At 37.3% G+C, this 67,106-nt stretch overlaps 1 protein-coding gene across 2 annotated transcripts; it reads right to left on the reverse strand.

Moving 5' to 3' along the window:
* Positions 1–24,579: 24,579 nt before the first annotated feature.
* On the reverse strand, positions 24,580–51,135 carry RASSF9 (Ras association domain family member 9). 2 transcript variants are annotated; one of them, XM_068999870.1, is made up of 3 exons: positions 50,908–51,135; positions 50,545–50,822; positions 24,580–28,227 (listed from the first exon to the last, which is right to left on the reverse strand). In XM_068999870.1, exon 3 carries the CDS (start codon positions 28,209–28,211, stop codon positions 26,952–26,954), a length of 1,260 nt encoding a protein of 419 aa, XP_068855971.1. In that variant the 5' UTR covers positions 28,212–28,227; positions 50,545–50,822; positions 50,908–51,135; the 3' UTR covers positions 24,580–26,951. The 2 variants fall into 2 exon arrangements, with proteins under 2 accessions (XP_068855971.1, XP_068855967.1); XM_068999866.1 differs by lacking the exon at positions 50,545–50,822.
* Positions 51,136–67,106: the final 15,971 nt, after the last annotated feature.

The following is a 67,106-nucleotide window of genomic DNA, read 5'->3' on the forward strand; positions in this document are numbered from 1 at the left end:
GGGAATGGCCCCTCTGCCAGGGGTGACCAATGACCAGAACATGGTTGTTCTGGACAAGTGGAAATCACGCTGAAGATCTTTCTGGGGAGAAGTGCAGGTAGCCACACTTTCACTGGCTCTACAGATTTCATGAAAATTCGGGATGGAGTTCACAGTTCAGGTCTGTTCTTTATACTCTGAAATCCTAAAGTGAGAGTGTGGTATTAGGCACAACACATGCCTAGCTGTCCATTTGAATCTGGTGTTCAAACAGGGATGGGGTATAGACAAGACATACAGTAAATCTGTAAGAACAAAATCTGGCAGTGTTCCCTCATTATGCTCTTTTTAGGCTCAGGGTGACATTGTAACCCCTGTGTCCTTAAAGCCATGACCACAGACACTCCAAGAAAGAGACTTGAATAGAATAAAAATAAAACAAAAAAAAATTAAACTGAGAATTCTGGTTAAAATTTCAGCTCCCTGGGAGTTCCCAAATTAGACAATATTAAAGGTTAGCTCAGAGTTTTCTATTTCACTTTCACATTTAGCAAGCTTTTTGTTTTTACTGTGTTCTGGAGGGAATTAATGGGCTAAGCTTCCACTGGGGAGAGGAATTGCAGACAAAGCCAGACGTCCTTCCATAAGGATTAAAAGTTTTTGTCCTATTATCATTGATGCAAGGTTGAAAGTCTAGTATGGCTTTCAAACAAATGGCAAGTTCCAGGGGTTTCAAAATGTATTTTTAGAAGAAACATATGCTAATCAAGATATGCCCCACATAGATTAAACAGCATGATTCACAAGGGAACGTCATTAGGCTCAAAGATGAATAGTGTTACAACTCCTGGGAGATCCAATAAAATAGGTAATTAAAAAAAAAAAAAACCAAAACCTGCATCCTCCTAGTTAATCCCCATGGGCTTCCAAGAGGGTTGTTTTTTTTTTTTTTTTCCTGTTCTTCCATTACTATTTTGCTGTCACACAGAAGGTAGATTGCCACCTCAGAAAAAAGCAGCATTTCTCTACATTCTACCTGGAACAGACAGACAGATCATTAATGCTGTATAATAGCAGGTTGAGCATGTCCTGTCTTCAGGAAAACTGACAGGTGAGCAACTCATCATCCAAAGGGGACTAGACAGGTAGGGTCACGAAATGCACCTAAACCATAAACCCAGCAGATTTACTAGAATAAAAGTAGTCATTAATTTTAGGTAATTTGGAATATTATGCCTTGATAAAATAATGCCTGCTATATCTGAACTATGATAAATGGAGAAAAAATGTGAAAATGTAGAATATTAAGATTAATTTTGTTCAGAATCCATTTTAAAAAGAGCAATCATTGCTAATTTATGTGATGTAACAGCTACTGTATTCTTTTTAACACACAATTGTAAATGACATTTAAAAATATTATTTCTGCTTTTTTTTTTTCCTGTATGAGGCTATTTTTAGAAAATGAAAATGAAATAGAAAGGAACAACAGGCAGAAAATTTTCAGCATTGTGCCAGACTTTGTACAGCTTGTGAATTTTTTCTTGAACAGAAATGCCAAAGGGCAAAGCCACTGCTGACATCTTGCAGGCTTCATTTAAATCCTAAATCAGCCTCTCCTCTGTGACAGGAACAAATTCTGAGATACCAGAGAAAATTCACTCCTGGAAAAGTTTCATAGGAGAGCCTCAGGGCTCTTGTGATATTTCATTCCTGCACCTGAACTGTGAGTAAGGACACATGAAAGCTATTCAGGAATGACTGGGAGTAGGATGAAGTCACTGTGTCTTCACTGTCAGGTCTAAAGTCAAACTGATTGACTGTCCATAATCCATTTACCTTCCAGAGCTCACTAAGGCCAAGCTGTAAAATATTAACAACTCCTAGCTTTCTCTAGCACACCCCTGGGCCATAGCAGAGAGGATTTGATCTGAAGGCTCTTGTTGGCATGAGAGGCTGGTGGAGCTGGTCTCTGGCTGCTTGCTGGGCTTTGGGCCAGGATTACCCAGTGAAGGAAAGTTACAGCTGAAGCCAGTTTGGCTTCTGGCAGCAAGAAATTAGCATCTGTCCATGGACCATTAATCCCATAATGTCTCATTAATCCTATTCTCCTCAGAACTAACTGAAGAATTCCTCTATTCTTAGACAGTAAGGTAGCTTTTCTGTGTTTCTGTTAGGGAATTAGCAAGGCCTTTCCCTTTAAAATAATTAGTAGGACCTACAAAGGATTTGAAGTTGCCACATGGCTGCTTCTTCAAATGCATGTGGACATTTTTCCATGAAAACAGTCTGCAGTTGGAACCCAAACTGAAACCTTTTTCTAATGGTAGGCATTTTTCGTGTGGTTGTTCTCCAGTGTTCTGTGATTTGAATATTTCCATCTATATCGAGCCTATATTAAATTTGGAATTTAGAGGTGGAAAGCCATGGTACTTCTTTTTTCTCTCTTTGTTGTTTTGGTAATCAAAAGATTACAGAACAAAACTTGTACATTTTGCTTACTAAGTGTAGAAAATGATAATTTACACTGCCAATTGCTCTCCACCTGAGAGTTATTTCACAGTGTTACATATGCATTTTCTTGTTCAGTGACTCTAAACCACTTCTCCCTAACACACATTTTAACTAGTATTCCATTTCAACTGGCTTTAGCATTCAGTTCCTACTGGTTTTCATCTCTGACTGTTTTCAGCTCATCAGTACCATTTCACACTGGTGGGGAATTCAGAAGTGCTTCAGTATTAACTATTAAGAATAAATACTGCATGTTAGACCTAAAACTAAATGGACTTTGCAGTAGTAAAATGTAACAAACTCACAAAGTATTCTCATCCTTTAATCTGGTTATTTGACTTGGAGATATTTTTGATAGAGCTCATTACTAATAAAATATCTCTTGAGAGAACAGTTACTAAAGTGTAGAACTAAGAGAAGAAAATTTTTGCATTGAAACTTGAAAAAGAACTTGTTAGGACAATAAAACTTATTGGTGAGATGCAAACACATTGCAGTTAGAGCCCCATGATTTGGAGAACCTTACCCAAGAATCAGGCTGTTTAGAACAGTCAGAATTTGCAATCAGAAAATATCCTAAAACACACATACTTCTCAAAACTAAATCAATGAACACAAGCTAGTCCACAGACTATGACTTCTAACCAACTGTGTTAGTAGGGGTGGAAACAATTGTAAAGCAGAGCAGAAATCACTAATTGTATTGGTTTTCTTATTGGTGACATTAAACTTTTTCTCAAAGTACAATTTTCCTTATTATTGCTGCTTGACTGAAGATTTGTTTGGAAAATTTTGGATTAAAAGACTGTTGAAAAGTTAGCCCCATTAGCTGCTGATAACAGCAACTGCTGCTCTGTTTACTTTTGCATTGAAATAAAGGATGGAGTTTCCTGCTGCAGATTATGTTAAGCCCAACCATTGTTAATCAAAGGAAGCTACTTTCCCTGATATCTGAATTGAGATCTGATCAAAATATTCCAGAGAGTTACTAAGGTTGGACAGAGTTTTAATGACAGTCATTTTTGGCAGATTTCCTCAAGGGCTCCTGACAATATTAATCTTCAAGGAGAACAGTTTGCAAAGGCTGGAGAGCTCCCAGCTCACTCAGGGTGCTGCAGCTCCCCAGCTCCATTTAGCTTTGCTGAGCCCATCAACTCACAGCTCACATGGGAAAGCCAGAGAGCACCAAAGGGGATGCTTTGTGCCTTGGAAAAGGCCACATATACAGGCTCCTCATCAGTAGTAATAATAATAAAAACCATAGTATATTTATATATTAAGAAATGTGTAGATTTAATATATATAATGCATACTATGTATTATGTAATATATTGTATATATATTTACACTAACTTTTTAGAAGAGGAAGTATTGACTGTTTTTCTCCATATTTGTACAGACTATCGGAATCTTGCATTAGGAAACTGCTTGTGCTGCTTCTCACTCTTTTATACATGAATGTCACAGGAAGGGCAAAACACTGACAAAGTGGTCTGAATTTAATCTACTGACTTTCCAGTAATACTTCAGCTGTAACACAGCTGAAAACACAGGATTTTTTCTTTTTGTTTTAGTTACTGCAATCAGAACTTATATTTGTGATAATAATAACTCAAGAAAAATAGAATCACAGGACATTGTTTTTAAGTTGAGACTGCATACTTTAGGGAACCAAAAAACTCCTACTTTCATATATTAGAAATATTGCATACAAACAGGAGAATTATTCATATCAAACTATAAAGTTAGGATGATGTTTAACATCACTTTAAACTTACTGTTAAATAATGAACTGGAAGGGTGATTTTAGGTATATATGAAGAAAAATAACTGTTAGACTATGGATTTATTTGACCAATAATCGAAATAGTTATTGAAACATTTAAATGCATAATGCCAATTCCTGTTTTAAGTAACTTGTTAAAATTGTTTTCATTCAGAAGCCCATTTTTCTCTTTATATAAATTTCTTACTACTTCAGCTTTTTCTACTTTTTTGCAGTTTTCTCTTTTCTGTTAATATATTCACATTCATGACATTTTCATTTAATATATTTCTCCCTCTTTCAACTGTTTCAACTTCAGACAATGCAATATAACAACAGAATATAACACCAAGGACTGGTGATATGCTCTGTATATGGGCATGCAATAAAGAACTTCATTTGAACTAAGAGAACATTATTGCCAACATCATTTTTTAATTTAACAAGAGGCTCAGAAGCATATATATATTTTTTTTTATCTGAAATTCCAATGACTGCCTTATAGAACATTTAAAAAAAACCATCCTTGCTAGGTAAATGAGCTGAATAAAGGCTGCAATAGACAGAAGTACAGGGGCTCTACATATAGAAAAAGGTTCAGTCTCTGAGGACAGAATATACATACAAACCCATCATCTTTTCTCACTGAAAAATTTTAAACTTTCTTCTATTTTTCTTGCCTTGCTTTTCTGCCCATGGTACATTTTCAACTCATACAATGTTTCTGGGTTAGTTATATATTTATTTTTCAGTCTCTATTTCTTTTTAATTCTTGAGAGATAATCAAGATTAAACAAGGTCCAGACCCAATTTTGCATCCTCCCTGTATAGTAAATTTTCATTATATCATTAAAGTGTCTTCCTAATTTACAAATTTAAAGTGAAAAAATATTTTTAAAGCTCAGATAACTAATAGAAACAGTGTGGGGTTATTTTTTTTATTTCTTTCCTTCTTTGTTTTTCCTGGGGTGTTTTGTTTTTCTTCACTGGAAAATATCTCTGATAGGAAACATGCCCAAACACATATTAAAATCTGAATGTATTTCAGCTTCCCATTGAGAGAAAAAGCAAAATTCTGTTTTCACCTGAATGAAAATCACTTTGATGTTTTCAGCATCCATCTTTGCATACACCAGTGTTATCCTGCTAAAACTGGGAGCTTCCAAAGGACATGCTCTCTCTCAGCCTGTGTTTCCTAGTTCTGCCTGTCTGACAAGTCTGCATGTATCTGCTGCCAATTAGAAAACTGTTTGGAAATGTAGGACATGTGTCTTACAAACATAGTCTTCACTTCTTAGAGGCACTTGTACATGTATTGAAACTGGGGGCAGCTGGGTATGTAGGCACCTAGTAGTTAGCCTAAACTAACTATTTCAGGGCCCAGCTTCCATCAGTTTAACTCTCTAAATGTCTTTCAGGATGTGGGCTTTAAAGACTTCAAATTTGTTTTTTTCCCTTACTTTCTTAAAAAACTCAATTGTGTACTACTGTGAGATCAAGTTTCCTGTCCTTGCAAGCAATAAATATTTTTAATAATTTACTAAAGGATTTACATTAGTTTTTACCTTTCTAAAATTCTAATATTAAATGCAGTCTTTAAGCCATCTATATGTGCCATGTTGGGTCTTCTTTTGCTTGTGGAGAAGTGAATTTAAGAACCCTGCTTGGCTTCATTAGATGCTAGAACTGTTCTATAATAATGTGTATGCATAACAGGCCAAGGGACAGTGCCACCACAATTATCTATTACAGAGCATGTATTCTGTGCCTAATGGCACTGCAATAAAAGTCCTGCAAAATAATGGGACACTAGCATATGAAATAAATTTCTATATGTTTGCCTGCATTTGTGTTACTACATTTTAATGATGTTTTCTTTTTGCGTTATTGTATAATACTGTATAATATGATATGACTAAAGATTAAAATTGCCATGAGAATTAATGGATTGTCATTATCTGTTACTTGGACAAACTTTCCTTAAAAGGTGTAAGAAGCATTTATGTTTTCCCCCATATGCTGTCTGTTTCCATGATGAATCACTTAATCAGAAGGCAGTGTTATCCCTGCAATATAAAAGCAGAAGGAAGGCAGGCCTCTTCCTATTCAGGGTAAGACACATGCAAGAATCACAGCAATATGAGAAGATCATGATGCCTGGGAAAAAGCTTCCGGGCAAAAAAAAAAATGGGTGGAGAGAGGAGGGAGCAAAGAAATGAACTGGAATGGCTCTAGTGTTTTGGTATGGGGTTTTTTTTTAAGTATTTCATTTAATTCTACCACAGAAGCAAATGACTGAAAAATCTTCCTGAAAATCTACTGCTGTCTAAACACTGTTGGGAAAAATGCTGAAAGTGAACACTTGAATTCCAATAGGGCCTTCTCAAAGAAGAAAATAACAGCCCTATACATTGTGTAACTTTGGACCAGATATCTATGAGGGGAGCTACTACATGGCTAGGAAAATAATTTGAAACCTATTACAGAACAAGAGAGCAATTGTTTGTGGGAATATGAAAGTACTGGCAATAACAAAAAAATCCCCTCAAAACAGAACAGAGAAAATAGTCTTTTAAAAAGGCAAGAAGGAAATTTATATTTACATATATTAAAATATATTTACATATATTAAAAAAATATGTGTAAATGTCAGAAATCAGCTAGTCAGTTTAGAAAAGGTAGGTAGTAATTCAATTTGTACCCTGGTATTTGAGAAACCTGAATGAGAAAATTAATTAACAATTTGTCTATTATATGCAGGTCAACTTAACCTGGAAACAATTTCTTTTGGCAGGAAAGAATGAACCAATATTTTATTGAGAGCTCTGGAGAGGATTGTGTTCTGATTAATGAGAAACTGAGACACTCAACAAGCAGCAAAGGCTTCGGACCTAGTTATGATTTTAATTACACCAACATGAATAAGATTAATCTTTCTAATATATTTTCCAGTGAGAAAGTCACATCACAAACAAGTCATTCAACCTTCAAGATCTACCTGGAAGAGGTCAGCACTGAATAGTAAAGAAAATTACTTACACTTACAAATTATACTATTTAGGAGAATCACTATGGAATTTAGAATAAAGAATAAAGGCAGTTCATTATTCCCAAAGGCCATCAGAGAAACTGAATTTCCTACCAGGGAAAATTAAGAAAAGAGTTTAGATACTACTTACACTGTTTCCATGCTCACATAATATATTTCTCATGATTACCTTGATTATGGCATGTTAACTTACATAAATAAAAAAATTATATCTGAGGTAAATGAGATAGAATCAAGATTAAGATGGTGTATTTTGTTTGTTTGCTGTTTGTTTGTTGCTGGTATTTTTTTTTTTTTTGAGTGGGAAGTTCCAAAACAGCCTGAAGTGATGTGGCTCAGGATGATTTTCTAGGTAATATAGCCAAACTCCAGAGACAGCACAGCTAGAGATCTCATAACTGTATTAAAAAGGGGGAAATTTTGACTGTTATTATCCATGGCCTCTGATTTAGTTTGGGAAATATGATGTGTACAGGGGATTGTAGGGTTTGAGGGATTTATCATCAAAAGGAGACTGCATCTTCATAATACATGAGACCCACACAGCTCTACCTTCATTGTTTTGAACACTGAAAAAGTCTGGGTGTCACAGTTTTTTCACATGTTGCCAATGCCTTTTTTTTCCCCCCAGCCTCATCAATTATTTTCTTCACATTTGTTTTTTTCTGTGAGGTCTTGTATCCTGGCCATATTGCCAAAGGCTACTAGACTGTAACATGCCCTGCATAAGAATTTCAAAAGCATTGCACTCTATAGGAAAACATGAAAGAGTCCTTCATGTTCTTTGGAATAATAAACAAAAACAAAGGAAAAGATCATGTTCCCCTCTCCCATGCTACTTTGAACACATGCTCAAAATGCTTACAAACTGAAATACTGCTACCCAAAGCAGCCACAACAAAGAGCTGTAGTGGAACATTTACAGAAATGATGCAGAAACATCACTTTATCAATTTTCTTCCTTTTCCATGAGCTTGGAAGTCCAGCCCTTGTGACCACATTATTCAACGAGTAATTTCAAGGAGAAGGTTTACAGATTTCATTGGATACATTCATAAAACGGAAGTGAAAGTAGTAAATTCAAATAATATATTTATATTCATAGTAACTAGAGGTATATTCTCATTTTTAATTGCTGTCCAATCCACAAAAGCTCCTTAAGCATGTGCTTACTTGATTACTGTATTAAAGATTAAAAATTAATGGTCCCACTGGGGTTTTTACCATTGACTTCAAAGGGAACCAGATTAGGATTTATACAGATTTGGCTAGTAGTGCTGCTTGTTATTAAAAACCTTCTTTCATGTTGCATAAAACTTTGCCAGACTTTAACCATTTAGGCTGAAATTCCATATGCTTCATAGATGCCTCAGGCTGAATTCTTCTGGAAAATTCCAAACAAAACTATTTAGCTCTTTTCAAGAGTGAGGACTGACTTGGCAAGAAGACTGAGACAGGTAAACCAGGGAATGTGAGTGGAACTGGGAATGTCTTGAAGAGAAAACTCAGACTGGCAGTGGCCAAAGCAGTCTTGGACTACAAGGAAAAGCTGAGAGAATCAAGAAATGTATGTTCTTAAAAAAAGGACAAGCCTGAGGAGCTGCAGAGAAAATGTTATGGATAGGACAATATGACTGGTACAAGAAACCATGAGTAGGAAAGATGCAGAACTGGGAAAGAAGCATTAGCTTAGAGAAGCTGGAACATGAGGATGGACTATAATGCTGGAACAGCCTGTGTCTTTAGAGCACCATCTTCTCTGGATCTTGGAGCTCCAGAGAGAGAGCTGGAGCCCTGAGCTCCATAAACTCATTATTCATTCCTCTTGTGGGCAAATGACCATAAAAGCCACTAGCAAAATTTCTCATTCTCTTCTATGACTTGCTCATGCAGAGATTTCATTAGCTTTGATAAGCTTAAAACCTGTTTTTATTCCATTGGTATAAATAAGGGATATAAATATTTCAATTTGAGTGACCCATTCATGTGTCAATAGGAAACTACATCACAGAACTTCATTTGCCCCAATTTCTTCTTCAAAAAAAATTTACCACCCTCCTGACTTCCTTGGTGAAAAGAACATTATTTCACCTGTGAAATTTGAGATTTAGGGGCAGATCTGGGAAACTGTGCCCTTTTGACCATGTGATTCCTGCTGCCACCTAAACTTTTTCTGGTGAGGAATAGGAATCATATATTAATGAGAGACCAGCAGGGCAACTCAGGAAAAGAATAGAGAACTGAAATTTTAGATAGTCACCCAAATTATTCCTAGAAGTTCTGGCCTGACTTTGAAGAAAAGCGTGTATTATTTATTTGCTTCTAACTTGCATGCCTTCTTCCATATCATAGAGGGTGAGGGAGACTGCAGAGAAAAACAGAATAAGAAAGAGGAACAACAACAAGGAGATGGGAGCACAAATCAAACCACTATTAAAGATCAGAGAATGGATGTCACTAGGACAATGGAAGGAGACAATACCCAGGGACCAGCAGGGACTGTGTCACTTACTGCATGATTGACTGGCAGACAGCCAGGACCTGCCTTTAGGGACACAGTGAACAAGCAAGTGTGAATTTTTCCTTGCTATTCTTATTCTAATTCTCTTAACTGCATTGTAATAGCTAATCCAAAAATAACTAGAGATTTGATAGGGTTGCTTTGATAGATTTGATTTGGTTAGAGTTTTTTTTTTTTACTTTAAAAACCTTAGGTTGCTCACCATAAGCAAAGGATCTGAGCAGTTGGCTGAAAGATAAGCAAATCTAGGATTCTGACATGATGATGAAATAGATGTTTCAAGGGAAATTAGCGATCTTGCATTCCTTGGCTCCTAAACAGACAGAGATTCCAGAGGAGGAAGCTTGATACGTCTTCTCGCTTTCTGACAAAGAGTAACATCCTACGTTGTCCCTGTGCTGTGCACCACATGTAGTTGCAGTGCTGAAGCTGAATTCCTTTTCTCTCCCTCCAGCTGGACAACTTTTTCTACCTGACAATCTAATGTCTGAGACTCAGTGAAATGTAAATTAGTGTAATGTAATGTAAATGTAAAGTGTAATGTAAATTGGAGGTCAGAATTTTGAACTTCTACCTTGTATCACTGAGGGCTGTAAGTTACTGCTATGAGCCAAGTGCTGAACTCTTGTTTTACATGCCATACTAATGGAAATGTTTGACCTTAAGCTCCTTCTGCTTCAGCTTCCCTTCTTTCAAGAGTGATTTTTAAGAAGATATTTGTAAGTTTTTGTGAGTCTTATGTGTCTTTGATTTCATGGATGCTTCCCAGAATTAAAGGAAAGGGAATGAATAAGTTTTGTAATTGCCTGCACAGTGTGCAACGCATAGAGCAGGAGGCTACACAGGGAAGAGTAGAGAACAATACCTGAAACAGTGGTACATTATGTGATAAGGACTTTACCTGCACTGCATAAAGGAAGGTCCTGCTGAAAAATAGTATGTTAATGTGATTGGTGCCTGCATATTATAAAGAATGAAGTCAAAGGAAGTGAATTCATTTTCTGAAACTAGCCCTGGCACGCTTAATATTTCAGTAAAATTACATGGTTTGAAGTGCTTTTCTTGAATAATATATTTTAGAATAAGAATTATGCCTCCATAATCTCCATGCAGATATAACACAAATATGAAAAAAAGAGCAAACTATTTAAATCAACCAAATATTAATCATTGAAGAACTATTTTCATTATCTTATTTGAATATTTACAAATCTTCTTTCATATACAATACGTGCACATTGACAAAGAGAAAAGACAGGACTGTATTTTTTTTCCATATAAATGTTACAAATTATCATTTAACATAAGTTTGTTGCTAAAAATGCACAAAATAATTTTACTATTTAAAAGAAAGGAAGTTTTATCTTTGAAATGCTGGGTTTCTTTACAAGTAACTGTTTGCTATTTTGTACAATCCCAGAAATCTCCAAAAAGCTGTTGTTCTATTTGCCTTTTACAGTGTTCTCTGGATTAGAAGGAAGAAAATCTTCCAGAAAGAAGGCAGGGTTAAAAACCTCTGGTATCAGCAATAATGATTCCTGAGGATCTTTTCATTCACTTAAGTGGGAATGGGTAGAAAATAACGAGTAGAAGACTCTTCTAGAACTAAATGTTCTCATTAAAAATCCAATTCTACCACTGACTGAATGGCTGAGTGATCCTGGCCAGCTCCATTTTCTTCTTTGGCCTAGATTTACCTAGGAAATAGTAAAACTAACATATTCCATACAGTGTTGTAGGGTCTCAAGATGAAAAGCATTAGAAGAGCTACGCTTCCCTAAAAGCTGTCACTGAAATGGTCAGATGTAATTGAAATGCTTCTATGTGTTATGACATTTAAGCATTCTTGTTTTTACCTTCTTTTCTCTCCTTATTCATCCTCCCCAATACACACCTACACATAATTTTTGTGTGTCTAAAACCATGCTTATGAATCTATCCCACACTCCTGTGGGTCCAATGGCCTCCCCAGTATGTACCTGCAAAAGATCTCAGCTCTCTCAGCAGACCCTGGAAAATGGATTTTCTGTTCAGCTAGTATATCAGAAGGGAAGTTTTCAGAACATATCCCTAGTCACTGCTTAATAGACCCAAGTCATGGTCACAAGTGTCAATGACTCTGACATTAGTACCTTTCCCTCTTGCTTTTGATTTGAAAATGTTTCAAGACGTGATTCTCTGTTGATAAGAAATGCCAGGAGAACCTATTATATTTGGAAGAAATAGCAGATTCTCTGTGATTTTTTTCCACAGCAGGAAACTCCTAACCATGCCCCAGATGATGCATCACAAAGCAGAAAATTTAAAGCAAATCCTACATGGTCTTCCTACCTCATACCCACAGCTCCTTGGCAGTACAAAACTAAACAGTACAACTACAGTAGAGAGGCTGTTGCATAACCCCTGTGCTCTTGGCAAAACCTCTGCTATTGTTTTTTGAAAACGACCGTTGGTAAACATTGAGAATTTTTGTGCAATAGAGATTTCCACATGAGCAAGCAACAATTGGCTGTAAATCTGAGGGTTATTTATTCTGTATGTAATCAATACTCAAGGCTCAGCTTACCTGGGGTCCGTGATCAGCCGTGGAGCAGGTACAAGACACCACACATGGAGAAGTGCCAGCTTGAGCTCTAGAAGGAAACCAGACCAAGAGTGATTCTTCTTCCTGGGCATTGGCACTGCCAGCCACATTACACAGTTTTTCACCCTCTTGAGAGATGAGAGAGCCCTTTTCTCCCTTCCTCTCCCACACCCTAGTGCTAGCAAGAAAGCATGGAGGGAATTTCAGTACTGGTGTATCTTCCTTTACCTCTACTCATTTCTTCTTTGTGCTACAAAATCCATTCTCAAAAGGTCCAAAGGAGGCCTGCTCTGTTGGATGTCTGGATTGCAACTGACACAGATTTTGAAATGTAAAGCTTTGCACAGTACCTTCTTATTAAAAAAATCTCCTTCTGAGGGTTGAGATCAGTATGTCTAAAGTGAGTAGCAACTGAGGAGGTTAGGTAGACTTTAAGACTGAGTATTTTTCAGTATCTTACCATTTTTACTTCTTGCCCTTGTGAAATGTTTTTTTCTTAGAAATCTGCATTGCCATAACTAGTTTTGAATAGTTATTCCCAGATCACTTTTCTCTCTAGCACTTTCTTCCTTTGATGTATTTATAAAATACCTTATGCTCCTTAATTCTTTCCCCAACAGAAATAGTTTGCTACAAATTACTTCACTGTCAATGTTCCTGCAAAATTTTACACTTCTAAGTCACATGCAAATTTTCTGTGATTTTTTTAAAAAAACCCCAACAGTCTATGCAAAGAGAAGGAGCTCATTATTAAAAAAAAAAAAAAAGGGGGCAGGGGGGGAAGCTAGAAGAATTTTCCATTTTTTGCAAAAGGTCTATAGCATAGGCCTGCAAATTACCCCATTTCATAAATTACTTGCTCTGGACTACTTGCATCCTAAAGTGGGAGAGCATTATGCTGCATCCTGTGTGAACACACGATACTTTCACACAGAATAGAAGAGAAGTTGCTTCTTGGTGCTTGTAGCATCATATAGCATTTAATCATTACTATATTTGCTGTATCAGCCTTGACAGTGCTTAAAAATTCAACATAATCCTTACCGACATTTTAGCCCTGCCTATTTGAGAATTAAGTGTACCAAGTTCCTTGCCAGTTACACAAAGTTAGATCACTGTTTTCACACTGGCAACCCTTGAGCAAACCTTTCTTTTTTTCAGTGTCTCATGGCTTTTGCAGGCTTCATGGTACAGTTTCCAAGTACTGCATCTAGGCTTTGAGAGACTATCAAAGCAGCAATCACAGCTCTTCTTTTGGTCTTTACTTCTCTTTTCCCAAGAATATTGTATCATTTGCCAAGTTAGGTAGGGAAAGGTGTATTTAAATAGTGAGAAAAGTCATGCAACTCTGTATGAAATAGCTGTTCTGTAAGTAATAAATTGAGCTTAAATTGCAGATGTTCTTGTGCTTTCACATGTAATTTGCTTCTCAGCATGGGCGTGTACATCCAGAGATCCACAGTTCTGCAGAAAAGCAGGCTGTTTTCAAATAAGTTTATTTAATAAAAGGCTATTTGAAAAATTACTTACCAGAGGGTACTATCAAAAAAGCACATTAGCCCCAATAATCTATCAATTTTTTTGTGTAGTAAATTATCCAATTTCCATTACAACTGATGGAGTGCAGCAATTAGAGGATGTCATATGAGACAATATGAATTTTATTAGCTGATATCTTTGCTGAAACTAAAGCTGAAAAATTCACAGGAGCATTCCTACTTACTGTGATCTCACACCTTAAATGAAATCCTTCATCTTACTTTTGTCAATCAGAGTAAATGCAATTATACTGAATTTTCTGAGACTCAACTGTCATTGTACTGAGTCCTTCAGGTGTTAAAACCTGAACAATACATGATGAATTGCAGTTCAGTGCACCTGAACCTGCAGGTTCTGTAGGTAATTTAAAGATGGATAGGTTCTGGAAACACCTGGTTTTTGAGTTCAAAAAAGTGATACTTTTATGGAAAAGCTTTTGCTTCCTTTTGCTTCACTTTGACTCTTTTAACTAAATGCTCTTTGCTTCCAATACAGATATTAGAATTATCAGTAGACAAGACAAAGAAAGTGAGATCAGGTATTGTTGCTAAAGGAGTTTCAGTTAAGTAACTGCTGAAATAATTTTCTGTAACTGTGAAATAATTTTCATAAATAATATTTTAAGTGTTCTGATCTGCCACTTTTCTTATTCAGGGATAAGTTTTCAGATGCTACTCTTCTGAGAAATACCTTTAGATCCTTTTCCAGCCATGACCACTGTGTGACGTAGAGAGAGCTGAAAGCAAGAAGGGACAGAAAGAAATTTTTCCTACAGTTTTCTGGGGTGGGGTCATCTGAAGGAGCCATTGTGTATAAACTTCTGGAAACATTCCGAAAAAGATGAAAAACTCATTTTCCCTTGCTGACACAAGGTTTCTTTTTTTCTGTGCAAGCTTGAAAGAGCAGATCAATACTTCATAATATAAAAGGGTGTATGTCAATACTATGACAGTGTGTTCTCATGTTTTTGACATTTGCACCAAGTACATGTAACGTACTTCTTATTCCATAATCTTACAAACAACTTCTGAGAATTCAGCAAGCTATGTAACTGGAAGTGCAAGTCAAACATAATTGCAGCATTTCCGTTTGTGTGATTCATGATTTAAAATGAATCTATAAAGGAAAAAATGCAAAGTCATCTTTGCACCTAGTTTTATAAGTTAAAGCAACTTGACTGTGATTACATGAAAGAAAATTTAAATAGACTAAATCAGGTCAGATTTCAACCCTAATAAAATAAGGCCAAGATTTACTTTTAGAATTTTACGTACTACACTCTCATGCAGCAGAACTGTCCCAAACCTAAACGGAAACAGTGAATGGAGAATTAAGAATTAAAATTACATTAGTTTTAAAATTTACAACTCGTTCTAAAATGGATAAGGCATGCAGCTAAAAGCTAAAGCAGAAGATAGAATTAATAGCTTTTGGCTTTGGTATTTGCCTTCTCTTTTGCACGAGTGAAGAAAAGAGGCAGAAATTTCTTCCCTTCTCTTATTTTATATGGTGAATTATTTTCTTTTTGCATTCATCCATTCTCCCCATCTTCTTTTCATCTGTTTTAAAGTGTTGCACACAGAGTACTCCCACTCTCTGAGCCCTGTGTAGTATCACAGTTTCAGCAAGAGGAAGCAGTAACGATTTAATGTGTGCCAGGACTTTGTCAGTCTAGTTCCCCAGGACCTTTTTTCTTCTCTTTCTCTCTTAGAGTGCTCCATGATGAGACAGAATGGCAAAAAACTAGATAGGAGGGAATGCCTTAACACTAGTAGCATGAGAGATTCATGCCTAGTTCTATTTATTCCCTGGCTCTGACAGAAACTTCACAACTTTGAGTGACTCAGTCATCCTGAACTTAGTTTCCTCACATGTAAGAAGACACTATTTCTTTGTCTGCATAGACAGTCATTGCACAGGCAGGTAAATCTCTACATGGCTTGACATGAGTGATGCACACTGTGGAGGTGTAGGCAATATTTCTTTCAACTGCCAGAAGAAAAAGTAGTAGAGAACTCACAGATTGCTTTTTTTGTGTTTATGAAATTTCTGGTTAAGACCTGACTATGAACAAGTCTGGGGATGTAATAGTACCGAACAGACAGAAATTCCCTATATTCTTGGAAACAATGGTACTTGGAAACAATAAGGAAAACATTTCAGATTGATGTTTCAGTCCTCCTCTTTCCTTTCATTATTTTGCTTACAAGGGTTTTTTTTTGAGCAGCTGTAAATTTTAAGGACAGATTTTAAGACATAAGGATCATCTAGTTTGATCTTTGCCTAACACAGGCCACAAAATTTCACCAATAATTCCTGTAGTGGAACATATCATCTTCCCTTAAATTGTAAGTGAATACTGTCAAGCCCAATAACTTGTGGTTTACTAGAGCATAAAAACATCCTGTCTCAATTTAAGGAATCCTGGGGATGATGAATTTCCTTCTTCCTTGGCAGTGGATGGTTACTGTCACTGCAAACCTCTTGTTTCTAATTACTGCTCTGAACCAAAACCAAATACTGGGCTGCCATGTGATACTGGTGAGTATGGCCTGGGAGTTTGTCACACCCACAACAAGGAACAAAATATTCTGCTTTCTACCTTTGCATATGTCCTTTGCTGGCCTTTTATAACGATATTTTAAGGGTTTTATGCTATGGTTGGCTCCAGTTCAACCCTTACTTTACTTTTATCCTGTTTAATGCTAAACCACATTTAAATTCACTCCTTTCTCAGGCCTCACAAAAGCAGTCCCAGACCACAGAAAAGAGAAGGCAGGAATTATCTGGTATGTCACGGGCTGTAACAGACAGTGCACTGTGTGATGATCGTGCTTTTTACTCATGTAAGATTATGTGTTAGGAGAAGAACTATGGTAGCACAATTCAGTTGTGAAACTCAGAGCTATCTGCATTGTGAGCCAAGCATCTGCCAAACATAAACTTACTGGCTTCTGCATAAATCACACTTGGACTTCAACTACCAGACACCACTGGTCTCTAAGCCTGCCTGACTGCATCAGACACAGAGGATCATGGAGCAGCACTGTGTCAACACAGTAGATTCCAGAAATATTAGTGCTGTTACAGGGAAACTTCAAATTGAAGAAAGACACATACAAATGCAACCGTCATAACAAGTCCATTCCCAATGTATTTCCATACTCTTTTGACTTTTAAAAAATAAAGGAACAAATCCCTTAACCTCTCCCACAATGAAATCCCACAGATGGAGTTTCTTTATTCTCTTTATGAGTTGTTGATTTTCCATTCTCATTGTTAATCTATCTGTAATCAGCAAAATCATGTTTTTGCCTTAGAAATAGATGTTTTAAAGTATTGCTACAAAGTCTACCTCAATAGTGCAGTAGCTGCATTAACAAACCAAGTGGTCTAAATCTGTGTGCACTGATGAGGGTCAAAATGCTATTTTGGGAGAGTCATAGTCTAAACAGAAGAAAAACCAAATGTTAATTAACAAAGTACATATTGAAACAAACAGTAAGATTATTAATTAGCAACATAAATATTAATTAACATATAGTGTATAAAACCCCTTTTTTTAATGTTTAAAAAAAAGGAAATGGAAGTAAGGTAGCTAATGCTATAAAATTCTGGAAAATTAACAGGGAATCACAACTAACTGTTGTGCTTTTATGCAAAAATACTGGAATATTAATCTACTCTTACAAAACAGATGAAAATATTCTTTCCTTCTTTTAGTCCACTGAGTTTGCTTACAGCACATATGTGAACTACTATATTACTCTTTCAAAATATGAAGGAGTGCAGTACTTACTGGGGAATTTACAGTGATGAAACAGCTACACAAGCACAGGACTTGGCCTTTCTCTAAATGCCTATGCTGCATAGCTCAAATATTGACTTAACTACAAACACCCTCAGCCAGTAATTTTAGACATCAAGAACAAATATATGAAATATGTCTTGGAGAAGAACACTGAAAGCAGCAGTAGTACATAAGTGACTATTCTGTACAGAAAGGAATAATACTGTCTTTAAAGAACACTTGAGCCAAAATTCATTTATATAATTTTGCTTTTTCAAAAAAAAAAAAGAAATGAAAAACAGCTCAAGACCTGCTTGTTAATGTTAAGTCCTTCCCGAAGAAAGGGGGAATCAAATTTTTTGCATAGTAAAATAATCATCCAGATGGCAAAAACAACCCACCCTGAAAATAGTAAATGTTAAGATGAAGACTCTGTTTCTTGAGGTCATCATCAGTAACAGTTTCATAACAACTCTTACAACTTTCAGCCGTAAGGATACCAGAACAGTTTAGTGAACTTTAGCCAAACTGTGTATTGCTAATCTATTATTCTAGAAATGTGTGACTGCAATACAGTCCTGGGTTTATGATTGACCTGGCCCTGTTTGACATGAAAATACCAGAAAAGAAATAGCAGTTAACTTGTTTTTTTTTTTCATAGAACTCCTCTGCTTTCAGAATTCATTATTACATAAATATAGATAATGTAGGAAATATTTTAATGAAGACATTCCTATGTTACATAAAATCATCTTCTGATCCACGTTATTTTTTTCATACATAAAGAAGAGCCATTTATTAGGGCAATTTACTACATACAAATGATTAAAAGGCTAATCACTTTAGTGAACTGAGATTTAAGTAGTAATTTCCTTCTCCAAGAAAGTATGTACATGTATTTTGTGAATATTTAAGCAAAATAAAACATGAAGCTACTTAATCTACAGTTTAAAACAAGTGCATGGACTCAGAAACAAGAACTTGAAATACAGATGTTCTGAAGCAAAATAAGAATGGACATAACAAAAAAGAGCATGATACTTGATGTTGGAAGACATTATTAATAAAATCTGATCTAACTACCCAAAAAATTGCAGACATGAACACAATGAAATGTTGTGTGGAGCTGAAAATACATAGGATAGGTAATTATTTAAGGTAAATTATGGAGAAAAGTCAAATCAGAATGGGAAAAAATGGGCAAATAAAGTTTACATTCACAGTCAGTGGCAATTTTTAAAAGAATTAAAATGTGTATTTTTCTGTCACTATAGTCTCATACAAAAGGAGTCCACACTGCTTCTAGGTCATGAATGACAAAAGCTCTCTAAATCAGAAGGTCCCTCTCTGTGCCCAGCAAAACTTCTGAATACAGATAGAAAGCTATTAACAACTACTTCCTCAGAGTAAATAAATTCCTAAATAACTCTCTCCCTCTATAATCTGTAACAGAGTTGCTGTCAGGTATTACTCTCAGGAATGCACTGGTAAAGGGCTCAGATACTTTTGGATCTCATATACTCTACTTTTTTGCATTGTGGAACAAAACAATTTTTTTTTTTTTATCATAGCAGGTGACTGCATGACTTTCTCCATAGTTGATATTACATGATTTATCCCTCCTCAATACTTCTTAGGATTACACTGAATTTATAGATTAAACTGAACTTTTTGTACCAGCTAAGGTTTTTATTTTATTTTAACTGCATCCTAGCAAGACAATCAATACATTGTTCTTAACAAACTAATCCCCCTCTACCCAGAATTATTATCTCCTGAAAAGTGGATGCCAGGGAATGGAGTGAACACCACAAGTTTTCAAATATTTTAAAATTACAACCAACAAACTAGTTAAGCAAAATTTGCATATAGTCATTGCATAAGCAAAAACCTGCATTTGCATGCACAAAGATTACATTTTCCCACCCCTATGGGAGATTCAGCTGACAAGAACAGCAAATTCAAAATTCTTGCTGTAAATATTTTTGAAAATGTAATGATCATATGCTTTTTTAACAAATAATGGATGTGAATCCCCTTAAATTCCAGATGAATAAAAGAAAACTGACTTGATTACTAGTCAGATTTTCTTAACCTGAAAAATACATGTAAGCATTTAATTCATAATTGAAAAAAAACAATACACCACCCGGACATAAGTAGCTATAGGTTCTTGAGAAGGTTTCTTGAACTAAACCTGGAGGTTTATAAAACATATGCACAGCTCCCATTGAAATTAGTGACTGGATTCCAGTTGGACTTGATCTGCCAGCAATGCAAGGCAGCTACAAATCTAATTCAGAAAATCAGTCTGTAATCATCTGTCTGAAACACTATATTTGATGTAAGGCATATTAACTAAATATTAGAATCTGTTAAGTATTAGGAAGAAAATCTTGATATTTGTACTTTATACACTGTCAGTCCTCTCTTTGGAAGATAATAATTTCAGTCATGGGCAGTTTTGTTTGAGATTTTAACATAGTGTAATATATGCTGAGTTGCTTATTAAATTAAAAATAAAAAAGCAAACAACACTAGTGAACTTCAGAGTGAGATTATTATATTTTACAAAATACTATATCGCAAAGGCAGTGTAATATTAACACCCCCCCATACTAATTTCATAGCCTTTCAGGAAAAATTAAAGGGTTTAATATATGGAAAAATCATTCTATTATAGACATTGAAAATTTAGTCATATTTGTTTTGAACTGTGTTTATGTTGTCATCTAGAGCCCTAAGAAAGAGAGCAAGTAGCAATTTATTTTTTGGAAGTTATAAAAGGCAAAATGGCGTCGATATCTTTTAAAGGCCACAGTAAAATACCAGAAGAATACACACCACAGCTCTAGGGGAAAAAAAGACTCTCTGTGTGTAATAATTTTGAACATGCCACTCTTGGAAAAATACAGTAATTTATGTTCAAGATAATTAAACTGGTGAAACAGGAAGAGGTGATCCAAGGTAAGTTTAGAGAAAAAGTCCTTTGGATTGGAGATTTCTATTCTAAAATGCATGTTTCACTTGTACTATAAATGAAGATGCTTATCATTACAAAAGATCTTTTATTACAAAACCAGAGTTTCATGGGATTAAAATGGAATTAATAGGTTTTTAGGTTTTTTGGGGGTTTTGTTTTGTTTCTTTTTTTTTTTTTTAACAGAATGAACAGTCACAAGAATACTAAAAATTTAACAAGGGATGCTCAGATAAGATTAAAGGAAATATATGCCACACTGTGTTATGTTGATTTTGGCTGGACACTCGTTGCCCAGAATTACTCTAGCTCTCCTCTCCTCAGCTGAGCTGGGGAGAGAAAATACAACCAAAGGCTCTTGGGTTGGGAGAAGGACAAGAAGGACTTTCCATCCCAGAGAAAACAGACTCAACTCATGGAATATAATTTAGTTTATTAAGCAAAATGTTAATGTATTAATCAAATCCTAGTAGGGTAATGTGAAGTAAAACCTAAGCCTTAAAAGATTCCTCCCATCGCTCCCTTCTTCCCAGGCCCAGCATCACTCCTGATTTGGCTTTACTTCCTCTCCCAGCAGTGCAAGGGGTTAAGGAATGGGGGTTGCAGGCGGTTTATCACACGTTGTTTCTGCTTTTCCTTCCTTCTCTCATTCTTCCCCTGCTTCAGCATGGGGTCCCTCCCATGGGAGACTCATCCACAAACTTCTCCAGTTTGATTGCAACCTTCCATAGGTTGCAGTCATTCAGAAACAGCCTGCTCCCGCATAGGTCCACCATGGGGTCCCAAGTCCTTCCAGCCAACCTGCTCCACCACTTCACTGGGCCACATCCTGCCAGATACCTGTTCCAGATACCCCAAGGAGACACTTCCATCTTTGGATGCATCCACTCACTCTATAGCAGGGTCCTCAATGGGCTGCAGGGGAGTATCTACTCCACCATGGACCCTCCATGGGCTGCTGGGGCACAGCTGCCTCACCATGGGCTGCACCATGGGCTGCAGGGGAATCTCTGCTCCAGCACCTGGAGCACCTCCTCCCTCTCCTTCTTCCCTGACCTTGGTGTCTGCAGGGCTGTTTCTCTCATATGTTCTCATTCCTTTCTCCAGCCACTGCTGCCTAGCAGTTTTTAAACCTTTCCTAAATGTTATCCCAGAGGCCTTAGCCAGACATGGCCTTGTAGCAGTCTTGGAACCAGCTGGAATAGGCTTTGTTGAACAGGGGGGAAGCTTGTCACGGAAGCCACCCTTGTAGTCCTGCCATTGCCAAAGTTTTCCATGCAAACTTAATGCAATCACACAAAATCATTCAAATTACTGTTTGCCTCACTTCAGATATAGCAATATTTTGCTGGATTAGGTGCATGAATATGAATCTTTCTCCAAAGTAAAGATTAGGCAATCAGAAATAGCAATCACATGGTTTTGAAATACTGATTTTTTAAATTATATTTATTTATGTTCTTACACTGTTGGAAATACGCAGAAAATAATGATTCTGAGCATGTGGAGAAATGTAAAGCAGTCTAAAGTTGCAAGCTGAAGCCCTAAACTGTGAATTTCAATGTCAGTATAGTACAATTGAACCTCTGTTAGTAATACATACATATGTATGTATGTATAGAACAGAAGTCAACCAGTAGAACAACTGCTGAATGCACAATCTGAAGACAAATATATAGTCTGTATGTTTGAAGTGATAAAGGCTCTTAGGGAGTGCACACTTTTGCAGGAAAAAAGTCAATAATTTTCTAATTATATGGTAATTTTTATGAACATAAATGGATGGTAAATAACTGCAAATTTCTATATGACCAAATGATAATTATGTTTTATATTTGAAATAGTCATCAAGAAATTGAAGCAGGTAATTAAATTGACTCATCTACTTTCATCAAATTTGTAAAAGTACATAATAAAGTCAGTCAGAAACATGAATTTGGGGTATACACTCTTCCCTGGAAATTGCTGAAATTACCTTGTTTATAAATATATATGTGAGACTATTTGCATATGTAGAATCCAAAGAGCTTTATATTAGGCAAGGCCACTCATTTCAGCAATGTTAGCCCAGGTGACAGTCATCGAAGGTCTCTGCCTAGGTTCATATGAGGGACTAGCCTATCCCACCCCAAAACAGTCATAGTACAGGCTCAGTCTGGCACCTTTCACCACAATATTCCCCCAGTGCTGAAGAAAAGTAGGAACACTGTGACCAGACAAACAGCTGGTAGCATAGTGGTGTGTGTGGAAGGACCTTTCTTTGAAAGATGAGCATTCGAGTACTTGAAAGAGCAGCACAAAGGAATTCCTGCCTCTTCAGTCAACAAATAATCTTCATCTAGATCTCAACTTAAATGCCTGTATGCAAGTACATGTAGCATGGGAAATAAACAAGAGGAGTTAGAGAGGTGAGCTATGATCTTATTGGCATCACAAAGAGGTGGTGGGATGGCTGCTATGATTGGACTATAAAAATGGAATGATACAGGCTCTTTAGGAGAGTCTGGCAAGGGAGACAAGGAGGGGATGCCATGCTCTGTGCCAGTGACCAGCTGGAGTGCATGGAGCTCTGAATGCCTGGCGACAGATGAGAAGTTGACCAAGAGACACCAAGCTGTGTGATGCAGTGCACATGCTGGAGGGAAAGGATGCCATCCAGAGGGGCCTTGACAGACAGGAGAGGTGGGCCCATGTGAATCTCATCAAGTTGAACAAGGCCAAGCGCAAGGTCCTGCATCCAAGCCGGGTCAATCCCAAACACAAATACAGGCTGGGCAGAGAATGGATCAAGACTAGCTGAGGAAAGGACTTGGGGGAGATGGTGGATGAGAAGCTCCACTTGGCAATGTGCAATCATAGCCCAGAAAGCCCACCACATCCTGGGCTGCTTCAAAAAAGATGTGACCAGCAGGTCAAGGGAGGAGATTTTTCTCCTCTGCTCTTGTGAGACCTCACCTGGTGTGCATGCTTTGGGCTGGACCACCTCTCTGCTGAAGACAGGCTGAGAGTTGTTCAAACTGAGGAAGAGAAGGCTCTGGGGAGACCTTATAGCACTTTCCAGTGCCTAATGTAAACCTACAAAAGAACTGGAGAGGGACTTTTTACAAGGGCATGTAGTGACAGAATAAGGACATTCAAACTGTAAGAAGGTAGGTTTTGATTAGATATTAGGAAGTTCTTTACTGTGATCATGGTAAGACTCTGGAATAGGCTGCCCAGAGAATCTGTGGATATCCCACCCCTTGATGTGTTCAAGGCCAAGTTGGATGCAACTTTTATGCAACCTGGTGTAATGAAAGGTGTCCCTACCTATGGCAGGGGATTGAACAAGATGATCTTTAAGGTCCCTTCCAACCCAAATAATTTTATGTTTCAATGAAATAACTGCCCTTCCAATTTTCCTTTCCTTTTACTTTGAAATTTCACATTTCCACCCCCCGGGTAGAATTTGTCTCTCCTCTTATGCAGGACTTGATCTTCCTTTTTGTCAGCAAGTATAACATAGTCCATGTAAAATTTTATAAAATAAAACCAAATTTCAAGATGATATGTCAACTGGCTTAATGGAATGACAGGTAGCTATCCAAAGTTTTTTATTGTGTATTTCCTTATAGGGATTTGAAACTAAAATAAAATATAGATAGCCGAGACAAAGGAGGAAGTAAGGACCATAAAGGTTCAAAAAGAATACTTTTAGCATGCTAAAACCAGGTCTAACAAGTACGTGGAAAGTGTAGAGGCAGATAAATAGCAAAGAGTGCACACAGTCTTTAATCATCTTGTACATTCTAAATTCTGAAAGAAAAAAGTTTATCTGAGATATCAAAGTACAAACTTCAAATAAATGCTCCAAAACACTGGATTTTTAATATTGTTTTATTTTTTAAGAAATATTCTCTCTCAACCTATTTTTCCTACTTTCTTCTTAAAACAGTAATACTATTAAGACCTACAAGTTGCAGGGGAGGTACAATCAGCCACCTAGTGTGGATAAAGATCAGCTGAGAGAACCAGCACAAGTTCCTATGAGCAAAATAAATCTGGTAGAGTATGAGTGGAAATTAATTTCCCCCCCCCAACGTGTCTTGTACTAGCCTGCACAGCTGTGTATATTATTGTTTCAATTCTCTATCCTCTATGTATTTATATATAAAAAAAAAGGACTCAATACAAATTGTAACTATTGGTAACTAAACTCATAAGAACTCATAGAATACATTAGTCTACTCTCAGCATTCAGAGCTCTGGGCTTAACTACTTGTCAGAGTGATACCACAGAGGTCAGAAGATGCAGAGCTGCGTTAATAAATTATTACAAAGATAAGATATTTCATACATGTGTTTCCATCAGGAGCTGATGAGTCTAAATATTACACATTATTATTGAAGCATTCAAATAACATTGTATGAAAAAATACAACACAAAATATATTAAGGCAACTAGCACACTTTGCTGAAACAGAAACTATTTATAATATCCAGGATTAGGAAAAAAACCCCACAACAAACAAACCACAAAAATTTTCCTTTTAGAAAAGGCTTTGTTTTGTTTTCTTTTCCTTTTTTGTTTTTCTGCATTAAATATGTGCTAATCACTAGTCCTAGCACTTTGGCCATTTTAGAAAACACAAGACATTTAGGAGAAGAAAATGATAAAAAAATAAAACCGTGTATCTGAAAGAATTTTACATTTATACCTTCTAGGTACTGTCAATTTGCTTACTTTGTAGGCTGTTAATTCCAGGATCTCTTTGAATTTTGCATGGCTGAACTTTTTTCAGAAATATTGTAATTATTTCTCGATTCAATTCCTTTAATCAGAGGTATTAAACAGATTGATCTATAAAATATAAACATGGCACCCCAAAAACTATGCACGTGTTCTGTATTAGCAGAGCCTCTAGCACAGAGTTAGAAATCTTGTTTGGTAAATGAGGAGACAATTCAATTCTACAGCTTTGCTTTGGATTTACAGCAATGTGCTGGAGAAGGGTTTGAGATAAACTACTACATCCTCAATGAAAAAAATTGACTTAACCACATAGTTGTGAAATTCTTTTGTTTTGCATTTCTTTTTTTTTTTTTTTAAATTTTTTTTTTATTTTACCTGGAGCCCAATACTTTATTAGCTATATAAAGTGGACCAGTTTTATCTTTATCCCAAAGTCCTCACTGAGGAAGTAGGATTTACAGGTTCCTGCTCCAAAACAGTATGAGATGGGATTTGAAAACCTACTTGCTATGTGAAAATAGTTGCTAGCTAGCTATTGTGAAACAGTGTCTAGTCAGAGACTAAAATGTCTGGTTCCTGCCTGTTGCTTCTGTTACGCTTTTTTTGGTAGTCATGTTTTGAGGAGGCTTAAGACACTGGATCCAACCGGTGAGATAGGCAGGAGAAAGTCTTGCTGAAAATGCCTCGAGGGTTGGGTGTGAGCCTGGGATTTGAGTGTCTCGCACAAGCACGACGTAAGCAGTTCTGACATGCCTGCTGGCAGGAACTACGTGGACTTAAACATCACTGGGGCAACTACAGGGTAACAGCAGATAAGTAGGGAGTTTAAGGATCTTAAAAGCAGATAAAAGCTGCTGAAAGAGAATTAAAATTAAAAACCCATGTGTGTACGGTAATTTTTAAAATGGGACTTGGGAGTTTTTAAAAATATCATCCTGATATTATATATAAACTAGATTTAAAAAATCAGCATAAATGTAATTACATTTCTTTTGTTCTACATTATCATGAAAACTATTTTTAACAGATTAAATACTCAGTTATATATTCCTTTACAGCAGCTTCATAGCAAGGAAACTCCATCTGCATAAAGCTAATGTAACAGAGCAGAAAATCAAGCTCCTGGTCTAGTTTTCCCTAGTCTCTTTCATGTTCCTAAAACATTAAGAGAAGCAGGAGTGGATCCAAAGATGAAAGGACATGAAATCTCCAAAATTTTGGTCCAAGCCAATCAGAATGCTCCCGTTTCACAGAGTAACAATATTACAAAGTCTAAACTATCTGTCTTGACCTAGCAAAGTCAAAAACTTTGCACCTATTACCAGTTAACCAATGCATTCAAGTATACTATTAAGGACATAAATAGACACTGTTTACTTTGCTAAAGCAGTGCCACAGCTTTAATATCTTGAAGAGCTAACTTTCAAGACAACACGTCTACTAACTCTTATAAATATCCTCCAAAGCAAAATTTTCAAAAATGCATAACTGTTTTCAACTATGTTGACAACAGTACCATGTCCCCTGCAGTTATTTCAGAGTCCTGACTGTGTGTAGAGCTGATTCCAGTGTCAGAGTCTGTATCATTTATGTCCAGATTAGTCACTCTATGAACAAAGTCAGGAACAGCAATGCTGTTATTGGAGATGCCACTGCCCTTGGATGGCTCTTCATTTGACTGAAGCCTAGTTTCAATGTTGTCTTTAACATTAAGTGAATTAAATTCTTCTGTAAGAAGTTCATATTCTTTTTCCTTCTTTTGAAGCAGTGAGTCCCTGTATGTAAGTTCTTTCTGGATGCAGCTTAGGTATGAGTTGATTCTCAGACCATCTTTCATACTTTTTTCCAGCTCATGTTTTACACTTTCCAAATCTGAGGTTTCCAGTTCAGCATTAGCTGCTCCTTCTGTGTGAAAATCCTCTCCATTTTTTTCCGTGCATATACCGTGTACCTCTCTTTCAATTTCAGCACACAGGCTCTCTATTAATTGTCTGTGATGTTTCAGTCTCTCTTCAACCTGTAAAATTCCCTCACTTTTGCTCAAATAGTCATGCATCTCTTTTTGATCAGATGGCCTACTCCCTTGCTGCTCAGCCTCACTTGTATTGATCATTAAATAGGAGTCCTGCACATAATTTTCTCCATCATTTGCCACACGATCTAGATGGAATTTCGCTTCACATTTTTCAATTTCCATATCTAGTTCTTTCATTCTAAGGACCTGTTGATGAATGGTATGATCTTGAGAAATGATCAGATGAATCAGTGTCTCCATATTATCTCTCTCTTGCTGAACGCTGTCCTGCTTAAGCTTGGCCAGTTTCCGGAAAGTCTTCCTCACAATTTTCTTTTGCTTGTCTATTGGCAACATCTTCATGTAGTTTGCTGGACTGAGGTCCCACTGCTTTTCTACATTTTGTACTACCTTGGCTTCAGCTGTCTTCCACAATGGAAATGAGAGGAAAGCATCTGACTTTACCAACACAAAATGCAAATTAGACTGCTCTTCCCCCCACGCCTTCCAAAGTCTCAGAATCTTTGTCAAGGGAGGCAGTACTCGCTCCGAGCCTCTCCATTTTTCTACAATGCAGTAATCATTAGGTTTTCCAAAAAGGACCTTTTTCTCTCCAAATGTTGTCTGATGTTCCTCAAGCAGTGCTTGAATCACTTCTGAGCAAGTTGTGCGCTTTGTCAGGCCACATACAATCTTCTCCTCCTGACAAACCCAAACCACAATCTCTCTTTCATTTGAAGCCATGTCCTTGCTGGGAGATCTGGAAAACAAGAAGAGACCACGTATAAATTACATATCAATGGCAGAGACAGTATGAATAATTACTATAATTCTGATATGACTAACACATTGAAAAACTCCTGTATCATTGTACAAGACAATAGGCTTGCTTAAATTGCATGAAGAAATGTCTTTGGATTAAGTAACAGCTTTAATTGGCTAGTGCTTTAATATTATTACTAGTCCAGCTGAATGAGAATCTCACACGAAATGTCTTTTATCAAATATTGATACATAGTGTGTGTATTAACAATGAGTGATAAAGTTTGGCAATCTGCCTTACACTTTCAGACTGTCCTAGGATAACATGGCTTTTGGATCTTCATATTTGTTCTCATTACAGAGACTGCACAAACATTTCTAAGCTCTTAGAAATGGCTTCTGAATGGAAGAGTGCACTGAACATAGATGGACTGAGGAAAGATGAATCTGACAATAGGATAAATCTACAGCTCTTCTTCCACACCTGCACCCACACAAGCATAAAAACATTTGTGTTCCAATTTTTTTTTTCACTAGTAAGTGTCAATAAATTTGTTGCTCTTCCTGAAGCACCAAATAGCCTGAATTCCAGTGAGTTGTGAGAGAATACCAGCTGCAAGAGAATACATACATGGGCCTGTATTTTATCACATTTGAAATGATACAGAAATGCAAGAAAAGGAAAAAAGTTATTTACCTTGTTTATTTACTTGTTTGTTTATGAATTACAATGAATGTGCTATTAACCTGGTACTTCCTTATACCCTGAGATACCTAACTCCAGGTGTCTGAGATCCCACTACGGCTCCTGCAACTGTCTAATCAGTACAATCAGTAGTGCCCAGACAGCAATTCAGTTGACCAAAGGTAGAAGTTCACTTTACAACTAATTCTTCATTTTGCCCCCATCTGGTCCTGGACTGCTGTGGGCCTATGCTGGCAGAGTTGCCTGGATATTCATGTTCTCAAGACTCCACATGAATAGTTTGCTTCTTGCCCAGACGTGATGATTTGACCTCTTGCATAAAATGATAAAATAGTAAATTCCCTGAGGAAAAATGCCTTTCTTTGGATTTTCTGGTATGCCTCGCAGTTAATTTGAATGAATGAGGTTTAACCTAGTCTGATGGAGTAGCTTCAAAAGCTTGAAAAGTAAAATAACTATTCAGGTAATGTTCAAAGGACTCAATACAGCATTTGTTTCTATCTAGGACTACATATTCATAGAACTTTTCTAGACTTCTGAGTTGTACTAGGAATGGAGTTTTATTTGGCTTAATTATGGTTATACCCTATGATTAGTAAAGCAATCCAACTTGTTCTTTTTTCTTAGTTATTACACAACATGACAGACACACTGCAATCCAATAAATTGAACTATGATTGACTCAGCTCTAGGTGCCACTCTGACCAGGAGGCAAAAATCCTTAAAAGAGAGGAAACTGCAAATGAATACTAATAAAACTGACAAGTGTAAGTTTATTACTATTCTCTCACAGGAGAGCTCTGTCCAACTACATTGCTTCAGGTCTTGGAACATTCTCTGTAAAATGTGTGTTTCGGTAGATGACTCTGAGTAATAACATCATTTTCCTTCTCCAATAGCTCCTCCTCACAGACCAGCATTTTACAGTAATTATTTTTTGAAACTGGTGCTCGAAAGATTAATAATGTTTTCATAGACTACTTCTCAAAATAAGAAAGCATATATTACAGACACAGAAAATGGCAAAGTGGCACAAAGAAAGAGTAATATTCAAGTTTAACCGGGGGGGGAAGGAATGAAGGATCATATTAGATTAAATGGCATTACTGTGAAGTACATCACGTGCTAAAAATTCAGTATCTGTAAGTCCTTTGAGATTTATGGTATACAGGATGTTATAATTTTTTTTTCTGTAGACAGATTGCCAGTTCAGTGAAATTCAGGTAAATAGCCAGTTGCAACATAAGTCCACTGTGACTAAAATAACTCAGTATTTGCTTTACACTGCAGATATGAAAAGAAAAAAAGCAACGAATAAACTACTGAGCTACATTATCTGTTATTTATAAAAATAAGGAAAAATGAATTATCAAAAATACAGTGTCACAAACCATGTTCACTACTGATACATAAATAACTGATTTACAAATATAAGCGCATTACCAGTCATTGAATTCAGATTTATAAAAGTAATGACAATAAAGAAAAACAAAGGCATAAAAATATATGAAATACCATACTGGGAACTCTGAGGCAGTAAATTCGGGCTGTATCTTTCCTGGTTTCTTTTGCAATCAAGAAATACATTCCAGGAAATGAATGCCATCTCTTCTAGCATTCTTCTGAGTGTCTTATGCAATTTGTTTTCAAATCAAAACTCCTTCTATTTTTGTTTTTTTATTTAATTCTTGTTTTTGGTTGATTGGCATACTTTCACGTGGTCAATATTTTCAGTATGTAACCGATTATGTGGATTAAGCAGAAGCTGACTCTTCTCCTCCTGGCTCCTTTAAAGTTTTCTTATGAAGTCAGTTTCTCTCTCTGTGTTATTAATAAATCTACAGATAAATCTGCAGACCCATAGACATCCCATCACTACTGTACTGATAAATACTATTACCATACTTTCCTATAAAGAATTCCCACAGAGTTCAGCAGGAGTTAAGCAAACTTCTGATGGAAACACACTGTATAATTGTAAAGCAACATCTACAGGATCCCTGAAAACAATATGGGTGTAAAAATAACGTCTTTGAATTACTTTTCCAACCCTTTTTTAGCTGTTTATTGCCCCCTGTGACTTTTTCAGTTATGATGCACCTGTCTGCCCAGACTTTACATTAAGCTTTTTTAGGGAAGGATGGTTTTCTACTTTGTCTATAGCATATAACTAGTAGTAACACTGCAGAATTGCATAATGTATGCACATGCAGGTACCCAAAGAACTCAAGTAGCTTGTACATAAAAATATGTACTTATACATACATATGTATATAATGTATGTAACCTACATCTTTTAATTATATTGTCACATTTTACAAAAAAGGAGAGAAGAAATCAGAAGAAATTCTGAACAATCTGAAGAAATTCTGTAATTCTTGGATCAAAACAGAATGCTAAAATACAAATTCTTTCCTTAATTTTTCTATGTGTTTGTCTCAACATATATTATCTTAATTTTTATTCAATCACTTCACTCAATTTTTGATCTTTATTTCTAACCAAAAAGAAATTAGCAAGACATTTATAATTTTACATTTCCATGGAATTCTAATATCTTCTAAAATAGGAAAAGTGGTTCTTTATTATCTTCCACTAAAAAATTGCAAACTGGCACCTTACCATGGACCTTTTAAGTAAAATTTATTGTATAATTCTTTCATCATAGTTAATTCAGGTAGTTCCAAACAAAAATGAAGCATGATTGTGTCAGTCACAGATTAACAATTATTAAAACTTGCTTTCAGGATGCACCAAGATGCCAGTACTAGGAAATGTTAATGTCTTTTTTTAAACTGTGCTTTCCTCATAGAAAGTGAAGATTCTATTCTACATATATGAAGTGGAATTTATATGAAATTTATGATTTCAGTGTAAATTCACCATCAAAGTTCCTCTTTGTCAAGAGAAGAGAGGAGACCTCCAAGAAGAAATCCCCACGGCCTCACCCATCTTTGATCATTGGGAATAACCATCAGATGAAGCTATTTCTCTCTTTCATTAACTACAAGAGACCTATATGGCCACCTTCAATCAAATAGTTCATTTTCAGGTAGGTAAATTCAGGTGAGATTAATCCAATCAGATTGATTCAGATGACATTAATCCAGTCAGATTCTGACATAAATCTGTCAGATTTATCTGACAGAAATGTAACAAGAATGGTTACAGCAGCAGTTGATTTAGTAAAGACAACTAAATGTGGTATCTACACATCATAACTTCACATCTTAGTTTAGACCTTGGCTATTCAATTTAGCCAGTAATTTACAAGAAAATCCATTAATTCATTACAATACTAAGGAAGAGGTCTTGAATGAATATTGGTCATTAACAGTATTTTTTTTTTAATGAGATGAAATACTAAAATTTATAATCTTCAGGAACAAGATCTGCTTTTAAACAGTCATTTTAACAGAGAGGCAACCTTCTCATATTTACAGGTTCCTTGACTTTCATGTCCTGCAGTTTTGTAAAGGACACAGAAGAACTGGCATTTCTAATAACCTAGCAGTTAATAGGAGTATAACAGCCAAAATGTTTTTCCAGTTTAAATGTTTGGCTTTCCTCAAGACCACAGTAAAAATTTCTTCAAAACTAGCTAAGCAACTTATATTTTAAAAAAATGCATTGCTGCTGTAAGCAGGCTCTGAAGCTTTCAGTTCTGGCTTGAATTCTGTTTCTTTGAATTGATCACCGAAATGTTCTACTTATACATCTAAGATTATAAAGTCTTGATGATAACAACAACATGCAATTCTATCTTTCCTTTTTTTACAAAGCCACTGATTACTGAGGAGCAGATGGGAATTTAAACTTAGTAATGGTCAAAAGCACATTTCGCATCTTTTTGTTTGCTTGGTTTGATTGCCATTTTCATGCCTTCTGCTGCCTGCTTCTCTTCAAGGTGACCCAAAACCCCATCCTAATCATGCTCTAGACCTCACACATTCTTAATTATGTCAGCACAAACTGATTACTGTATGTCAGATATACAATTAGTTAATTTATTCTTCAGGCCTAGGGGAAGGTAATACATTCCAGGAACATATAGACAAAACAAAAACATGTACTTATGTCACACAAAATCAAAATATGAGATAGCTTATATGCTGGAAGGGGCACCTTTGATATTCACTGACTTTAAGGTATGTCTGGCCCAAAAATATACAAATCAAACACATAATTCTTTGCCTTCCTAAAACAATTCCCTAAATATGCAATATATAGTTTTACAACCAATCATGCCAACTAAATAAAGGGATCCCCTACTTCTTAGAATTTTACCTTCATGTGTACAAATGCTTCTTCTTCTTTACTAATTTCTGCAAACATTCTGTTGGGACTAGATCACTTCCATATGATATTGTTAGCAACTTAATGCAGTGTTTCTGAAATATAATGGACACTAAAAGAGTATTTTGCCTTTGTTGGAAAAAAGCATTAAAGTCTTGTCTCCCTTCACTGCAAAAAATTCTTTCTAGACTTCCCCTCTTCCCCCCCCCAAAAAAATTAACTCGTTTTTCAATATTACCTTATTTCTTGACATACCCTCTGCAAAGAAAAATTGAACTGATTAACTAAAAAAATACTTAGGAAAGAGACTCAAACCTCAGATTATATTTATGACCAAAAATTTTACTAGTTGCCTCCTCTCAGTTATTGAAATAATTTATATGGAATTAATATCAGTTGGTGAAAATAGATCTCACACCAAGCAATACATTAACCTTTTTCCTGGAAAATGAATTACAGCTCTAAATAAATTTTCCATCAAAGAGTTCATGCTGGAAAGCCATTTGTGTAAAATACCTTAGTAATTTTTTCACCAATTTATTGGGAAAATCATGTTTTATTCTATGACAGCCTAAGCCCTCTCAATAGCACATACAGTCTAATCTGAAACAAATCAGATAACAATTGTGTTTTATAATTGACAGAGTGCTGTGATGGGGTCCTCAACTGACAAGGGTATGTAGGTATATTGCTTTTCTGACCTCTCCAAATTAAGATCAAAGTGCTTCTAAACTTCTAAGCAAACCCCTACCTTATGTCAAGGTATCACCCAGAACAATTCACTTTCTTCAATGGAGAAGCCAAAAAGGCTTTAAAAGACGATCCTGCTGCTGTCTACTGCATCCTTGCAGTGAAGTCCTTGCCTAGAGACTCAGGGTCTGCCATCTCAGTGCTTTCCTAGAGTGCACTAAGAAACATAAAACTTTTATGCAGACGCAGGCAGGGCTGTGCTCCCCGTGTTGCTCAGCAGTCCCCATGTTTGTTCTTAAGCTGTACACTCCCAGCTCCTCAGTAAGAGGTTCTGTGCCACATCTCACCTGCCACATTGCACAGTGAGGAACAATCTCCCAGCCAGGCCTGCTCAGTGGCTGAGACACTTGCTCTCCTTTGAAAATGTGGTGACACAATGGTGTATATAATCCTGGGAGAACAAGAGACACTAAACATTTAATAATGTAGTGTTTTCAAGGGGCTTGTCCTTGAGCATGCTGCTGGGCCTTTTGGGATGTATTTGTGCTATGGTCCTCTCTTTGTTCAACACCCACAGATGTTTCTTCCACGTGCAAGGGCCCAGAGAGCACTTGCCTTGTTTTCACGCACTTTCTAAAAACCTTGTTATCTCAGTGCCAAGATTATTAATCTCTGTTATCTCTTAGAGCTGAGCTATACCTATCATCAAAGATATGTCTGACTATCAAATTGTGATGGTTTTTAATTATATTTACTTGCTGGAAATAATAAGAAGCCAATATTACAGGGATACCTACTTGACACAAATCACCCACACTTGTAGCATAGGGCACATACTGCCTGTAATTTGAGAGCTTCTGTTACCCGTAACTCTTACATGTCAGGGTATAGAGGGGCTAACTAATTTATCAGACACAGAACCACGGAATATCTCAAATTGAAAGGGACCTGTAGGGATTGACTACAACAGCCTGCTCCTCACAGAACTACCTAAGATTAAACCATATGACTAAGAGCATCATCCAGAAGCTCCTTGACCTCTGACAGGCTTGGGGCCATGACCACCTCTCTGGAGAGACTGTTCTCATACCCAACCCCACCTTCAGTGAAGAACCTTTTCCTAATGTCCAATGATTTATGGAAAGGGTATGGGAATACTGTTTCTACCATATGTCTGACCTAATATGAAGTCAACAACCTAATATGAAGTCAAAGCATAGAAAGTACGTACATCATCACATACCATTTAGATAACATTGATTTATTGTTTTTATTGTATTATTGCTTTTACTGTATTGCTTTTATTGTTTCTTTTTCAAAATCTCAGAATGTTACCATATACACGTGTGTGTGTGTGTGTGTATGCATGTATGAGACAATAGATAATCATTATGAAAGAAAAGATCAAAACATACTTTGGCTTTGTGTGATTTTTATCTGTGAAATTTGCAAAAAAGTAAAGCTATTGGTGCCATGTATTGCAGCTCTTGCTTGGAAGAAACTCTAAATTCATTTGATCCAAAAAGATTTTTGAAAGTGAGTTTAAACATTGAAAGTATAGAGAATACACAGTCCATATGAACGCTAGGGTCAGAAGTATTTCAACCTTCCAGGAATAAATGGCTCGTATTGAAAGTTCATATTAAGTTTATTCAGACTATCCACATTTAAATCACCCTTTCTCTCAACTTTCTGTCCCCTTCTGTAGAGTTATTTGAAAAGCAAAAAAAGCCACATCTTATACTTGGTATGCCTCCTGACTAACTAGATTACACACTTCTGAGTTTCCTACGGGCAGCAGTGAGGAAGCAGCTACTCTCTCACTACCCAATGAAGCTGGAATTACTCCAAAGCCTTAAGGATTCAAGTGAGCCTATTAACTAACTGCATTCCCATTCCCCTTCATGAGTGCCTAAAACCAATATTAATGGACACATTAGTATCCATGTTAATAACATGTTAATGTCCACAGTTAATGTCAATGTCATGCAGGACACAGAAATTCCACACATGACATGTCAGAGACTTGGTTCTTCTTCCCTTCTGCATCACATGAAAGTCAGAGAAATGGCCACCTGAAAGGTATCCTGACAAGGTAGAACTAGTACTTTAACTGTAAGAATAAAACCTTTTGATACAGGTAATCAGTATAGTCCCAATACTGCAGGAAGACTTGGAAAGAACACCACAGAACTTCTGAAAACAAAATAATTATTATTATAGAGAGAAATAAATTTCTCTCTACCATCTGTTTAATGTTGCTCTATGATAAAACTTCCTCTTTTACAGAAATGTACATAGGCATTTACTAAAAATAAAATAAAATTAGGCATCTTGTGAGCCATGTGATATTTTTCAAACATACATATATACACAGTAGTTTGGATGCTCTAACTGAAATATTTCAGATATTTGAAAAAAGAAAACAGTTTAAAGAAAGTCTATTTTTATAACTAGCTAGTTACAACACATTTTTTCTGGTATAAATTTATGTTCATTTTTCTGTTCTTTTTTAAAGGCATAAATTTTTAATTCAACAAGATACCCATACTGTCAGGAAGGCTCTATGAAGCATTTTAATTAGCAACAGCTGTTGCAAATTATGTTCTATATGAATTAAAATTTATGTACTTAAAACTGTAAGTAGTTCCTTCATCTCTTCTGAAGAGAAATGCCATCACCTTAGCTACTGTACAAAATTGCATAAATTATAATTCAGCAATGATCTATGGTTGAAATTTCTGTTCACCTAAACACTTTTTACCATATTGGTGCACTATAACAAATTTCAGTGAAATAACATTGAATTGCAATGGGATAGTATTTTTTTTAAATAGAATAAAAACATGAAAAGTATGACAGTTTGAACAAAAATAATTGTGGTAATTATTTTATTGCGAATAACTCATTCACACCAGATTGCTTCTGACTTGAAATGTCAGACTTTGTTAAAAATCCCACAGGAAATCATGTGCTTCATTCTAATAACTGTACTGCTTGGAAACAGGTGTCTGAACAGGGACCAATTGTCAAGAAAAATAAAAAAAGGAAAAAAGCCCTGGCAGTACTTAAAATAGATAAAAAGGAAACTAAAGCAGCCAACAAGAAGGACCAACAGGGGCTGAGAGTAATAATTTTCTCATCTCTTAAGTGGACAGACAGCAGAGTTTGTGCTACATAGAAAACAAGCCAAGAAATTGCACTAACTCAGGATATTGGACTAACTCAGGATATTGCACTAACAGAAAGACAGAAGAGATACTGCAAGAGGAATTATACACCTGGGTCACTAGAAAAGAGTGATAGTTATGATGGGTTAACCTGAACACTCCCTTTCTGCTCTATGTAATAATGACAGGACTCTGTCATTGGTACAGTGGCCAATTTTTTTGAAAAACCTCATTTGCCAGGTCGGAATGCAGATTTTCAGTGAAGCTGACCAAACGTTTACTAGGTCCTCCACTTATTAGCTCTGCCCTATACCATGTTTACACTTCCAATCGCTTAACCTGCAGGCAAGTGCAAAGGCTGCAGTGGAGACTGCATTTGCCCCTGCCCTTTCCTCCTGTCTTACCTCTGAAATTTTCCTCTGCCCCTAAGGGTACACATTCTCTATAAATTACATCTGCTTTAAATCTGCCTTCCTGTCAGACTAATCATCATTTCTCCATTGCATAGTCAAAGTCACAAGGTTGGTAAGTGGATATTAGTCAAAAAAATGTTTGGAATTCCAGCAAGCATGGTGTGCACACAAAACGGCATGACAGGTAACACATTTATCCTACCAGGACTGCATTTGAAGTAGCCTGACACAGTGGAGGTGGAGGTTTGAGAAAAGGAGAACTAGCTGTCCACAAAATATTTTTCACGATGAATAACATTAATATCAACAATTTACTTTACTGGCAAAACATGCTTTGATGTGTATATTGCAACTGCTACTGAGGAAGCAGCTGTTATATGGGAATGGAAGATCCAGGAAAAACTCCAGAGCCAAAACAAACACTGACATATTCAGTGATAGTAATTCTTTAGATCACGACGGGGGGGGGATGGGAAGATGGGCATTTTCAAATTCCTCGGTGTTAAAAAGCAACATGAGAAGTTTAGGAATATCAATACAGTAAATGCTGCGTCTTGATTTTGAGCAGCAGGTAGTTCTCACTAGTGAACAAATGAAAATGCCACTGGTACCTTTCATCTACCACAAGAATTTTGCTACATTGCAAAAATACAATTTTTTATATTGCTTCTGCATCTAACTTAACTGCCTATGCATATTTAAGCACTGGTTACACTATACAAGCTTTATGGAGATCCTATTAATAATGTACAGAATGTGTCTAAAACTCCATCCCTGTCAGTAGTATATAGGAAGCAGAATAATTTATAGCTCTTTTGGAACACAGGCTCCTAAACGATAGAGTTGCTGTTACAGTTAATAGAAATTTGTGTTATCTAACTTCTCCCACTAGAATTCTCATGACTGCCTTTTAGAAGCACCCTAATTGTTTATGAGCTTTTGAGATCAAAGAAGTGAGGGGAATTCCAAGCATTGAGAGTATGAGGGGTTATTTTGCTTGTTTTGGTTTGGGTTTTTTCTTTTTTTTTTTTTTTTTGTGGTTCCATGAAATTCAGTTCAGCTTTTGTTGAAAGGCAGAAGTGCACTGCTTCCCTCCCCTGCCTTTGTTGACATTTTGCCCAGTGAAGAAACAAACACAAAGCATTCTGAGTTTGGGTCTGAGCTGCCAAAACATGAACAAAGCTCACTGTATGTAGACAGATGATAATACAGAAAGTTAAATAATGGAATGAGATACAGACAAGGAAGTAATAAGACTTCATGCTACTTTTCCAATACTCCCTGATCTGAAGGAGGCTGGGATGGTTACCTTCTTACAAACCCTTACATGCTGTGCACGTTTTGCACTTCTTCTCTGCTCCTGGCGGCACCATGTGAGACAAGTGCTCTTCTCATTCCTAGTGAATGGAAAGTCCAGATGGACCGGGTTTCATTTTGCCAATCCTAAGGCTGAACTCAGGCTCAGAAAACAAAATAAGAAGAATACTCATTTGTGCTCTATGGTGGCAGGCAAGAATAGTAGCCATGCAAACGCAATGGTAGAGAATGTCCAGAAGCCTGGAAAGGGGGTTTAGCACTGCCCTTTGTGCAAGAGAAAGTCTTTAGAGCTGTTCTACAACCTCATCAATCATCACCCTTTCCTAACTTTTTTAAATCTAATGATTTGTCAGCACAGCTTTTTTGTATATCATAAAATCTAGTCTGAGTATCTCTCTACAGTTTTCCAGGAATGAGAAAGACAGGATGGGCTTTAATATTCTTCTGCATGTATTGCAATAACTTTTACAGAGTGAACCTCCCCACCTCGAAATTATATTGTATGATCTTTCCCATTTCATTTTCTTTCATTAAATCATTTTGAAAAATATCACCTCAAAGGATGTTCTATCAAGATGTCATTTACAATCAATTCTATTTTTTTTTCTTTTGAATTTCTCCCTCAAACTTTCTGGAAGACAATTCAGTGACAAATGTGTTCCATTACTTACAGTATCTGAAGAGCTGAAAGGAAGAAAGGACAAGATAATGAAGTGGACTCTTATACAAATGTTCAGTCTAAAGAGCTAAATTGAGTACTAGATACATAATTATGCTAACGAGAAGAGTGGACATAATTTTTTTTAAAAGAAACCTGAAGCCTTTTAGTGTCCACTGTCAGTCTGAGACATTTGTGCAGCTTATGCTTTCAAGTAATTTTCTAAAATTGCCTATCAATGAATGCTTCAATATGTAGTTAGTCAGCCACAGGCTGATAGGGTCTCTGAAATATAACCACATCTTCTCTGAAGAGGCTACTGAACAAATGAAATAAATTATTAACCTCACCAGCTGTGCTCTTCCCAAGCAATGGATATGCCAAAGAGGGCATAGGAGATTGCAAAAACTATCTCTAGCCAGCTGAGCAATACAGATAGGAAAGGCAAAAAGGGATTATTTGCTGTCTGGAAGCAAGTTTAATGCTTGATCATAAAGATTACCAAAAGTAATGGGAAATTCATGAGATTAATGCAAAGAAGAAAGGTGTAGATGAGAGAGAGATACAGAGAATGGTGTCCAGTAGCCCCTGCCCCCCCTCAAATTTTTAGCAGTAAAAAGATGAAGGAAGCTGACTGCAGAGGAAAGACATTCCATGTGATTCAGGTAAAAAGCCATGTGAATCCTAAAATATTTGAATGACTGTGACTCAAGCTCAAAACCTGTTCTATGACAGACATAATGAGTTCAGATAATGTGTTTCCAGCTGGGTCCATCTGAAGAGGCTCATAACCATGTCGGTTGTCCATCAGAACCCTCCCACTAGAGCTGAGCTTCTTCTCTGACCTCCAATGACTTATGCTGAATTAAGCCATAAAGATAAAAGCCTTGTTAAACCATCTAAGATAGCCATCTAAAAGTGATTTAGGAAGTTTAGCAGGAAACCATTCAAAAATTTAATGCAGCTGAAAAGGTGGTAACTCCTGGCAAAAGATTGGTGAGGAACAGGGAGAGCAGGTATAGGCCAAAATCTGCAGTGGGCAGAGCTGAAGCTAAGCATGGCTACGTGACTGTAACCAAAGACCAAGGCAGGCCCGAAAAATAATGGTGCTAGTTTTGTGAGACACATCTATGGCAGGATAGTGATTATCCCAAGGAGGCTGTGACACCAGAAAGACACTGCGAACTACTTGTTGTCATTAGCTCACAGAAAGTCAGACTGAGTCAACATTCAAATTAATCCTGTGTTTATTTCACATATCCAAATGTCTTTGCAGGTGGGGAGCCTTTCAACATATGAGCAAGTCAGATGGCTTCATAGCTCCAGGAGGATAAAAAGGCCTTCTAACAAGGTACTTCATAAGCTGAGTGGTTACCACAGTGACAGCTGGGTGAAGGCATGCTTCCCTCTGCCATGTGAACAATTCTGTCATGTTGGAAGAAATACACATATTTAGCTTTCTTCCATGACATGTGCACGTTCTGTTTGTCACTTCTGACTTCTAGAGAAGTCTGGTGTGTACTCAGGTTTGTAGTACGTAGATGCATAAATATGCAATATACAGAAGTGGATACTTTTGCATGTATTGTTTATATATACAATGATTTTGGGGTTGTAATGTATTTTATTGTACATATGTGACAGTATATCTTATGATCTATACATATGCATTCCATGATCACATACAGCACAAGCTGTCATGTATGCATTTTTATACTGAATATATGCCTACCAGGCACAAGTGCTTTAGCACAAAGGAATATGTTTAAGATGCAGCCAAGTACTGAAAAATTTCTGACGTTGTTAAAGTTTTCTTACTTAGTTCAACAAAAAATAATTTGATTCAGTGCATGCACAGCAAGATTCATTCTCTGCTACACTGGTCAGCTGCTTCTCTTAAATGAATATAATCAGTTTTGTAAGAGACACAGAAGGTACTGAGGCATGGAAGACATTGAATTTTATAACTTTTAAGTATCTTCCTTGCTGCTGAAATTCATAATACTCACTTGGACATCTCAACTTCCACAGAAAGTACTACAGAAGATTCAACTCCTAACAATGGGGTTTGCTGACACCAGCAAGTTCAGCAGGAACTGACCTAAAGCAGTTACAAACATGAACAAAAGGGCAGGACTTAGATGCTGTTAGATCATGTTCAAATGTTCACTGCATTTAAAAAAAACCAATAATAATTAGAACAGCAATCAAAACCCTGATTCCCTTCTCTCACTGAAGCTTTCAAGACTAATCCTTGTTCTTGTCTGCCTTACTGTAATTTAAGCCAGCACAAAATGGTGCAGCTTCAACATTAAATACTGAAGGATTTTCAGTTTAGAACAACCTCACAAGACTTTCCTGGAAAATGCACAATGAGGGAGGCACAAACTGCACAGTGTTCAGGACCAGTGTAAGACATGACAGGAGTACAGGTGGCTGTGGAGTGCTACCAGTCAGAATTGAAACATCAGAAGTTCTTAAACATTGTCTTAGGTGACTACAATTACATTTAGCATCAAATTCTCCTTCATAAAACCAGCCCTTATTACTTTTGTTTGTTCAATATGTGTGCATTTTTATTTGTATCTTTTCTCCTAGGTATGGTACAACCCTTTCTGAGGACACTTCAAAATTTAAACTTTTGATATATGCCCTTTACCATCAGATATTCAACTGCTTTTCAGGCTGACATTACCGAATTTATCTCCACATACTTTTGTAGTGAAAGAACTCCCTTTTACAAACAAAAGCTCAAAAGTTTGAAGCCAAAGATATCCACTCATTTAAATTCCCACTCTGTCTAGCTGAATTGATATCCACAGACATGTGCAAAGCAAGACATCCGTAAACTTCCTTTGCTCAGCCCTTATATGAAAGAGTTTACAGGACTCTGAATTAGCAAATGAGGAACACACAGTGAGTAACCATTTCTGTAAACTGTGGTTTATATGACTTGCCCTAAATCAGGCAGGAATTTTGTGGCAGGGTCAGGGAAAACATCCATGCTATTAGGAAGGTTCTCCCTTAATCATACATTATCTACCTGTAATTCACCTCCTCTCCGTTCATGTTTCCCTTTCTAATTTCTAAAATGAGTGGTGCAGAAGATGGTTAATAACCTGCTCTACAAATCTGAGCATGCTCCATGAAAAGTGATTGGGTGGAGCTCATATCATCTACCTTAAGCTATTTAAAAATGTAGATGTGCAGTCAAAGATAATTTTCTGACCTTCCTCTGTAATCAGTGGCATAAAATAGGCACCTCCAAAAGGGTGACTAACCCCATACTGACAGCCTGTCTAAGACTGAATGAATTGCCCTCCAGAAGTGTTTAGATGTATCCATTAACTACAAAGAGTACCTTGATGACTAGATACCTAAATTTTCAGTGGCTCAAGTAGAGTAAGATGAAGCTTGACATTTGTGTTTTACTGTGCACTTGAATCTCAGGAGCAATGTGAGTGTCAGCAAAAGCACTGTGACCATCCACAACTGCAGTTCCAAAGATAACTTAGATCTTTGTCTGAAACCTGTAGTGACTTTCATGGATAAACAAACATTATTAGTTATCTACCTAATCCTTAAAATACCAGGAGTCTGGGAAAGTGCAGTAAAGTCAATATGAACCCCAAACTGTTGTTAGAAAACTGAATTTTTGCAGAGCTTTTCAGTAAAACAGGATATCAACAACAAGTGGTCCTGAGAGATACAGGCAATAATCAAGTTTAAAAAGTATACACAGTGCCTTAGCAACCAGTACAGAGGAAGTCTGTCAACAGCTAATGTCCAAACAGCAGGTCAGAACATCAGTTTACCAATTATGAAGCCAAACAAAACATCAGCAGCTGAACATCAGCACAAGATCCCACATTTAAAAATATCACTAAACCACTCTTTGATCAGTGAGCAAAATGTGATACCTTCCTGTGCCAAATGAGGTATATTTTAGGTTATCAAAACAGTGTCCTAACTGTTGCTCTGAAAAACATTGTAGCTTAAAAGTGCTTTCTGTAGAAATAAATCCTTTGAATTGAAGGAGGTTGGGGAAAGCAAAGTAAGATGTTCTATATGGATGATGGAATCTATTAACACAAAGCAAATTGCATGTTCAAGACCCAAGGGCAGACTCTCTTAAAAATTAGTAGTCTTCACTTAATTGCATTATCCCAGTGAGGTCATACACCCTTACAAGCTAAAGTAAGGTAGATATATTTATACCTGACCAAAACAAAGGTCTAAAAGATTATTAAATGTTTGTAAACCTGATTTAGTCCTTGAACATGAGAATATTATGCTTTCGAATGCTTATTTTAAGCTTTGGTATTTTTCTGTTATTAAAAGGAGGAAAAAAATAAAATCTGCTTTTCAATCGAGGTGATTATATTTACCATTATGATGAGAAATTTGTAACTCAGAACTCTTTAAATCAATGGAAGAGAAGAAATAGGGGTGAAGAATAAAGAAAGCAACTTAATCAGATTAATGATTTTGACCCTCAATATAAACAAATTATATATTATATTCACAGGAAACACCCTCTCTATAAATATATTTTCCTCCTATGATTATTCTGAAACTTACTAATTAATGTGGAAAAAAAATCATAAAAAAACAACCACAACCTACAAAATCAAAGGCTTACATCACCTCCAAGATTACAACATAAGAAATAAGTTGGTAGCCTGGCTTCTTCCAATGCTAACACTCAAAAATGCATATCTATGAACCATCTAAACTACAATTTAAATGGTTCAAACTGACAGAGGCAAAAATGTACTCAGGTAGACAGGAGTGAGAATGAAACAAGAAAGTAGGTGAAAGAGAAATACATCTTTAAATAAAGAGTATAAAGAAAGTGCATGAGAGATGAGACAAACATGCACTGGAATGTCTTCTTTCAAGTTTGATGTCTTTTCCTTACTTCCACATGGCATCAGGATTTGGGTTTCATAGCATTAAAAGTATAATTACATGGCAACTTTATTATCATTACCATCAAGAACCTTCTTTTCTTTTTTGTAGTTTCTACAGGTAATTTTCTTTTCTTTTGTTCACTTCACAAAACCACCTCAAAATATATTAAGATGCACATGGCATTTCTTTATTTATTTCTCTTTCTGAGACATTAAAAACCCTCCTCACAAGACATTTTTAACATTATGGAAAATTTTAGAACATTGAAAAATTCCTCAGAAAATCACATAAAATCAAACCTAAACAATCCATAGTGTATTCTCACTTCCCTGCATGGCAGCTAGGTCTAATGGACTGTACAAGAACTAGAGAAAAATAAATCACCGATTTAATTCATACCTCTCCCACTAACTTGCTTTCACACTCTGTACTTCTACAGATTTTACACTGTCTAGTCAAGTCCTACTTATTCTCCTGAGGCATGTAAATATTAACACCCAAATTACTGCTAAGGAAAACTAAGTAAGCTTATCAGTTTTTTGAGGTCACAAACAAGTCAGTATCGTTATCACTATTGCAACACCTGCACCCTAAGTGTATTTCTGGCTAGGTCAAACCAGGAAAAGGCAATGTGGTTCATCCTGGAGCCTATTTGAGTCAAGTTCCAGAAATGTGCTCGAAAAAGTATTCTTTTGGACAAAGCTTCCTGAAACTCTTTGTCTCTTATCTGTTTTGTCCTGTGTGATACCCAAGGAATTGCTAGCATGGAAACACTATACAGAAGAAGACAGAAAGTCATCATCTTCAGAGTATCAAAATACATAAGAGAAACAATAGAAGCGACAATAATAGCCCAGTTAGCTATGCACATGACTGGGTACCAGCATGCCCAACACTCAGTTCTAGGCTTCACTTAAAGTGTGGTCTTAAAATTTTTATATTGCATCATCTTTTCTGTCACTATTAACAAGGACTTATCAACATACTAAATATAGAAGCTGGATGAACTAATTAAGGCTTGTACAGCATATGAGACGTTAATGTTTTCAAGTAATAATGTTTCAGACTAGAGTTTTAAATTGTTATTATTAATCATGTAAAGCAAACAGAAGACTTTTTTCTGAGCATGGGTAAATCAAGAGGTACTACTCTGTTATTATCACTGACTTTTATTAAAGTTAATAGAATTTTTAAAAGTCCCCATCTTTGAAAACTTACTTCTGTCTACTGAATTAATTACACATTTAGCAATGTGTCAGAGTCTTTCTTCATGCATAATACTAGCTTTTCAACAGTAAAATACGAAATGACCACTGGCCAGCAAGATTTTTCCTCTTATTAAGCTTTTACTAAAAAAATGGGGGTTTTGTCTGAAATGTATCTCTCAGCCTGACTCTGAACTATATTAGTGTTTCAAATTAGCTTCAACATAACCTAAGTCATGCTCTTAGATGGTGTAGTATTACACTTCTATTACTCATTTTATTTACTCCTTCAGAATGAAATTGCTGCCTGCCCTCCCAGAATAGTAGATAATTAACTCTTTAGAAATAAGGTTAGTGTTTTGCTAGACAAAAGCTCTTCCTGAAAGTGAAGTGAACAAATATGTACAAAGACTACTAGAAAATGTATTCAACCATTTTGACCCCTAAGACAAATCTTCCAAAGCCAGACCAGAAAATAAATTATAATGTATGAAATCTGGCTCAAAAAGGAACAACTTCTTTGATAGTTCACTAATACATCTCACACTCAGGGAAAAGTAAAAAAATATATAAAAAGAATGCATTCTACCATTCTACAAAACAAGCACCATCTTTTCAATCTAAAATTCAACACAGGTAGCACCACTGATTCTAAAACTTTTATCTATCCCCTTTAACATACATACCAAATACCTCGTAGTGTTGTATCAAAAAGTACCTTTATAGCTTCATACAGACTTTTATCCGGGTGTGCTCATCCAAGAGAAGTATTAGACATCTCACACGGTCCCATGAGACTTACAGTGTGCGTCATACACAGTTCACTCAGACAAGCAGCTGATCTCCAAAATCTTTACCAGTCCAAACCCCAGTGCTGAGCATTTTCAGTTTTACTTAATCAAGGTTTAAAATGTACAGCAGTGCACTCAACCGTAGGAAGAGCAGAAGAGATGTTCAGAGTAATACACAAATCACTGTGCTAAGTATATGCAATGAGAAACTACTGGAGGGAGGGAAAAAGGGAGGGATCATGGAAATGCTAGGTCAGTATCAGATAGATGAAGTCTCTAATCTAATTCACTACCCTGCACTGTAATACAAAAACTGAGAGGATAATTGAGTGTGTCTCTCACTGGGGAGGGGCCTCTGTCAGGACAGGAAGAATTCCCTCTGTATCAGTAACACTGAGTGGAGATATATGGTCTTTCTTTCTACATCTGAACCAGAGATGAGGTGATTAAAGAAAGGCAGAATTAAAAAGTAGGCAAAGTAAGTCTTTGCCTCCCACACAGAAACATTACGCTAACTCCTCTGGCAGTGAGGAAAAGTGGAAAACAGTGGAAAACCGTAAGCAGTAAAAGGTGGAAAAATACAGGAAGAAAAAGCAAAACCAGTAAACACATTTAAACATTAGCAGATTTGTAACACAACTGTTCAATCATGAAACACTACTCTGGGTTCAGAATTGTTGCATGCAAACAGAGTGCACAAACATTTGTAGTAAACATACGGCCATCATGATGTACACTGGCAAAATGTATTTCTCAAGGTGTATTTCTCAGTGCACAACAAGACAGCCCTACAGCATCAAGATGGATTATCTGTACCCTGTCCCTTTCAGTTTCCCAGCTACAACATGAATGAAACAGTAGAGCTTCAACAAGTTTGGCTAAGGCTTATGTGCAAAACCCAAGGAAGGGGTCTCAATGAAAGAAACAGCAACAAGATCAGTTTTCTCACTGTGACATAGATCCAGATATCCTTGAAGAATTTAAATAAACCTAAAGGCCCATTTTTAAAAGTGATCAAATCTAGCACCCAAGAGCAAAGTTTTAATCTTACCAAAAATCAATGCAGCATAAATTCCTGTTCTGCTTAGCAACCAGGAAATCTAATACAATGTGAAACCCTGGTACCTAAACATTGCAAGTATGTATGGTCTGTATTTCTCATATTTGGATAGAGAGCTGTTTTGTCTCTGGGCAGAGCAATGTGTTAGATCAGTCCTAACCTTCTGTGCAAAGAATTCAGTGCCTTTTCTCTTCCTCCACCTTCAGCTAAGCATTTTCTGCCCTCACTACACTTCTGAAGCGTGATGTGAGCTGAGCATTCCTCTCACTCTCAAAGTAAGCATCTTTAAGAGATTTGCATAAAAATAAATCCTCTTGAGTTTATTCATGTTGCAGAGCCTTACTCCTGCAGGAAACTTTCCATTTTCCTTTGTTGCCATAGAGGGTACAGCCTGTCCCTGTTGCGCACATTTGGCTTTGTAAGTGGGTGGGGCGTCTTGGAAGTATTGTTCTGCTGGGGACACACTGACAAGCACATACACATTCTGGGGACTGTGATTACTTCTGGTTGTCATAGAAGGACAAAAGATAGTGTAAAAACTACTTATAGTTTTTGAAAAAGATATCAAAATATCACTATTGTCTTTCTTGCCAAGAAACATGTTGGACTCACAATCCTAGAGGCCACTCCCCTGAAATCAAACCAGGGTTTAGAGTGATCTATTGGCTACATAGGCCTTGTGCTGTCTCTGTATGAGTGACAATTCAGCAGCCCAAGAGAGTAATACTGACTGAAAATATTTCAAATACTAACAGTAGTTCAGCAAAGGTTTTATCTTCCTGAGGTTCAACCTCAGTTTCTTTCTCTAAAAACTCGTGCCATAATGGACAACATCCCTTGCCTCTTGCAGAGACACAGACTCAGAGTAACCTCTTTGTTTAAACTCTGAGGTCTAAGGGGTAGAGACTGACAATTTACAATCTGGATGTGAAGAGCCTACTATTAAACAGGGCCCTGATCTGGAACCTCTGGGCAATGCTGCAAGACAAGCACTAATTACAGTGGTGTCATCTTGTTATCTGAGCAAATGACTGTAACGCCTTCATTTTCCTTCTGGCTCTTCTTCCACCTACCTTTGTTGCCTCAACTTAGCTTTATGTCCTCATGTAAACATAGATTTTATTCCTCATTTGCTTATCTTAAACCTTTCAGGAGTTTTATTTGCATATAGCAAATGGTCGTTAAAAACTTCCAGAGAAAAAGCAAAAAAGCTGAGTTTCCCAGAAAGATGAATGACCATTAGGCCTATTTAAAAATAGCAGCAGCAGGTTAAAGATATACATTTGTGTATATCCCTTTTGTGTCCTTCTTTACAAGTAGTTAGACAAGGTAGTAAGCCTCAAGTTCTGACTTTCCAACTACCAGCCTAAACACAGTGAAGGATTTTAAGTTCACTTCCTAAGGTTTCAAATGAGTTCACCAAGATACAATTAAAATGAGAAAGAATTATTATGTAGCTCTTCAGTCATTCTGCAAAACCATTTTACTAACTGCATAAGCAAGTTTAATTCTCAAAATTCAGTATCAAAGCTAACATTAAGTATGCAGAAATTTAAATATCTGAGTAGATTATAGCACATCTTAAGAACTATGTAGTTTTCTTTGTTCTTGACCCCCTCCCCCTACATTTCTGTGGTCACACAGCCCCTTCTTATAGCCACAAAACCTCTCTTCCATTAGAGGCACTCATTTATTTTTGGGGATGGGAGGATAAAATGAAAAGAAAGTCCTAGATGTTCACAGTAATGGTTCCTTTGGTATTTTAATTTTTATTACCTATTTAAAGCTTTGGATTATGACTTTCTTTTCCTGAGGAATAAAATGTCACATCAGCAAACATAGTGAGATTGACGCAATTAGTGTGAGATATTGTAAATACCCAAAAGAGAAACAGTTCCACCGTTGAACACAGTGGAATTGTGCTTTGTGATTTAATCCTTATTGAGGTAAGTGATGGCAGGAACAAAACTTCTACTTTAAGAGTAATAAATTTACAGCTCTATGTAAAAGCAATTTTGTATAAAAGTTCATATCTACCTTTCTATATCTTCTAAACATAAAATGGCCACATGAGAATTATATCAAAGTTTTACTGTTTTCAGACACAATTAGCAAAATACACTGTTTAATCAGTAACCTGCAACATTAATAATTCTAAAATAGTATCTGATTTTTAAACATTGACTTACAATGTTATAATCTTTCTAACTTATATTCCATATAATACACTAACTTAGTATTTGTACAAAATCCCGATGAATACAAACCCCCCCACATAATTTTCAGTGTATCAAATGTGAAAACCAAAGCCCAAACATGGAAAAGAAATGGCACGTATTTACAAGACTATTTAGAGTTCAAATATATTCCCCATGGGAAAGATCATCCTTTGTATTCTTTTAAATACAAACTAAATTTCAGTGAAGAGCACTAGGTGAAATGGGGATGATATTACAAGAGATTTTAGAGTTTCTCACTGAGGCAAAATTTCAGTCATCTGTTTCTGTTCAGCTTTACCTAGATGGGCTCAGCCACTGTACATTCCATAGGGTCCAAGCAAATTTACTCTTAAAAAATCTAGAGCCACCCTAACACCTAGCATGATCACATAACTCTTTTTCTCCTTTTTGCAGCCCGTGTGTGGGGCATGTGGAAGCATGTACAGCATAAGGTGCAAAGTCCCCGTAAAGAAACTTCGTGGTAGTCAACCCAAGGACCACAGCTGTCCCTCTGAAGAATTTTCTAAGCAAAAAAAAAAAAGTATATCCAGTACAAGTCCATCCCGGACTAAAGGCTAAACAAAAGAAGCATCCCCTCCTCCCCACGCTGAGAGCTCGATGCTCTCCTACCTCCCAGGCTGGCAGCCAGCGGACAAGATAAGGGACGGGTTTGCTCCGAAGGGGTTGCAGGCTGCCGCTCAACCTCCCAGAGCAACGGGGCTAAGGCGGGCGGCGAGGGGCCCGGAGCCCGGCCTTCCCACGAGAAACTCGGGCAGTTTTGTCCCGGGGCGGGGGAAGGGCTCCGGGTTGCCCGGCCGCCGACGGGACGCGCACGTCGGGGCTGCAGCCGGTTCTCCCGGCCCCGGCGAGCCTCACCTTCCCAGCGCGGGGCACCGCCACTGCTCGCCTCGGTTTGGCCGGGGAAGGTTCGAAGTCCGGAAGAACTACCTCCCCGCTCACGGAAAATATTGCCCAGGAGTCAAAAGAGCCAGAGCGAAGAGGGGCACGACAGGTCCGGGGGAGGGGGCAGGGGAAAAAGCCCCTTCCCTCGGCACACACCGGCCCGCTCCCCTCCGTTCTCCCGGCCCGGCTCCCGCTCGCAGGTGAGCCCCGGAGTGCAGCTGCCGGGAACGGCACGGTCCGGATAACACATCCTGCCCCCAGAACCAAACAAAAAGTATGAAAAAGAATGCATCCCATATCGCCCTGCCTTTTCCTCCACATACCCACGCACTTTACCTGTTTTTATGCCGGGTTTTTAATAAATTCCTTCCAAAAGGAGCCATGATCCCAGCGGCATAACATCAGCAATCCCCAAACAATTCGAGGGTGTTCCCTTCTCCCCTATTTTTTTGCCTGAGCGCCTTCCAGCTTGTTAATAGTCACCGAGCGTAGCGATGAGCTGGAAGTTGTGCAATTTACTGCTAACTTTGAACTCCAGCTTGTTGCTGCTGCTGCACCTTTGGAGTCCTGCCCAACTGCGAACTTGAAGGAGGTGTTTAGAAGCAGGAAAAAGAAAGGGGGGTGGGGGGGTGGAATACGCACTTGCTCCTGTGATGTGAAGTTATGCACAGAACTTGCTAAACTCTCAGCCTTGTCACCCTCAGGGTAGCAGGCAGCAAATGGGAAAGAGGGGGTTTTGCTCCCGTGCGGAACTCTGTAAAGACACACACACACACAAGCACTGAAAACTTTCCCCAGGAGACTCCAGCCACTTCAGGTCAAGTCGCTCAGCTTAAACACACGTTAATGAAGAGCAAGCTACAGTTGCCACACCAGTTCTCAATGCATAGTAATCTGCCTTTTCGGTACCTCGGTACTTCTTTACAAGGTGTTGAACGAGTAAGGGGAAGATGAAGGAAAAAAGACCGCTGTGGCCCCTCTGTTCTCCCTGGATTTTTAAGTAAACGAGCTATTTGCATGAAAGCCTTCACAGACTAAATGCACCTTCCAAAATGTGCAACACGAAAGACTGGATTCATACTATGCTGTTCCAGGACCTTTTTTGTTATTTTAAACTGGCTTTGCCAGAAGGGAAGTGAACACACACCATGGTTCCTGTTCACTGGAACCCCCTGGGTATAAGAGATTTGGAGTAAAGCTTCAGAAGAAAAAAAACTTTCTTTTTTTTCCCTCCTTCAGTTTAGAGCAGAAGCGAAAGAGAACCCATTGTGTCCAAAAGGCCGATACCAGCAGGTGAAGGTCCCAGGGCAGGTGGGAAGTCCCATGCACAGCCCTAGCACACCCCAGCCCTCTACATTTTGCAGTAATTTAACAGGTACATATTTACATATTAGATGTAAATAATTCCTTTTTTTTTTTTCTCCTCACAGGGCAGGTTCTTTATGTGGCTGCCCAAAGGTGCAGCACAATAGGGAATTGTTTTATCAACGAGGGGTGATGATTAAATAGGAGCCTACCAGAGTAAGGGCTTATCTGAAAAAAAGGCTTTTTCTAAATTTCCCCTTTCCTCCCTTGTTCAAGAATTTAATTTTCCTGAAGAAAAAAAAAAAACAAAGGCTCGTTCCATGGTTTACCCATTACTGGCAACTCTAGGAATACCCCACATATTTTCAGTTCAGTCCCACGCCTCTGAATTCTCTGAACTGTAACTACAAAGAGAGGGACCGGAGCCTCCTGAAAGCCTTGTTTGTGTATTCATTCAAATAACACAAAAAATAGGGAACCCGAAATTAAACAACTTTCAGATTTCTTATCCTGCTACCAGGGTAGGTTTGAAATAGTCTAATTTCGGTATTATGAACATAAGCACACATTAAGTCCATAGGAGTCTTTCCTTTTGCTTTGAATCAGCCTATATATGGCACAAAGAGGGGATTTTCTTGTATCTAAATGACTGGGAAAATTTTTTGGTCCCTAAGAGGTGTTCAAGGCATATTTGGCATAAAAATCAAATCAGTGTAGAACTTCCAAGAGAATAATTAATATTCAAATAACTATTTATATTGGCAAGCTAAAATGAAATAGCTTTATCTACAAAATAATATTCAATTTTAATTATGAAAATAAATGGGAACTCAGAGATATTTGTACCTGTTTTTATTACTTCTGAATAGTCATCTCACAATTTTAATTTATTCAAAAATTAAAATACCGTGGAAATTGTTCCTCTTCCTCTAGCAAATGCAAAATAAAGTTTAACCAAATATATGTAATGTGGGTCCCTCTACACAAGTGAATCAAAATATTTGTTACATTCATGAAGCTATGCAAAGAATTGTAGAAAAGACTCCAGTGTAATAAGCAGATATTTTCCCCTCAACTGAAGGAAAAGAGAGTCTATGCACGTTCACAATTAGGCTAGCCAAAACCAGGGAGAGAGTACGTGAGTGTATGATAAAGTCTTACAGAATAATGAAGGAGAGGGTCTTAAGAATTTCCTAAAATCAAGAGCAAAGGATATTTGGTATACCATAAAGGAGTGAATAGGTGCAGTTTCCTCCGATATTCAATTAATCTGTAGAACCCAAAGAAAAGTAGCATAGGGGGAAAAAAGACTTACTTAGTTCATAGAAAAACTTACAAAACCACATAAAAATACATGGATATTGCTCTTAGTAAAAGAAGGGACTTGAATTTCCTTTCTCCAGCGTATAAACTAGTCTCTGAATGGAGTAGAAATATCAAAACTTTGCAGAGAGACAGGTTAATTTTGTAGGCAGTGTTGACACAACAGTTCAGTTAGCTTGTCCTTAAACTTCCAAAGTGCCTCAAATTATCTGTATCTGTATGTACATGTCTTTAGTTTTCTTTAAACTGCAGCTCTGATCTTCCAGGAATATTGTACTAACATTCCAGACCAAGGCCCTGGCACTTCTCAGCATGCCACGTGGACATAAAAAGCAACCACCACTCAAGTTTTGAGTATGATCACCTTCTAATCATACTTTCTGCATGCAAAAACCAAAAAGGTGACTAGCTGGTAACATCACATTTTTCACCCACAAGCTCACCTAATTGTTCTCTGTCACATTATGTTCTCTCTAGGAGAAGTAATGAATGAATTGCAGGCAGTCTGTTTTGCAGGACTCATTTTTTGAAAAAAAATACATATGTATGGATCTTGAGCTCTTCAGAAAGACGTCAACAATTCACTCTTATATTTAAAGGAGAAGGGAATTGTAAGCACTAGAGTATCACCTGTCATCTTCCAAAGGAGCTCATTCTGAGTGTTCTGTTCCTGTCTGCAAAAATACTGCAGCATAGAAATGCTTGAAACTCCACCTTTAACTCAGGTTTAGAATCCAGCTTTAATCATTTCAGTCTATGGGTGTAGTTTCAAATTAACTTCTTAAATGCAATAAGGAATGGGTGTGCTAGTGCTCCCTCCTGCCCTTTCTCACCTCTCTTACCCACCACTCAGCTCCAGTGCTTATCTTAAACAGCCTCCAGGATCTCATCTGATCTCCTTGTAAGGTGATGTAATCTATTCAAATTCTAACCTAGCAAAAAAGTTTGTTTATTCTATTTTGGCTGATTGCTGAGATGAGTCGGCTTACCTCGGGATCAGAAAAGTTCAGTCAGAGTGTGATTTCCAGAGCTGATGCAAGGTAGGAATACTAAGAGGAAAAAAGAGGGGAAACAAAGGAGAACTTGGAAATAGGGGGAGGGAGCAAGACCTCCTTGGGCTGAGTGGTAGGGTAGCTTGGCATATAAACATATTCTAAGAGTGGGTTTGCAAGAAAGGACTTCATCTCATCTAATTGTCCTTGCTGTCCTTAGAAGTGGGGAGGTCTTACTACTTTTGCCAGCCACAGACTTCTGACCCTTTTCTTGTGCCAAATCTAGTTTTCTAACAGGCTTTGTGCTCACACCATTCAGCTTTTAAATGGATAGAAAATTGACTTGACACAGGAGAGCAAATAAACAGGTTTTTGTGGGCTAGGTAGTTAAATTGCTTATTGAGGTATCAGGCTTTTGGCAGGCCTGGTATGTGAGGAGAGAAACAGGACGGTAAGGCCAAGAATGTGGGAAGAGAGATGTGGGAGGAAGATGTCTTGTCTGAGCATCCCTGAGCAGCTGGATTGGCTCAGCCACATTGTGTAACTTCATTCTGGCTGCAGCAGTGAGCAGCACAATGGAGACAGCAAAAGGTATCTTAGGAAAAGGAAAATTGCCCATTCCTTGCTCTGTGCATAGGCTGTTTTTGGTACCTTGGCTTCCTCATTTTAAACCTCATAAATATTACGTCTGCTTGAGTCAGCCAAATATATGAATGAAAGACACTAGACCACATGGTCCAGTAGTGTAAGAGGGAAAGGTCAACATTGGGATTATAACCCACTGAGAGGCAGAAAAGTTGGTGATCAATATTCAGAGACGTTAAGGATTTGTCTGCTCAACTTGAGAGGATTTGTGAAAGGAACTCAAGAGGACTAGTGGCTGATAATAAAATGGCAGGTGAGGGTCATTTTGATGAGTGTGGAGTAATATACTCAGAAGAAAATCTAAACAAACCTTTAAATTAACTGTCACATCTTGGAAATGTGATTTATTTGGAACAGTTCATGAAAAGCCTTAGGTTAATGTTCCATACTGTTAAAACCAAAACTAAACCAAAACAAACAGAAAGAGAGAGTTAACAATTAATGAGAAAGGAATGCAGAATGAATTGGAAAAGGTTGTTATGCCACTGTAAGCTTTCATTCTGAGTCTACATTTTGAATGACTCAGGTAGCCCATCTGAAGGAGGGTATGGAGTACATGGTAGCAAGAGAGTTTTAACATACAGAATAGTTTCATATGTGAGGAAAAATTAAGTAGAGAGATAAGACTCTTGGCTCTGAAGAAAGGTGAATATCTGATTAATTTATAACAGCCCTATGATAATCTACATCATGGAGAAAATAAACATGAAACAATTCTTTCTCACTGTGTAAATATAAGGGCCTGCTGAAAGAAACAATCATAAAGCAAAGTTAAAATAAATACACATAAAAAGATTGTACTTGTAAGTAAATGACTTTTACTTAAAGATAGAAATGCTAACTGACTGCAAATAATGAGAAAACTGCCATCTGACTGCAAATTTTGGGAAGGAAAAAGGTAGGAATATTTAAAAAGAGAGATTAGGCAAAACCGTGGATCTTACGGCCAAGTCAGAAAAATCACTCTATTCTGTATCTTTATCTCCTCAGTCCAGCTGTTTCTCAAACCTCTTTTTCTTTTCCCTTCCTTTCCCTACAGCTCACTATCTGCTCACATAGCCTAAAGTACAGTAAACCTCACAGGTTACTTTTGACTTGCAGATTGGGTCCACGTGAAGCATCACCTTGGCTGCTGTGCCGTCTTGTAGAGGACTTCCATGTAAGGATTTTCCTGTGCTTTACTACAACAGTGAACAAAACAGTCAGCTTGATCCCTTGTAAGCAGGTTTTTATTCAGTGTTGCAGATACAAAACTAGTTTTTTATATTCTACAAGCCCCAAGTACTCCTAAGCATAGGCAAGGAGAACACCCCCAGATGCAGAGTCAAGTTCTTTGTCTGCACGATCACAGTCAGCCCATTCTTCATCAAGCCCCAAAATCTCTTTCTCTCCTTGTTTTCACTAGCTGCTGGGAAAATATCCTGTGACTGGATTTACCATTTTTCCATTTCCAACACTCTCCTCCCTTATGTATTCCTACTCTTTCTGTAATGGTTTAAATTTTTGTCAGTTAGGTGCTTGGAGAGTCTGCAGTAAAAGGTTGAAGAAGATTAATTGAGCAGAACATCCTTCTGTCTGTAGTGGGGTTTGTTAAATATCATGGTCCAAATAAGCTTTCAGCTAGCTCTCAAAATCTTTGAATTGCTGAATACCTTATGCTGGGAGTAAAAAAGCCTATCTGATATTTGCCTTGCTTTTAAACTCTTCCCTAAACATGTGCTAGTGCCCACCTATCAGAGACAGGGTACGATGCCACGAAGTACTTGAGATGCTCTCTTAGAGCAGTTTTTCTGTTAATGATTGTCTCTTAAAGATGGGTATAACATGAAAATTAACCTTTTCCTTGTGTCTTTTCTCCAGCTCTCCAGCAGATCGTTTTCCCTCATTGTAAATTTGATAAAAATGCATTAAGAGACATGAACTAAATTCTCAGTTCCTACAGATTTGCATGTTTGTCTTGAAAACAGCAGTCAGGGTTATATGATTTACCTAACACCCTATTTTACTTTTTTTTTTTTTTAATCCTCCTGTGAAATGTATTATATTATTACTTTTCATAACAGTTTTTACAGCATGTTGCAATAGTATTTTTGGCTAAATTCTTTGGTGTTAAGTGCCTGACTTGTGACATCTAAGCCAAAGAGAGCAGTTTAGATGAACTGCTGAGTCCCGAGCTGCCATACCTGGGTTAACAATGCTTGGTGTAGAGGATTTATCACCAAACCTAAAACTGACCTGAGTACACTTCCAGCAGCCTTAGCTCAAACTGCATCCATTGAGAAAGACACATTGGAAACATACCAGGTACGCCAAAGAAATTGTCTGTGACTGGAAGGTTTTAGAAGCTGAAGAGACAAAGAAAATATTTTTCCTGTTTTCAAAATTGTGACAAAAATGCTTTCCTGATACAAATATAATATAGGGTTCTGAATATCTTTAATAGAAATTTTTCTAAATCACAATATTTTTCTTTCAAAAGTTATATGCTAAATTTGCACAATGTGCTATCACCTGCTGAAAAAAGCCACTTATGCTGCCTACATCCAAGGATAATCAATGGCAGGGCTTGCAGCACTAGAGGAAATATGATCGTAGGATTTGTAGATAAGCAACATTTAAGAAGGACAAGCACCACCTATCCACCAGACAGCCTCCAAGATAAGGAGCTTTCATGCCCTGTGTATAGAGTTTACTTCTCTTCCTGAAAGATATTTTTAAATTGCTTCTTAGCATTGTCACTGGAATTAAACTGTTGATACACTCATGGTCAGATATGATTCCTGAAATACACATATAAAGAGGAAATATTTTATTTTTCTTGTGGCTCTATTCGAGAAGTTTTTTGCTCAATTGAGCTGGATCAATTGGTTCATTATTTAACTTCAGGTCATTATTTAATATTTCACAAAAGGAACTAATTTTTAGGTAATTTAAGTAGATTTTACAGTGCTTTGGGAAACTGACCTTTTCAATTGAAAATGATTTTCAGAAAGAAACAAGCCTCTGAGGTGCTCTTGCCTGTTGAATGAAAACACCTTTTAGAGACAAACATCTGAAGCAGATGTCCCCTGGAGGTGTACCCTATTCCAGTCATTACAGAGGGAGTACTCATGTTCTTTTTTAGTGCCGGTCCCTGGGTTCCTGTCAGTACCTGCACCCATTAAGCCTATCGCTTTGCAACTTTACACCAAAATCCTTGATATTGTTTTCCTGTGTAAGCTTCCAGCATGCCTGTTCTCGTCTTCCTGCACAGAGACAGAGATCTTCACGTGTCGTCTCTCAAATGGGCCAGACACACAAGCCCTCTTCCTTTGCTAGATTCCAGCCATGCATGGAAAATACTCAAACCCTACTTAAATGGTAGAATAAATCCATCACTGCAGCCTGCTGTTCAGAGGAACAGAAACAAATTTTTGTACTCGCCTTCACTCATCTTTTCTCATCTAGAAAAGCATGGAAACACCACTGAAAATTCCACAGTGGCAAAAAGCTGCTGTTTCATAACCTTATACTGGCGCTATAACAGTTCATTAATTACTTTTAAAAGTAATTAGGGCATCATGAACAACACGGAATCTTCTAATACACAACGTATGAAAATTCTAGGTTGAAGCAGCTTCTAAATCTATCTCTCACTCCATTTCTAATAATAAAAATCCTAAAAACAGCAGGGTAGGAATCTGCATATGATGTAATACCTGGAGACAATTAAATTCACATTTCTATATGCTTTTGTAGAAGCTTTTTCATTGAAACCAGTGGGAGTTTTGCCTGATCAAGGTCTTCTTGCACAAATGAACAACTGCAAATGTGTTAGGAAGGACTGATATCCGGGGCAGTGAATCACAAGTGGTTTGTCTCACTTAGAAGTAAATAAAAGAAAACCCAAAATTTCTTGAGACGTTTCATTAATTCCTATCCAAAAGAATTTCTTACTTTTGTCCTCTGGAAAGAAGATTTATTGCACAAAACATTAACTTAATAATAAGCCTGGTGTTAACTTGAGAATGAAGGAATTAAAATAAAAACAATTTAAGACACAGAAATGAAAAAAACAACCAAAAACTATATTGAGCTTACTCTCTAGATGGGACAGAATATTTTGCATAGCATTTTCTAGCATCTTTGCCTATTTCAAGTACAATAATACAATCAAAACTATCTGAGTCATTCAGAAATATGCTCTTTCACAGATTTAGCATCAGTTCCAATAAGGAACGTAGGTCTCTAATGAAAGTTTTGGTGAATTTCTCACGCCTGAATGTTTCTGACACAGATGCCAGAGATGGCATTTCAGACCAGCTATCATCAGAAATATTTTGAAAGGGCAGAAAACCATGTGGGCTGCATGTTTGCATCCGATAGACCAACACAAAGCAGCAGGATGAGACAGTTTATACAGCAGAGGTACGTATGCCAAGACATTTATCTTCTCCTGAAGATATTCTCGTGTATTGCACTGGGCTATAATGCCTTGCAGGGAAGGATACTTTGCTCCTTTTACACGATTGCTCCTGTGAAACTTTCTTTTGTGCCTCTTGGTCAAGTACATATTTTTTCACAGTTAAATTGTTAATTATTATTTCAGCAAGAGTATTCCCTGAGGCCCAGACACCTAAACTCTAGAGAATAATAGGAATGTACTCCACTGGTTTCTTCTCTATTCTGCTGGCTGCTGGTGTCCTAATTCCTGAAGCAGCATAAAGGAAACATATTGATTTAGTAAAAAGATATAGAGACTTTTGACTTAGTATTGATGCAGTCCAAACTCACAAAATGGTTTAGATAATTAATGCCGACTGTATGGATACTTTCACTATTTAAGCCCAGCTCCCCTGTGTTAAAAGATGGAGCACTAGATGGAAGACAGGCAGTCCCTGACTGTGACTGTGGCTTACTGTGCAGGCCTGTGTGATGGCTTCAAAGCCTTACTCCAAAAGGATTTAGTTGATTGGGAGCATAAACCTATGACCCGGACTGCTGTAAAATCATCTATATAAACACAAACAGTATGATCTGGCAAGAAACTGCTGCCTCTGAATTTTATATGCAAAAGGACATTACAAATATGGATGACAGCTAGCAGTAATGTGTTGTGGAAGGGGGAAATGGAATGGTTGCTATGGATGGCAGACAAAGGTACTGTTCTCTTCTTGCCTCAACTGCTGTTAGAAACTCACACAGAGTCTCACCCTGGTACAAGGGCTGTAGGCTGTGTTGTGATGATGCTGGTGTCTGCACACTGTAAGAATTTCAAAACACAGGGGTCCTATTTTATGAAAAGCTAATGTACAGAATCACCCAGCACAAGCTGTCTGGTGAAGTCAACATTATATCAGAACTACATGTTATAAACAATTGTGTACATAATAGCGAACTTCTTATCTCTAGATATGCTGGTGTTAGCTGGGATAGAGTTCATTTTTTTCACAGTGGCTGGTATTGGGCTGTGGTTTGGATTTGTGTTGAACATAGGGTTGATAATACAGAGATGTTGTTAATGCTGAGCAGGACTTAACAGAGCCAGGGCCTTTTCTGCTTTTCATACTGCCACACTGGCAAGGAAGTTGGGGATACATGGGAGGTTAGGAGGAGACACAGCCAGGACAATTGACCGCAATCGAGCAAAGGATTATTCCAGACCATGTATAAAGGTACATAAGGTGGGGGGAAGAAGGAAGAAGAGGGGGACATTTGGAGTGATGGCCTTTGCCTTCTTTAGTCACCGTTACATGTGATAGGGCCCTGCTCTCCTGGAGATGGCTGAACACCTGCCTGCCCATGGGAAGCAGTGAATTAACTCCTTGTTTTGCTTTGCTTGCGTTGTGTGTGTGACTTTTGCTTTCCCTATTAAGCTGTCTTCATCTCAACCCATTAATTTCCTAGCATTTTCCCTTCTGATTCTCGTCCGGAGTCCCGATGGTAGGGGAGTGAGCGAGGGGCTGCAATGGGCTTGGCCACTGTCTGGGTTTAAACCATTACATCAGGTTCCTGAGAAACTTTGTTGAGTGGTAAACGCTGTCAGTGTTGTCCTGTACTTAACACACCTCAAGTACTGTGTTCAGTTTTGGGCCCCTCACTACCAAAAGACATTGAGGTGCTGGAGCATGTCGAGAGAAAGCCAACAAAGCTGGTGAAGGGTCTGGAGCACAAGTCTTATGTGAAGCAGCTGAGGGAGCTTGGGCTGTTTAGCCTGGAGAAAATAAGACTCATTGCTCTTTACAACTGCCTGAAAGGAGGTTGTAGCCAGGTGAGTGTCAGTCTCTTCTCCCAGGTAACAAGTACATGGATGAGAGGAAACAGCCTCAAGCTGTGCCATGGAAGGTTTAGGCTGGTTATTAACAAAAATTTCTTCATGAAAGGGTTTTCAAGCATTGGAACATGTTGCCCAGGGAAGTGATGGAGTCACGACCCATGGGGGTATTTAAAAGATGTGTAGATATGGGACATGACTTAGTGGTTGACACAGCAGTGCTAAGCTGATGGTTGGACTTGATGACTTGAAAACTTTTCCAACCTTAAAGATTCTATGATTCTAGTAAGAATTGAATCTCTGAAAACCCATAATCAATTGTATCTTCCTCTAGAAGTGAGGCATTGCTCTGTGCTGTGCAGCCCTTTTCTGAGGCTTTAGACTGTAGGGAGTTACTTCTATCTGATGGACCTGTGTGAGCCTTCCAGAGGTAACACGCCATATCTGCTTGTTTTTTTACTCCTTCACCCCTAACACCCTTTAGGTATATAGGGGTGGCCTCTAACAGTATTCTTTCTGCATCAAGACCTCAGCTGGCTATTCACACAGCAAAGGGATCTCATCTGTGGAAATAAACCTATTCCTTTTAGTGATATTCATTGAAATAGAGTCAGAGATATTCACTTCCCATGCTTTACCTTACTCCTAAAGATATGGCCCTATGGAGAGAGACCATTGTAGCTACAAGTATACAAAGGTAACATTTACTCGTTAGCCCTAACAGTGAATGTCCATCTGTCTCATTAGTTTCCAGTGAATACAGTTGGAGCACTTGTTCATCCAAGGGAGACTGGTGACAATGAGGAGAAAAGCTGGAAGTTTGTGTCTGCACTAAGTATTTATTCCTAAACTATAACTAAAATCAAGAGTTGGAATTCAGGCCTCACTGTTTAAATCAAAAATCCATGTTCCTCTCAGTGTGGGTACATGAAATTTACAGATACAGACAAGCTTAAGTTTTAGCATTTGAGTCATGCTGCTCATCTTCTTGAAATTAGGCATGTATGGAGGTGTTTTCAGGATTGGGGCTACATCATCGAGTGATTAGAAAACACTCCCCTCTGGCTCTCAATTAAACATGGCTCCAGTAGCAGAAATCAATGTACTGGGATAGTGATTTGAAGCTGAGATCATGTCTACAGCACAAGGCATGGCTGACATCAGTGTGTTAATCTGGGGTGTGAGCACTCTGTGCTTACTGAATCTCTTCGTTTACCTGCAGTTATAACAGAGCAACTGTTCTCTTGCCAGTCTAACATATTTCTCTTGGGAGGGGAGATGGGGGGAGAGAGGGAGAGAGGAGTCAGTACACCAAGGCTCGATGCCATTATGATATGGATGGTGATCACAGATGTGGAACTGCTGTCAGGACATATACCCAGGACGATGCACTGCTCTGGATGGCTTTGATAAGGGTTAAACACTACAACTCTTGAGCATTGCCTGTGTTAAGCCTTAACAGTAAAATCTAAGCTGCTATAGGCTGCTACAGACGACAAAATTTTTCTAGAGCAGTGTATATTTACAAGCTGTATTCTAGTTTAGACATGGCTATAGTTAATTCATGTTTATAAAGCACTGAAATTGAAAGGTGTTATGCAAATGCAAAATATTCTTCAGATGCAAACCCTCTTTATATTTTTCAAAAAGGGTTCTTTCTTTCTTTGTCAGTGATGTTTTTGCTTATGTTGTAAATGATTGGTTGCCTGTGTTTGCTGTTGTAACATGTATTCTTATTACCACTTTGTTTGTCTTTATTGGGATGTCTGCTTTTCAATCTCCAAGGAATTTCTTAAATACTATGCATGCAAATTTCAGTTCACAGATGTGCAAATTACATAGACGCTTTCCATCCCTCATAGGTAAAAAAGCTGGAAGTTGCAGAGGTGGTGTATTTGGTATGTGCATGCTGGCACAGTACTGAAAACACAGTTCTGTGAATCCATATTTTGTTTCTAAGTATCACTCCTACATCCAAAACAATTAGCTTTAACAATGATTTTTAAATGATCTGCTCATAAATCCTCAAGCCAAAAACCTTGTATATTAAGAATAAATTTAAAACTGGTGCTTTTGCCTTGCTTAATGAAATTTTCTGAAGAAGAAAAATAACAAACTGAAAAAGGGAAACACTTCTAAGTGGTTCTTAGTCTTTTCTTGTGTTGCAGTGGAACAACTGTGGAAGGCTGTTCAGGACTCTTTGAGGTTACCTTTATTTAAAAAAAAAGAAAAGAAAAAGAGTAAAAAAAGAGAAAGAAAAGGCTTCTGTTTGTTTGGAAATCTCCTAAGGACTCCTGGGGAAGAACTTGTATCTCGTCAAGATGAAGGTCTCAGCATAATGTCAGTGATTTATGGTAATAATAGCATATTGCCTCTTTACTGAGCACACAGGAAATATTCCTCAGTATTTTTAATTCAAAATCTCTTCATGGCTGTGTGATTTTAAATAACTAGTTAAAGTAAATTCTCTTTTGGGTACAAGGAAAAAGCACAATTCTTTGAGAAATTTGTGAAGGAAGCAGGAGAGATGATTTCAAAAGTTTCAGTGTGGAGTTCAATTCCTACTTATATGGCATAACTGAACCAGTGTAATTTAACAGTGCATACTTATGTCTTTGGTTACCATGTTCCATGGAATGCTGAAGAATAATTGCAGACAAAAACTGAATATCAGGGGAAAAAGAGAGTCAGCCCTCTGAATCCACATCATTTTCATTTTGCTCTTTCAGGAATTGTCGATAATCATTGTTATCAGTCCAACAATAACAGTATTAAAACAGTATTTTGCACATCTTAACTATTTCATCAATTTAACACAAAATTTCAAAGCATGATCAGTCTGATGAACAGTGGATTACATGAATATGCAATACTCAACAAAGTTATATCAGGCTTTTCACCCATGTCTCTTGTATATATTATACCCTGGAACCTAAATTAAAATATTCATAGCTCACTGGAGAGAAATGAAAAATTGATTAACTTAGGTATTTGGGGAAAATGTGTAATCAAAGAAATGAGAAAGATGCAGTCTGGCCTGGGAATGAATTGCTGAGAGGTGAGAGTAAGGAGGAGGTGCCCGAAGCATAACTCCCATGACACACTGTGGTGGCACTTCTAACTGCACTGTTTGCTTTCTCATATAGAAGGATTTTAGTAAAAGGAAAAAAAAAATTAAAAGGAAATGGAAATTAGGAGTAGGAGTGAAGATTGTTTTCTTATGTCCTTTTTTATCCAAATTGACTTTTATTAAACAATTTCCAAGTTTTATATATATATATATATATATATATATATATATATATGTCCTAAAATTTTTGATTTTCTGTTGTTTTACTGGTTGGTGTGTAGATGCATACATGCTGTGTTTACTTTATAGTAATGTAAATATAGAATCTATTTTTTCATGAGAAGGGTTAGAGAATCTCTAAGTTCTGGAAATGTAATGGCTGTGCTTTAATGGGAAAAAATTTAAAAGAAGAAATGATACTTCAGATTATTCTGCTGAAATGATATTTTTAAATTTTCTGCTATTTGAGGATCATGATCCCCTGGGGTACTGAGATGGTGTTGCTGTTTGAAACCCCAAAGCATAAAAAAACCCCTCTGTCATGCATGTGTACCTCATATGTAGAAGATACACAGAATGCCTCTTTCACAGTTTTAGACCCCATGACTTTAAAACACAAAGGGTGAGCTCATTAGACATCCACGAAGTTTCTAGTGATTTGTGGCTCCTTAAAAATGTAGCAGAAATTTGTTGTATATTAAGAATTCTTCTGATTCAGACAATAATGTGGCTGCTTATGTGTTTGTTTGGGGTTTTTTTTATATATCAGTAAGTTTTTTAATACTGCTCAGTCAACTTCTCAAGGATTCCTTAAAGTGCACAACCTCACAAAAGTAAAAAATTGAGTCACAGAATGACTAAAGGAGATTGGCTTTGAAGTAAGAGGATGCTTAATGCTTTACTTAAAAATGATCCAGTGTGTTAAGCACCATCTGCCTTTTATTTCTGAATGTTTTCCTGATATCCTTTGCAGTAGAGGTGGTCTCCAGGACTTTCAGCAGTTGAATACACCATCGAGTTTTGAGCATCACTGTGCTGACCAAACAGAATAAATGCCCTAGACCTATTTTTAAGCTCAGGGAAAGAAATGATGAGAATTCATGATGCCTGGAAAATTCTGCTGCAGTGTCTAAATTCATGATTTAAATGCACTTTGAATACCCTTGTCTGTCCATCCTGTTTCTTTGCTTGAGCTTGTCCCTTGACCAGACATGATAGAAATTGAGTTGTCAATTTTCTGCCCAGCATGTTAACCTAAACTGCTGGTAGCCAAACTGTTGTAGGGGCAAAGCAGCTTAACCACCGCAACCAAAATCAACTTTTATGATTTTGAGTGAGTATCTTTAGCCAGTTTGCTGTATGAAACGTTCTCTGGATGACCACCTCCAGAATGATCCCTCTTGGAGTTTTCATACTTGTATAACTACTGCTGTATATATGTATAACTATTAAAAAAACATTAAAGAATTCTACAACGTAAATATACTTAATGGCAAGATTGAACATCTTGATTTTCTTCCATTCATTCTCACTGTGTTTATTGCTATTCCAAAGGCATAAGACTGGTAACTGGAACACTGAGAGTTCCTTATTATAATCCCCAATACCTTCTACAGCAGGAACATTAGCAGAATGGTACTCTCCTTCTGTTTGGTGATTACAGCTTTTATGTTTGGTGTTATCCATATGCTATGATGGTAGTTTTATGACAAAGTAAACAGAGGTTTATGTATCTGTTCTTCCATGAATCTGCCATTTACCTGTTTTGTTATCTTCAGATGCCTCACAGTTGTGAATTGACCTGATTTATAGGCCTGGACAGGCTGTCTAAATCACATGCTGAGAGCAAGTAAAGATAAACCGAGTTGCCCAAACTGACTGACACTAATGAATAGTTACAATTTTTTTTTTTTTTTTTTTTTAGCTAAGAGTGTTTAAAAATAAAGAGGGAGAGAGAGAGACAGATCTGCAAAGAGGTCGGTTTTTTTCCTTATAAAAGCTTCTCTTCTTCATTGGGAGAAATGTGATATGAAGATGACTTGAAGAAGTTGAAGTGATTTAGGAAATTAACTGTTGAAAGAGTTAAAATTCCCACTATACAATTCTTTGTGAAGTAGTACAAGGTGCAGATGTAGGAAGGAGGTAGAAAAAGTAAGTAAAGGAGCATCTGAGGAATAGATGACAGCTGAGTTCTATTGAAAAAAAAAATAAAATTGTCCAAGCTCAATTGAGCCTGATCCAGGGGACTCAAAGATAATATGTCAGGAACATAAAACATGGTAAGAAAGCAAAGAAGATTTTCGACACTGAAGTTTCTGCCTTTTCAGTTTCCAAGAAAAAGAAAATGGAAACAGACCAATGGCAAAAAACCCGTAATGGTTAAAAACATACCATACATTTGTCCCCTTCAAATCCCTAGCACTTATTACCTTAGGAAAAAAATAAAAAAGAAAACCAAAAAGGCAATAATTAGGTGATCACAGATTTTAATGGCAGGAAAAATGACAATTACTCTCTTCCTGAAGAAAAAAATTAATTCCTTTAAATTTCAGTTACATAAGAATATGGGTAATTAGAATATTGAAGAACTCTGTGACAGAAAGTGGGCACTAGAAAATATCTATGAAATATGATTCTCATTCATAGAGCTTTCTGAACTATCGAACACCCACAGAGCAAAATTAGCTGCAGATTGGTCTTTCTGTATCATGGAAATAATAGAAAATAGGACTAGAGGGAAGTTCGAGTGTCTACCTCATCTAACCTCAGTGCTCAGACAGATGAATGATATCTGAAACTCTCTGGTAGACTAGCACAGCCCATAAAATGTGATAAACGTGTTTTGGGGATTTGGGGTTTTTGTTTTTTATTTTTTCTCGCAGCAGTACAGAAGGGTGTGTTTCCAACTGTATGCAAAAATCCGTGTTCTTAAAACATCTAATACCAC

The sequence above is a fragment of the Aphelocoma coerulescens genome, chromosome 1A (genome assembly GCF_041296385.1).
Source record: "Aphelocoma coerulescens isolate FSJ_1873_10779 chromosome 1A, UR_Acoe_1.0, whole genome shotgun sequence".
Lineage (NCBI taxonomy): Eukaryota > Metazoa > Chordata > Aves > Passeriformes > Corvidae > Aphelocoma > Aphelocoma coerulescens.

Excerpts from the sequence above, each read along its gene's own strand:
- RASSF9 (XM_068999866.1), bottom strand. The coding sequence starts at position 50,954 with ATGGCTCCTTTTGGAAGGAATTTATTAAAAACCCGGCATAAAAACAG. Across the intron at positions 28,228-50,907 it reads AAAACCCGGCATAAAAACAG|ATCTCCCAGCAAGGACATGG; the intron begins GTAAAGTGCGTG and ends CTTGTTTTCCAG.